The sequence below is a fragment of the Triticum aestivum genome, chromosome 7A, assembly GCF_018294505.1.
Source record: "Triticum aestivum cultivar Chinese Spring chromosome 7A, IWGSC CS RefSeq v2.1, whole genome shotgun sequence".
Taxonomy (NCBI): domain Eukaryota; kingdom Viridiplantae; phylum Streptophyta; class Magnoliopsida; order Poales; family Poaceae; genus Triticum; species Triticum aestivum.
The window spans coordinates 696,134,005-696,206,093 of record NC_057812.1 but is presented as its reverse complement, the minus strand read 5'-3'; the positions used below and the strand labels follow the sequence as shown (position 1 = coordinate 696,206,093).

The following is a 72,089-nucleotide window of genomic DNA, read 5'->3' as shown; positions in this document are numbered from 1 at the left end:
AAATGTCATTCAAATCCCGATTCTAAGCCATAAAGTATGGTGCACTAAACTATCAAGTAGTCATCAGGATGTGTCTGTCAGGTGTTCACAACATCCACAGACGACGTTGTAGGGGTTTGCACATCGAGCGGTGCATCAAAGATGTAAGCCTTCTATGTAGCAGCGAGGACACTCCTCGGACTACGGACCTAGTCCGCATCAGTGCTTACAATATCTTTCAACTTGGTCTTTCTCTAGGAACGTATTGAAACAGGGAGCTACAACATGAGCTATTTATCTACAACATATTTGCAAAGACAATTTAGACTATGTTCATGATAATTGAGTTCATTTAATGAACTCCCACTCAGATAGACATCCCTCTAGTCATCTAAGTGAAACATGATCCGAGTCAACTAGGCCGTGTCCGATCATCACGTGAGACGGACTAGTCAACATCGGTGAACATCTTCATGTTGATCGTATCTTCTATACGACTCATGCTCGACCTTTCGGTCTTCCGTGTTCCGAGGCCATGTATGTACATGCTAGGCTCGTCAAGTCAACCTAAGTGTTTTTGCTGTGTAAATCTGGCTTACACCCGTTGTATTCGAACGTTAGAATCTATCACACCCGATCATCACGTGGCGCTTCGAAACAACGAACCTTCGCAATGGTGCACAGTTAGGGGGAACACCTTTCTTGAAATTTTAGTGAGGGATCATCTTATTTAAGCTACCGCCGTTCTAAGCAAATAAGATGTAAAACATGATAAACATCACATGCAATCAAATAGTGACATGATATGGCCAATATCATTTTGCTCCTCTCGATCTCCATCTTCGGGGCTCCATGATCATCGTTGTCACCGGCATGACACCATGATCTCCATCATCATGATCTCCATCATCGTGTCTTCTTGAAGTTGTCTCGTCATCTATTACTTCTACTACTATGGCTAACGCTTTAGCAATAAAGTAAAGTAATTACATGACGTTTATGTTGACACACAGGTCATAAATAAATTAAGACAACTCCTATGGCTCCTGCCGGTTGTCATACTCATCGACATGCAAGTCGTGATTCCTATTACAAGAACATGATCAATCTCATACATCACATATATCATTCATCACATCCTTTTGGCCATATCACATCACAAGGCATATGCTGCAAAAACAAGTTAGACGTCCTCTAATTGTTGTTGCAAGTTTTTACGTGGCTGCTATAGGTTTCTAGCAAGAACGTTTGTTACCTACGCCAAAACCACAACGTGATATGCCAATTTCTATTTACCCTTCATAATGACCCTTTTCATCGAATCCGATCCGACTAAAGTGGGAAAGACAGACACCCGCTAGCCACCTTATGCAACTAGTGCATGTCAGTCGGTGGAACCAGTCTCACGCAAGCGTACGTGTAAGGTCGGTCCGGGCCGCTTCATCCCACGATGTCGCCGAATCAAGATAAGACTAGTAACGGCAAGTAAATTGACAAAATCAATGCCCACAACTGCTTTGTGTTCTACTCGTGCATAGAAACTACGCATAGACCTAGCTCATGATGCCACTGTTGGGGAACGTAGCAGAAATTAAAAAAAATTCTACGCATCACCAAGATCAATCTATGGAGTAATCTAGCAACGAGGGGAAGGAGAGTGCACCTACATACCCTTGTAGATTGCTAAGCGGAAGCGTTCAAGTGAACGGGGTTGATGGAGTCGTACTCGTCGTGATTCAAATCACCGGAGATCCTAGTGCCGAATGGACGGCACCTCCGCGTTCAATACACGTGCAGCCCGGTGACGTCTCCTACGCCTTGATCCAGCAAGGGGAGAAGGAGAGGTTGGGGAAGACTCCATCCAGCAGCAGCACGACGGCGTGGTGGTGGTGGAGGAGCGTGGCAATCCTGCAGGGCTTCGCCAAGCACCGCGGGAGAGGAGTAGGGAGAGAGGCAGGGCTGCGCCATGGAGAGGTCAAAACTCATGTGTTGGCAGCCCCAAAGTCCTCAGGTATATATAGGGGAGAGGGAGGGGGGTGCGCCCCCTTTAGGGTTTCCACCCCAAGGGGTGCGGCAGTCCCAAACCCATCTAGGGTGGCGGCCAAGGGGGGGAGAGGGGAAACTTGCCCCCCAAGCTAGGTGGAGGCGCCCCCTCCCCAAACCCTAGGTGCCTTGGGCCCTTGTGGGGGGGCGCACCAGCCCACTTGGGGCTGGTCCCCTCCCACACTTGGCCCATGCAGCCCTCCGGGGCTGGTGGCCCCACTTGATGGACCACCGGGACCCTCCCGGTGGTCCCGGTACATTACCGATAAAACCCGAAACTTTTCCGGCGACCAAAACAGGACTTCCCATATATAAATCTTTACCTCCGGACCATTTCGGAACTCCTCGTGACGTCCGGGATCTTATCCGGGACTCCGAACAACATTCGGTAACCACGTATATCTATTCCCTATAACCCTAGCATCATCGAACCTTAAGTGTGTAGACCCTACGGGTTCGGGAACCATGCAGACATGACAGAGACAACTCTCTGGCCAATAACCAATAGCGGGATCTAGATACCCATGTTGGCTCCAACATGTTCCACGATGATCTCATCGGATGAACCACGATGTCAAGGATTTAATCAATCCCATATACAATTCCCTTTGTCCATCGGTACGATACTTGCCCGAGATTCGATCGTCGATATCCTGATACCTTGTTCCATCTCGTTACCGGCAAGTCTCTTTACTCGTTTCGTAACACATCATCCCGTGATCAACTCCTTGATCACATTGTGCACATTATGATGATGTCCTACCGAGTGGGCCCAGAGATACCTCTCAGTTTACACGGAGTGACAAATCCCAGTCTCGATTCGTGCCAACCCAATAGACACTTTCGGAGATACCTGTAGTGTACCTTTATAGCCACCCAGTTATGTTGTGACGTTTCGCACACCCAAAGCACTCCTACGGTATCTGGGAGTTGCACAATCTCATGGTCTAAGGAAATGATACTTGACATTAGAAAAGCTTTAGCATACGAACTACACGATCTTTGTGCTAGGCTTAGGATTGGGTCTCGTCCATCACATCATTCTCCTAATGATGTGATCCCGTTATCAACGACATCCAATGTCCATGGCCAGGAAACCGTAACCATCTATTGATCAACGAGCTAGTCAACTAGAGGCTTATTAGGGACATGGTGTTGTCTATGTATCCACACATGTATCTGAGTTTCCTATCAATACAATTCTAGCATGGATAATAAACGATTATCATGAACAAGGAAATATAATAATAACCAATTTATTATTGCCTCTAGGGCATATTTCCAACAGCGCCGCCCCTCCCTCCTTGTCCAATTCGGACTAGAGGGGGAGGGGGCGTGCAGCCTGCCCTAGCCGCCCCTCCTCTGCTCCACTTTGGGCCCATGAGGCCCATTAACCCCCCGGGGAGGGGGGGGGGTTCCGGTAACCCCCGGTACTCCGTTTTATATCCGATAACTGCCGGAACCATTCCTGTGTCCGAATATAGTCGTCCAATATATCAATCTTTATGTCTCGACTATTTCGAGACTCCTCGTTATGTCTGTGATCCCATCCGGAACTCCGAACAACCTTCGGTACATCAAAATATATAAACTCATAATGAAACTGTCATCGTAACGTTAAGTGTGCGGACCCTACGGGTTCGAGAACAATGTAGACATGACCGAGACACGTCTCCGGTCAATAACCAATAGCGGAACTTGGATGCTCATATTGATTCCTACATATTATATGAAGATCTTTTACCGGTCAGACCGCATAACAACATACGTTGTTCCCTTTGTCATCGCTATGTTACTTGTCCGAGATTTGATCATCGGTATCTCAATACCTAGTTCAATCTTGTTACCGGCAAGTCTCTTTACTCGTTCCATAATACATCATCCCGCAACTAACTTATTAGTTGCAATGCTTGCAAGGCTTATGTGATGTGCATTACCGAGAGGGCCCAGAGATACCTCTCCGACAATCGGAGTGACAAATCCTAATCTCGAAATACACCAACCCAACAAGTACCTTCGGAGACACCTGTAGAGCACCTTTATAATCACCCAGTTACGTTGTGACGTTTGGTAGCACACAAAGTGTTCCTCCGGTAAACGGGAGTGGCATAATCTCATAGTCATAGGAACATGTATAAGTCATGAAGAAAGCAATAGCAACAAACTAAACGATCAAGTGCTAAGCTAACAAAATGGGTCAAGTCAATCACATCATTCTCCTAATGATGTGATCCCGTTAATCAAATGACAACTCATGTCTATCGTTAGGAAACATAACCATCTTTGATCAATGAGCTAGTCAAGTAGAGGCATACTAGTGCCACTATGTTTGTCTATGTATTCACACATGTATTATGTTTCCGGTTAATACAATTCTAGCATGAATAATAAACATTTATCATGATATAAGGAAATAAATAATAACTTTATTATTGCCTCTAGGGCATATTTCCTTCAACTACAACCAAGAAAAAGGGAAAACATAACCAAACATTGGAGACTACAAACAAGAAAAATGCAAAAGGGGGGAAAAGGTGACCTTTTCTGTTTCTGAATTTTAATATCACATATTATGAATAGTTAATATTGTTGTTTGCTGCCATACATGTATCAAATATATCCATATGTATTGCATGCACTATAATAATTTGACAACCATGTCTTTCTTTTTAGGGCCACAAGGAAGATGAAGCTTGCTAAAAAAGGATCAAAATAATCCGATGGTGCCATTTCACAGCCCTGCAATGGGCACTAGAAGCAAAAAAGCTTACCCAACTAGCCCTGCAATGGGCACAAGAAGCAAAAGAAGACTAAGCTTGTGAACTCCATCTAATTTCTTGCACTTAAAGTCACTTTTGTTGCTGCTCATGTCATGTTGTGTGGAGTTGGACTCATGTATGTGAATCTGGGTATGATGTGAGCCACTTTTGGGTTGCTAATGTGATGTATGTGGAGTTGGACTCATGCATGTGAACCTGGGTATGATGTGAGTCACTTTTGGGTTGCTAATTTCATGTGTGTGTGGACTTGAACTAACCTGGATATGTTGTAAATCATATATGTGTACTTGGATGTGAGTCTGCATGTTTATGCCTCATGCCATTGGCAAATTTGAAAGTTGTGTGTTGAAAAATGTATATGTGGATTGTGTCTACAGGAATGGCAAATTACAGGGGAGGTTCTGCCCAAAATTTGAATTGAATTTCGAAATAAAAAACTTTCCAAAATGGCATGTTTATAGGGGAGGTTCTGCCCAGTTTTGCACTTAACAGCAGGACCAAGTTATTGATATTGTTCTGAATTATTTTGGTCACAAGTTGCAATAGGGGTAAGATCGTCTTTTCATGTGCCACTTAACACCATTAGTGCTCAAAATAGACAGAAGTGTCACAAAGGGAACAAAATTTAGCATTGTTGTTAGATAAGGAAGAAAAAGTTTTCCGGTGTTAAGTAGGGCAAAAAAATTAAGACAGTGTTAAATAAGGAATTCTCTCATCAAAGTGGGTGTAACCTGGTGGAGCATATGATCTGGTCGTATAAGATTTTTTTTTTCCAAAATCTTTTGGGGCCTTCGTGCCCCTACCTGTGTTTATGACATAAATTAGTTTGCGGTACATGGAAGTGTGTAATGGATATGCAAATCTCAACAAGAGATTTTTGATTCATAATAGATGCTACTATATCTTCCTCTACATGGTGGTGTTTAAAGGATCTGCAAATGTCAACAAGGGATATTGGATTCATATTAAACGCAGCCAATCCCTCGTATACATGGAGGGTTGCAAGGTATACGCAAATCCCAACTAGGGATTTTGGATTCACAATAAATGCAGTCAAGCCCTTCTCTACATGGATGTGGGCCTTTTAAGAACAAAAATATTTTCGTAGAATTGAACGAAATTACAACCAAGGGTTACATGGGTTGATCTACACCGTAATAACTTGGTCCCATCAGATGCACATCTTGTATTTTTTGATTAATATGGATATTAAATGGACAGATCTAAACCATAATAACTCGGGCCCACCAAATTAATGTCTCGTATTTTCTGATTAACATGAGAACTTCTAGAGTCTCTAATGTATAGATAGATAGATAGACCGATAGATGCATAGATATAAATAGATATATAGATAGATATAGATAGATTTATAGATGTATTGTTATAGATAGATAGATACATAGAAATGCAGCCAAATCCTTGTGTACATAGAAGTGGACAAGGGATATGCAAATCTCAACAAAGGATTCTTGGTTCATTATAAATGCAGCCAAGCCATACACAAAAGAGTGCTCACTATTGTGTGCACGAGCCAACAAGTTAACTCTCCAACAGCCACATCCATGGACCTCTCCAATCACGCTCTTCTCCTCCATCTGGTGCTTGCGGCGCTCCTCCATCCTGCCGTCGTCGTCGCTGTTGACGATGCGACATCAGGCCGCAGCAAGGGCTTTAGCCTGCGCCTGGTCCCTAGCCCCGGCTGGAACAGTACCATCCATGTCGACGACGACGGGTTCGTGCACCTGAACGAGCCAGTTGAGCACGCCCCCAACGTGCTTCGGTCGCACATGCCGCCGAACGTACACCCTCGCGATGGAGATGACCCAGAGCCTGACGTGGATGCAGTGCGTGCCGATCCAAAACCCGTTTGAGCAGGTGCCGCCGCCCTTCGACCCGACGGCCTCGCCGTCATTCCACCCACTCGCGCCCACCAACCACCTTTGCTCGCCGCCGGGGGGCAGCGTGTGCAGGTTCAGGAGCAACCCCATGTTCCTCGGTGTCGCGAGTGCAAGCGGTGTGCTCGGCCATGAGACCATGTCCTTCGCGGCCTCGGGCCATGGCGCCGCGGCGGCGGTCGAACCCGCCGTCGTCATCGGCTGCGCGCACACCAGCGAGCGTTTCAGAAGCCACGGAGTGCTTGCCGGCATCCTCGCCCTGGGAAAGACGTACCCATCGCTCATCTGGTTACTGGGCCGTGGCGGCTTGCATCGCTTCTCGTACTGCCTCTTCTTCCCGTTCACGCAGGGGAACCGGCACGGGTTCCTCCGGTTCGGCAGCGACATCCGGGTCGACACGAGGCACATGAAGAGCACCAGGCTGCTCTACCCCGAGGTGAGCGCCTACTACGTCAACCTCGCTTGACGCCGGGATGTTCTGGGGGGGGGGGGGGGGGGGGGGGGGGGGGGGGGGGGGGGGGGGGGTACGTTCATGATCAGGCCTGCGTACGACATCCTGGAGCGCGCCCTGGCGGAGCACGGCAGGAGGCTCGGGGTGCCGCGCGTACCCCGCCACAACTTCGGTCTCTGCTTCCGCGCGACGCGCGCCATCTTGTCGCACTGGCCGACGGTGACGCTGCACTTCGAGTCCGAGCAGGACCTTGTGCTCACGCCGAATAAGCTGTTTGTCCTGCAGGATCAAGACATGTGCCTCGCCGTGAAACCGCACCCGCAGATTACCGTCATCGGCCCAGCGACGCAAGTGGGCACGCGCTTCGTCTACGACCTCGCCGCCGGCAGGGTGTACTTCGCCCCTGAAAACTGCAATGCCGACACTGGCGTCTAGGATTGATCTTCTGTTCCTGTAGCGGTCAACCCAATTCGATGTGGTTAACTGTCTGTCTCTGAAATAAAAGGGAAATTAAACTATATTGAGAGTGCAATAATTAACAAGCAAAAATATCAAATATCTTTCTTATAGAAAAATGCCGGCGGTGCTCGAGCTGCAGGGAGCTCGTTTTCAAAATACAAATTTCCGCAGCGTGAAATTTTTCGGTTTCTTGAACACACATACACATGTACACTAAGTATGTGCACAATTTCATAACGTTGTACTTTCATGCATGGAGTACAAAAAAGGGAGAATACGTATTTCCCAAAGGGCTGACCATTTTTGTTGGCCGGACGGAATTTTGTTTTCTTAATTACAGCCTACAAATCATAATATTTTCTGAAAAAGGGTTTTCTCGCTTTATAAATAAAGCAACTTTCACCAATCACACGATAACTGCTGGGGCGCACAGCACATCAAGCCCAAAAGAGAAAAAAGAAGAACAAAATGCCAACAACAGCAACTCGGCAAAACACAGATGATCCGCCACCGCTACGCCCTCCTGATTCGTCCCACCACACACCAAGGCTCCGAATCGCCGCGTAACCAAGCAGTACCTCCAAGAAGGGATGCGACGTCGATCGACGACGCTGCTGCCCGGACATGTCCTAGGGTTTCCCCCGGCACACGGAGAAGAGTGGAGGATGGGTAACACCTACGCCCATCAGGAAGGAAAGGTGACGCCCGCAGGCGACACCGCGTCGATGCCGGAAGAACCGGCAGGGATTTCTCCCGCATCCCAACCACCACTATACGTCCGATCCAGAGCCAACCAGCCAGCTAGCCACCAACCAGCATACGCCACCACGGTCTTGAGGTCATCCATGCTGTCTCATTGAGACCGCCATCACGAGGCCTAGAGGATGGAAAGAGGAGCGCCAGAAATCGGGAGGGGCAGCATCGGAGCCGCGCCGGAGGGAACCACCTCCACTGCCATCGTGCGGAAGGCCTGTGCCTCCAGCACCGTCGCAGGTGCCGACCAGACGCGGCCGCATCGGCACACCAGGCCACCCGGGCCCGGCCAGGCCCATCTCGGGCCCGCAAAGCCGCTGCCGCCCCGCTGCAGCAAGCCGGCGATGGCGCCGCCCCACCCAGCCTTCCTACGCCCGAACTTCACCTCCAGGGGGCTCCGCCGTCGATGAGAAGCCGCCGGCCCGCCGCGCATCCAACCTCCCACGCCTGCGCCGGGTTGCCCCGCCGCTACCTGAGCACACCACCAGGAAGCGCGCCGCCCCGCGCAGGTCGCCTCCGGGAGGGGAAAAGAAGGGACCTCCGCCACCGGCGCCGCTCGGGGCAAGCCCGGCCCAGCACGCCGGTGACGGCAGGGGAGAGGTGGCGAGGGAGGGCCTCTGGAGAAGGGGACGGAGGCGCGGTCGGCCGCCCGCGGGGAGGCGGCGCGGTCGCGAGGGAGGGGGGGCATATAACTTCACGGCAGTGACTCTTCGTGTGTCTCTCTGCCTTCACAAATCATAATATTTTGAAATGAGTTTTCACACATTCATGCAGAATACATATAAATTTCCATGGATTGTTTTTTATTTTTATTTTTTGATACTTTAAAATGGGTTTTGTGATTTTTTTTTTTCAAAATAGCGGCCTCCCTGATGCTTGAGCACCGAAAGACCGCACTGAAGACTTGTCATGCTTTGCACTTGCGTGTTAATCCCTTCTTACTTAGCATCACCGAAAGACCGCACTGAAGACTTGTCATGCTTTGCACTTGCGTGTTAATCCCTTCTTACTTAATGTCTCTCACAAAATTCCCAAAATGGGCATAAATTCCATCACTTCTCAAATAAGACTTTTTTTGTAACTTGGGAGATGTTCGTAAATACCACTTGGTCAATTGGGGTTTGTCTTAGCAATCTTTTGGAGGAATGGGTCTTACCAATGTTGGGGATTTCAATATGCACTCCTGGCCTCTTAGGGTAAAACATAGCGCGCGCCTATAGTTCAGGCGGCTGAGAAATACAGTCACCTTATATTTGTTGTTCCACCATCCCACCTGTGCCCCTCACCCTTGTCCCCTGTGTTGTTTATTTTTCTTCTCCTCTTGGACTAGCCTTTCATTTGTTTGCCATTGACTCCTACCTTTCTCCTCTGTTTTTTTTCTATTGGGCATCCTATTCGTCTACGACCTCACTGCCAGCAGGGTCTACTTCACCCCCGAGAACTGCAATGCCGACACCGGCGGCCAGACTTGATTCCTTCGTTTTTGTAATGGCTAACCCAATTTGCTGTCATCAGTTTTGGAGAGTGCAATAAATAAACAAAAAAGATCAATGCCAAATATCTTGGATTGTGATGTCGTCCCAAGGCATCTGAGCTGCCATTTCCGGCCCGAAGCTCAATCGGTCCATTTTGGTTTTGGACCGGTCTAGCTCGGTTGGACTGACTTTTGGCCCAAGACCAATACGAAGTCGCTAGGGGAGAGGAGAGGACTTAGACGCAGAGTCTCTCTCTTCCCATCACCCTGAGCCGCCACCCGCTCAAGCTGCATGAGGGCACGACTAGCGCCGCCTCCGTCGGCCACCGTAGACCACCTCCGTCAACCATCGCCCGTCTCCAAGCGTCACCATGGAGCACCTCCTCGGCTCGTTACCGTCGACCATGAAGCTGCAGGAAGCATGGGACGAAGCCGGCCCCGATGCATGTGCACGTCGTCGTCGTCTCCCATGGTTCCTCGTTGAGCGACATGAGGAGGTAGCTAGATCGTCTCCTTCGTCATCGTTCCTCCATCCCTTCCCACGCACGGGCATGGGCACAACCAGCACCACGCAGCGCACGGCACGGTCAAGGCGAAAGTCAGCAGTCCAGTGTAGGCGAACGTGCTAACTTTTAGACAAAATTTCTTTTTAAAAAATGGGCTTATTGGCCCTGGGCTCCAAATCGCCTCACTCATTCAACCAACCATCTATTAGTTCATAATATCATAGCATGATGCAATTAGTGAGAGAATGAACATACGCTTTTGGTGCATCAGAATAATTTCATGAGAATTGAGGCGAAGGCATTAATTTAAGATATGACCTGTGGTGAAGGCATTAATCTGAGATATGACCTGAACAATGCTAAGAGCCCTTTTTGAATACAGATGATATATATCATGTAGCTCCAACATTAGGTGAGAAAGCAACAAAAACAAAACCAGGAACATAGACTGGGTTATGGGCTATGCCAGGAACAGATATGTTCACATTTGAGAATGCTATGGAAACAAAAAGGGAAATCTGATGGAGGGGAACGAAACCAAAAACGGCAGAAACTATAGACATCCATTGCCTGGACCCCAGAAAATCCACACCTTCGATCTCTGTAGTTCTTTCTCTCTTCTTTTTAAACGCGCGATAATATTTCGTACGGACCACATTTTCACCGTTTGAGACGATGAAGGCACTCTCAATCCGTCCGGGTCAAAGGAAGTAAAAGGACACTCTCTCCATGGCCATGCAACCGAACAAAGCAAGAGACTACTCTCCTTTGTAACTCAGATGATATCTTTGTGCTCGAACATTTGCTGAGAAAACAACAAAGCAAAAAAAACAACAAGACGGCCCCTGGTTTTGCTCTCCTCTCATGGAAGAGGAACCATGGGCCGATGGCACAAGCAGACACAAACATTGACATCGCCAAAACAAATGCAGTAGCTGCAGAAATTATGGAGTAAGAAAGTCTTTGACCTCTGGAGCGCAAGACTTCAACTCCTTCCACCCACCCCTCCTCCCCTCCTACAAATAGACCCCCGCATCTTCCAGCCCATCTCACCACTGCAGTCCTGCTCTCCTCTGAAATCTGCAGTTCTGTTCTGCCTACAGCGAGGAAGCCTCACCGTTGTTTCTTAATAGAGGTGGGAAAGGAGGGACCTATCCAATAGAGGTTTTCGGGTTATGTTCTTACATTGCCGCCTCCCCGTTGTTTCTTAATCACTCTTTTCTTGATGGTGTTTTCTTTGACAGGTGGGAAGAAGTTGGGAAAACATGGCCGCGATGGGTGGGAACCAGAGGCAGATGATGGAGGATGCGGCGGAGGACAAGTTCCCGGAGGGGTTGCGCGTGCTCGCGGTGGACGACGACCGTGTCTGCCTCAAGGTACTAGAGGTCCTCTTGCGCCACTGCAAGTACCAGCGTGAGTCTCTTGATCTCTCCACTTCGTCATGGTCCATTAGATCAGAATCGGAGCCTTTTTGTTTCTCTGAATAATGCTCGCTGCTATGCAGCAACGATGGTGATGGATGCCAAGACGGCACTGAAGATGCTCAGGGCGAGGAAGGAGCAATTCGACCTGGTCCTCGCCGATGTGCGCATGCCGGACATGGACGGCTTCAAGCTCCTCGAGCTCATCGGCCTCGAGATGGATCTGCCCGTCATCAGTACACTCACTACTCAACCCGAAGTCCTAATTCTATTTTTGCATGTACAATTGTTTTTAAGGAGTACTTTTACTGCTGAATCTTCAAGATACACTGAAAGGATATTTATTCCTTTAATTCGGCAGCATGTGAGATCCTATATTTTTAGGATGATTTTATGAAATCACATACAGATGCACATCATGCGCACACTATTTTGAACTTGGGCTTTGAGAAAATCTAAAGAGTAGGGTCCCCAGCCTATGCCAGCGGAATCCCATCTAACCGTTCATCCGCTCAATCGGATGGCCAGTGGGGTAGCAGAGGGGAGGTGGACCGACACATGAGTTATGAGGGGGGCGTGGGATCCAGATCTCATCTAACCGTTCATCCTTTTGATTGGATGGCCAGCGGGGCGGGTGGCAGAACTGAGGTGGATCGACACATGAGTTAGGAGGGGGAGCGCAGGATCCATATATACATAGTGGTGTCGGTTCCTCGCCCGAACTAATGGGATCCTATCTAACCATACATCCATCAGATCGAATGGCTAGTGGGGGAGGGGAATGGACGTGGATAGGTTAGCACATGAGTTATGAGATTCCATTAATTATTGATTTCAATAATTGTGTTGATTGTGTTTAGTATGCTAGAGACATGGTCATGTATTCCAAATAATCAAGCAACAAGATGTGTTTTTTCTATAGGAACTGCTTCTATTTTCGATCAATTTATCAGCCAATTGCATTCAAAGATGTCATCTGCATTCTATATACAATTGTTTTTACAAATTTAATAATTAATGCGGAAGTCTAGAGTTCAGTATCATGCGTACGATATATATGGGTAATCGAGCTTAGTAAGAGTAATTATCACTTCAATGTAATGTAGACCCCACTATGTACTTGTTTGATGGGTGCATTTATGGACATAATTTAATTTTGTATCCTGAAAATTGTAAAATCCTAGTCATAAGAATTAAATCTATAATATATTCTTTTTTCGTGATATGACCAAATTATATTTAATTGTTTTCTAAACTATCTTAAATTTCTAGTCCTTCCAATTACAGAAATTATACAATTGCACCATACCTGTTTTCTATGGTGGCATGAGTAATGCAATTCTGTACTGACATTATTCAAGGATTATTCATCTTTAATCTCCTTGAGTTTGTTAGTAGTTAAAACTATCTACTCTTAAGAATAGCATATAAATTAGGAGGGCCACTTCTAAGAAGATACATTGAGTAGGTCACTCATGTATCATATAGAAATCATGCAGATTAGTTGAGCTAAACTAGAAAACTATTACGTGTCATGTTATTTTTGACAGAAAGTGCTTACCACAAATATTTATTTTCCTAAATTGTAATAAAATCCCCATAGATAATACTGCTTACCATATAAAAACTAATATGTGTGACCGCTTACCATGCTCAAAACATTGCTTGGGTCGACAACTGTTATCTAGTACGCTAGAGAAACATGGTCAACAATAGTAATTGATCTTGTGGTTCACCAATAGTTTTATGTGATGATCTGATTTACCTAGTTGGAACATGTTGTGATGATGGTTTAGGCATTGTGTTACGCTTATTTTTTTAAGCCATTATATTGAGTGTATGAATGTTTTCCCATTTAGTTTGCATTGAAACATCAGATTTATGGTAGTCGTGATATCATTTGAAAATCATGTGTAACATATTTGCTTCCCCACTTGCACGACACATTGGAAAACATCGAACTTAATTTTCTGTCTATAAGCACTTAGACAAAATTTATGTTCAGTTAATAGATTTTTGTGAACGTTTGAATTCCAAAGCTAAGCCGTTGGTCGTATGGCATGCAGTGCTATCAGTGGATTGCGACAAGAAGGCCGTGATGAAGGGGATAAATCATGGGGCGTGTGACTATTTGATGAAGCCAGTGCATACCAACGAGCTCAAAAATATATGGCAGCATGTTGAAAGTAGGAGAAGATCCCAAGCAATAAGCCACATGGGTAGAGATAATGATGACGACCAGAGAGTACATCCTGGGACGCTTGCCAAGAATAAGGACTCCAAGAGTAAGAGCAATGAAAAAGATAGTTCTAACGAGAACAAAGAGAGCACTCGTGCATCCACTACCCACAAGAATACAAGGGTGAAATGGACAACTGACCTTCATAACAAGTTTCTAGAAGCTATCAACCAGATCGGCCTTGATAGTAAGACACCATATTTTGTGCCTCATTCATTAACACAACACTTGTGGTTATTTGGTATTTATCATTAACAAATATTTTGATGACATTTTTGTAGAGGTTGCTCCAAACAAGATATTGGAGCTGATGAATGTGGATTGCCTCACTAGACATAATATTGCGAGTCATCTACAGGTTTATTTTTTATCCTCATGCCTAATTTCGATGTTTGCGTTACTATTATTCATAGTCTAACATTTTTTCATATATCAGTGCAAGCTTTTATTTTGTAAGAACATAACAATCAAAGCTTTACTAATGCACGGATCACGAACATGTGTGTGATTGTAATTCCTCTTGTCCCTGGATATGTAAGGCATGTCTTGTACAGTGCATTACACGCACATTCTATTAGAAGCTGTGCAGCACTTTTAGTTCTTTTTGTTCCCACATGTCCACCATTACTTTTTTCCCATGAGCATGCATCTCATACATGGTTATTTTGTCTATATTTTTATTTCAGAAGTATAGGTTGTACTTGAATAGAGTCAAACCAAATTCACTCGGTGATGCAAGTGAAAGACAGAACTCATCCATGGACAATCAGAGGAATTTTATGCATAACCATGAGCATGAAAGATGGCATGTGTCCTCATGTGGCATCCCCTCCTGGAGTCCAAACTATTTCGGTGCAACTAGTCAATTAGGCCAGCTGACGGATAGCCAGAGCAGCTTGTGCATGGGGTCATTAATCCATGGTGGTAGAATGTCGAGGTATTTGGTTCCACACACACCGGATGTGAGAAGATTTGCTGGTTCCGAAGACCCTCCCATCAGCCTAGACAATGGCATACTCGATGACATAATGTTAGATGAATTTTCCACATATAGCTCTGGTACTTCCTATGTTGACTCCATGCGTGGCAAGCTGATGGAGACAAGTAAAGGCAAAAGCCCATCAAATCTTCGAAGTTACTTCACAAACACACCAAGTGGTCGCGGGAGCTCGGCACCCACAAATGAGTACCAGGTGCAACCTCTCGAGTCTATTAACCATTATCATACCCACATGAATGCACTTTATACACATATGCTCGGTGTAGTTGGTAGTTGTTCCAATTTTCCAGGTTTTGCTAGGAACTATAACAACCCCCGACGGTCTTCAATGCAGGTAAACTTGACCGGTATTCTTCATAGGGGTGGAACATCTCATGTCCCACCACACGTGAACATACCAAGGATCAACCAACTGACGAACTATGAGACGTCATCTAGCGGATTGTTGCTGCAAAATCAATTGCCACCGTTCATTGGCAACACCACGTCAGTGACGGGTTTCAATGAACAAATAGTTCCATTCAACATACCTACCAACCCAAGCTCCGTAGGGATGTTGAATGCGCACAATAGTACTCCAATGGCACCATCTCAGATGTTTAGTGGAGGTAGAATTACTACATTACGGGAAGGCTTCAATGAGAAAATATCACCATTCAACATAGCAAGCAACGCAAGCTCAGTAGGGACGATGTTGAATGGCAATTCTGCACTTGGTATTGGTAGCACTTCAAAAACCGAGACTAATATGGTGAACTCTGGAAGAACTATTTCTACAGGTTCCAACCTTTAGACAGATAGTTTCGTCACATTAACTCCAATGCCTAGTGGTGGGGATGCAGCTGGCATTCTCCCTGTGCAAGAAAGTATGGTTAATCAACAAGAGCCTAGTGATCTACTGAATGGCATTAATGCCTTCCCATCGGATGATATTACCAACCTTCTAAATAACGTAAGAACATTTCTTATTAACATGTATCAAATCTTTGCATATGAATTGTTGAGCTAGACAGGTGTATTCAAATCAATTTTCTTCTCATTGTAGGATTTCATTGGAGAGGATGCTGTCATGGATGGATAGTTTTGCCGGTTAGCACGACCTACTGGCAAGATGTTTTTGCATGTGTGTTGGAAAGTTGTTGATTGATTATTCCTTCAATCTTGCACACTGTACCATGAAATTATCTTAATTATTGTTGTCTAGTTAGAAGCACGATTGTGCCGATGCTTCTGTCACCTTTAGCTTTTAAGTATGTGTTGTATTTTGGGATAAAATAATGTTTTGTTATGCGAGATGCTTCATAGTTTTCTTCTATATGATATCAATGCGATGTTGCATCTTTCTCCGAGAAAACAGTTAGCATCCCGAGAGAGGCACTATACAGATCTAGCTCCTCCTATAGTGCATGCATAGTATCGTTCCCAACACACCCGCCACAGACATCGTGCACATGACATGCACTTTATGAAGGTAGAACGGTAGTATGACAACACAATTTCATAAAAGATCTGCAACACGGCCATGGTAAGTGTCTGCGGTAGGTCCGAGGAGATTCCCACCGCCGAGTTCCACATCTACCAGTCGCCATCCTCTCTCCAGGGCTAGCCCAACGACCATAATACAGAGGCCACCCTCTGCCACCTTAGCCTCCTCGACTTCACGTGGCTCCAACTCTCGGATGGTATCCCCCAACACGACCACGTCTTCCACCTCGTCGTCTCCTACCACCTGCAGAGGCGATGGAGCTACTAGTCCTGCGCCTACATCTGGGGGACCCACGTCAATATCGACCGCAAGTCCTTCCTCAACGCAACAGACATTGAACTCCAACCCATGACAGAGCACAAGGAGCTCCCTCCCAACTTGAACCCGGCCACGGGTACCTACACCGTCTTGCAATTCATAATAATGTGTATCCACCCTGAGTTTCATGTCAAAGACATGTTGCCGTCAAATGTGTCGGACGCGATTGAGAAAGCAAAGGTGGGGTTAGCGCATAAGTTTAGCTGGGCGCAGCTGATCTGGGACCTAGTCCGGAATGAGATTCTCGAATTGTCGACCAGGGATCACTACACCATGCACCAGAATTCTCTACTGGTGTGTGTTGGAAAAAGTCAATTATACTGACACACAGTCGGTTGGGAAAACTTGCATCGGTCAGTTGGTCGGAAATACATACTAGTGGCGTCCAATAGTCGCTTGGCTTTTCCCGTCTGGACTTTCCCCAACGGACACTTTCGGTCGGCAATAGTCTTTCTCGACCAATAATTTGTTGGTGGAGGCCGTTTTCCCGACCAACCTAGCTATCAGGGACGTAGTGTTGTGGTGCAGTGGTAGTGGATGATAAAAATTCATACTTCATGGTGCATCTTCTCAGACTCATTTGGGTAAAGGATCCGGATGTGTTCGGGATGATGGACAGGATGGTGGACATGATTAAAAACTCATTCAGGAGGAATTTCAGACGCGGCCACAGGTGTCCAAACTAGTGGGGCCTGGGGATGAAACGTCTACAATTGTTCAGGTTCAACAGCAAAACCCTCTAAAAATAGCAAGCCATGGTGGTACAACTGCTGACGATGTTCAACCACAGGCTTGCGGCGGCAGAACTTTCGATCTAGGTTAACCCTGAAGGGTTTCAGAATATTTGGGGATTTATAGTGCAAAGAGGGAGTGCAAGGAGGCCACCGAGGTGGGCACAACCCACCTAGGCGCGCCAGGGGGCCCTGGCGCCCCTGGTGGGTTGTGCCCCCCTCGAGGCACCCCCTAGGTGCTGCTCTGGCCGAATGGATGTCTTCTGGCCCATAAAAAATCTCCGTGGAGTTTCACGGTGTTTGGACTCTGTTTGATATTGATTTCCTGCGATGTAAAAAACAAGCAAAAAATAGCAACTGGCACTGGGCACTGGGTCAATAGGTTAGTCCCAAAAATGATAAAATAACAGCATGAATACTTCATAAATTATAGATACGTTGGAGACATATCAGCATCCCCAAGCTTAATTCCTACTCGTCCTCGAGTAGGTAAATAATAAAAGAAATAATTTATGAAGTGTGAATGCTAGCAAAGTGCATAACTTTGATCAATGATAATTTCATTCACTTTTCCTAGCATCATAACAGCAATACTTTCTTATAAAACTTCTCATGTTATAGTAGCAACCAATTCACATGTTAAGGTTCAAACAATGAATTCTCTTCAAACTCAACAACCTATGTTCTAAGTCACCAAGCAATTACAATTCAACTTATTCAACGGAGTTTAAGTAAGAGCTCCACATACTCAACCATCTTGTAGTCTTCTATGATTGCTAACACTCACCACGTACACATGAGCAAAACGTTTCAACCGGACACATAGAAAGATAGGGGCTTATTGTTTTGCCTCCCAACGTATTCACCTCAAGGGTGATGTCAACAATAATAGCTCATGCTACAAATATTCAACTGGACATATGTGCCTAGATCTTTCCTCACCACATGATGCTTGACAAAAGAGAAAAAATAAAAAGGAATAGAGAGAAATACTTTGACTCTTTGCATGAAAGTAAATACATAAAAGTGAAAGATAGGCCCTTCGCAGAGGGAAGCAGAGGTTGCCATGCGCTTATTTGTTTGTATGCTCAATCCCTTAGTGCAAAAGAACATCACATTATATTGCCCCTTATGATAGCAACCTTTATTATGCAGTCTGTCACTTTTATTGCTTTGCCATCATAAGTTCATATAACGCTTAATTTTCTCTTACACTAAATGATCTAACACTTTTAGAAGCAATTTTTATTGCCTTATTGCACCGATGACAACTTACTTGAAGGATCTTGCTCAATCCTTAGTTAGGTATGGTGGCCTCTTGGAAATAAGATTTGGGTTTAAGGGTTTTTGGATGCACAAGTAGTATCTCTACTTAGTGCGAAATTTTTGGCTAGCAAAGATGGAGGGCAAGCACCACATGTTGAAGGATCTATGACAATATAACTTCTATGTGAATATGAACAAACATAAATTATTATGTTGTCTTCCTTGTCCAACGTCAATAGTTCTGGCATATAATATTTTGATGGGGGCTCACAATCACAAAAGATTTCCAAGATAGTGTATTTGCATGTGAAAGTTCTCTTCCTTATACTTTTTATTTGTGAATTTCTTATATGAACAATATTGTGATTGTCAAGCCTCAAAAGATTTCACTTTCTAAACCCAATGTGAAGCTACCACTAGGCATGATATGATTTCAACTTCATGACATTCAATTTATTCAACAATTTACTCATAGGATATAAGTTAAGCACAAGAGTGAATGACATAGAAAAGAGCTTCGTTGACGGGATGTGAATGCCGCTTACTTAGCCTCCCTGGCAATTATTTGAGGACTCTATTTTAATAAAAAGTTTCAGATCTAAGTATTTTATTAATACAGCAAGCAAAATGAAAATAAAATGACATTCTAAGAATAGCACAACTCATGTGAAGAAGCAAAAACTTAGGCTCAACCGATACCAACCGATAATTGTTGAAGAAGAAAGGTGGGATGCCTACGGGGGCATACCCAATCTTAGATGCTTGAGACTTCTTGAATATTATCCTGGGATGCCTTGGGCACCCCCAAGCTTGAGCTTTTGTGTCTCCTTAATTCTTATCATATCACGGTTTTCCTAAATCTCAAAAGCTTCATCCACACAAAACTCAACAAGAACTCGTGAGATAAGTTAGTACAAACCAATGCAAAAACCTTATCATTATCTACTGTAGCAAATCACTAAAATTATTGTTCAACATTGCATACTAAATGCCTATGCATATTTAATACTCCTATCCTCAAATAGAATCATTAAACAAGCAAACATATGCAAACGATGCAAACATAACAGCAATCTGCCAAAACAGTACAGTCTGTAAAGAATGCAAGCGTATCAATACTTCCCTAACTCCAAACAATATTAAATTCTACCACACTGTAGAAAATTTATCAGAGCTTATTATGCAAAAAGTTTCAACATTTTATCACATTCTGACTTTTTTAGGGAATTTTTGCAACAGCGATAAACTTTCTGTTTTCAAACAGCAACATGTATACTTGCAAAATAAGCATGGCAAAGGCTATCAATGCCACTTTTATCGAAATAAAAGATGCAGAACATTATTCTAAATAACAGCAAGCAAGTCCTACAAAATAAATTGACGCTCCAAGCAAAAACATATCATGTGACGAATGAAAACATAGCTCCAAGTGAGGTTACCGATAATGTTGGAGACGAAAGAGAGGATGCCTTCCGGGGCATCCCCAAGCTTAGTTGCTTGGATCTTCCTTGGATATTACCTTGGGGTGCCTTGGACATCCCCAATCTTAGGGTATCATCACTCCTTATTCTCCTCATATCGATATCTCACCCAAAACTTGAAAACTTCAATCACACAAAACTTAACGGAACTTCGTGAGATAGGTTAGTATGACAAAGAGCAAACCCTTCCACTTTTGGTACTGTCAAAGACAAGATTCATAATTGTTATCACAAAATTATTACTGTGGCATATCATTTCTACAATTTACATTGAGCAATATAAGCCATAGAAACTAGAAAACAAGGAAGCTATGCATTGAAAATAGAATCTATCAAAAACAGAACAGTCTGTAGTAATCTGTACTCAAACCATACTTCTGCTACTCCAAAAATTATGAAAAAAAATTAGGACCACGTGAGCAATTTGTATATTAAAATTCTGCAAAAAGAATCAACTCAATAGCACTCTTCTGTTAAAAATTAGACTTATTTTCGTGAGCACAAAAGTTTCTATTTTTCAGCAAGATCAAAGCAACTATCACCCAACATGATCCCAAAGGCTTTACTTGGCACTTTATTGAAACAAAAGTAATAAAACATGATTACTACAGTAGCTTAATAATGTGAACACACAAAAACAGTAGGTAAAAGTGTTGGGTTGTCTCCCAACAAGTGTTTTTCTTTAATGCCTTTTAAGCTAGGCACGATGATTTCCAATGACGCTAACATAAAAGATAAGAATTGAAACATAAAGAGAGTATCATGAAGCACAAGTTCCTCTCTCATAATAATTTTCAGTAGCATCATGAATGGATTCAACAATATAACCATCACATACAACACTCTTTTCATGATGCACAAGCATAGAAGATTTATCACTCTTTATGGCATAGATGTCATCATAATAATCATCATAGATAGCAATTTCATTGTCATACTCAATTGAAACCTCTTCCAAAATAGTGGATGTATCACTAAATAAAGTCATGACCTCTCCAAATCCACTTTCATCAATATTGTAATAAGATTCAACACCCTCCAAAATAGTGGGATCACTACCTAGAGTTGACACTCTTCCAAACCCACTACTTGTATCAATGTAATCATGATAAATAGGAGGCATGCTATCATCATAATAAATTTTCTTATCGAAAGTAGAAGGAATCAAAGGATCATATTCATTAAGCAAAGCATCCCCAAGCTTAGGACAAGCATTATTTCCAGCAAATAAATCTTCAAACATATCATACTCATTAAACATAGCATCCCCAAGCTTGTGGTTTTGCATATCATCACAATAATTCTTATCAATAGCATGAATGGCACCAATAGTATAGCAAACATTATTATCATATTCTTCCCAATCATAATCATCACAACAAGCAATAGGCATAACAAAATCATCATCAATATCGTCATCCTCCATCAACATATTTGATTCACTTTCATGAGGCACGATGTGTGATGGGAGCAACATTATTTGGGAGAGATACCTTTTTACCTCTATTATTTCTTCTTTTCTTCTTCTTCTTCACCACACCATGTGTGGGTTTAATTAATTTTTTCAAGCTTCTTATTGAAGAGATTGATTGGATAGGAAGCTCCTCCTCGTTACCCGATTCATCATAATAAACACTAGGAGGGTACTGGGGAATATTTTCCCTTTCATTAGTACTCTCTTCATATTCTATTTGTTTTCTTGACTTTAGATAGTTGGCAATATAAGGATTCTCAATGCAATTTACCGCACAAAACATATAAATTTCTTCTAGATCAAAATCAAGAAATCTCTCGAGATTAAATTTTAGAATACCCTTAGTTATACGTTTCATTTCTTCATACCCCAAAAGAAGACTAAGCTCTCTATGATGCTCAAGGGTCATCAAGTTATCACAATTTTTGTACACTATTTGATCATGAAAGAATTTGCATTGGAGATTTAAATGACCACATTCCTTGCAAAGTTCACAAGGATGGATAAAAAGTTAAATCTTTCAGCACAATCATCTAGCCTCTCTTGAAATTTTTTTTGTTTCTAAATATTTATGCTTCTTACAAAATCTATACTCCCTTTTTGTTGTGCAATTGCACTCCCAATTCACTCCACAAAAAGTGACATGCTTATAAGAAACATTTTTGTCATGACTTGTGCAATCATCATTAGCATTTTGGATATTCAAAGAATTCATACTAACAACATTGCAATCATGCTCATCATTCAAATATTTTGTGCCAAGAATTTTATTGACTTCTTCTTCTAGCAATTGGGCGCAATTTTCCGAACCATCATTTTCAAGAAAGATATTATAAAGATGATCAATAATATGATGCAACCTAAATTCCATTTTTTATGTAGTTTTCTTTTATAAACCAAACTTGTGACAAAACAAGAAACTAAAAGATTCAATTGCAAGATCTAAAGATATACCTTCAAGCACTCACCTCCCCGGCAATGGCGCCAGAAAAGTGCTCGATGTCTACTACGCAACTTTATTCTTGTAGACACGTGTTGGGCCTCCAAGCGCAGAGTTTTGTAGGACAGTAGCAATTTTCCCTCAAGAGGATGACCTAAGGTTTATCAATTCGTGAGAGGTGTAGGATGAAGATGGTCTCTCTCAAACGACCCTGCAACCAAATACAAGAAATCTCTTGTGTCCCCAACACACCCAATACAATGGAAAATTGTATAGGTGCACTAGTTCGGCGAAGAGATGGTGATAAAAGTGTAATATTGATGGTACAAATATATCTTTATAATCTGAATAAATAAAAACAGTAAGGTAGCAAATAATAAACGGGTACAAAACGGTATTTCAATGCTTAAAAAGGAGGCCTAGGGCCTGTAGTTTCACTAGTGCAACCTCTCAACAGTGCTAACATAGTTGGATCATATGATTATGTTGGGTTTCGTAGTAATTTCAAAAAAATTCCTACGCACACGCAAGATCATGTGATGCATAGCAACGAGAGGGGAGAGTGTAGTCTACGTACCCACGCAGACCGACTGCGGAAGCGTTGACACGATGATTTTTCAACTTCACTCTGAAATTCCTTGAACTTTTCAAATGTTTCAGACTTATGTTTCATTAAGTAGATATACCCATATCTGCTTAAACCATCTATGAAGGTGAGAAAATAACGATATCCACCATGAGCCTCAATATTCATCGGACCACATACATCTGTATGTATGATCTCCAACAAATCTGTTGCTCTCTCCATAGTTCCGGAGAACGGTGTTTTAGTCATCTTGCCCATGAGGCACGGTTCGCAAGTACCAAGTGATTCATAATCAAGTGGTTCCAAAAGTCCATCAGAATGGAGTTTCTTCATGCGCTTTACACCGATATGACCTAAACGGCAGTGCCACAAATAAGTTGCACTCTCATTATCAACTCTGCATCTTTTGGCTTCAACATTATGAATATGTGTGTTACTACTATCGAGATTCAACAAGAATAGACCACTCTTCAAGGGTGCATGACCATAAAAGATATTACTCATATAAATAGAACAACCATTATTCTCTGATTTAAATGAATAATCGTCTCACATCAAACAAGATCCAGATATAATGTTCATGCTTAACGTTGGCACCAAATAACAATTATTTAGGTCTAATACTAATCCCGAAGGTAGATGTAGAGGTAGCGTGCCGACTGCGATCACATCGACTTTGGAACCGTTTCCCACGCGCATCGTCACCTCGCCCTTAACCAATCTTCGCTTAATCCGTAGTCCCTGTTTCGAGTTGCAAATATTAGCAACAGAACCAGTATCAAATACCCAGGTGCTACTGCGAGCATTAGTAAGGTACACATCGATAACATGTATATCACATATACCTTTGTTCACCTTGCCATCCTTCTTATCCGCCAAATACTTGGGGCAGTTCCGCTTCCAGTGACCAGTCTGCTTGCAATAGAAGCACTCAGTTTCAGGCTTAGGTCCAGGTTTGGGTTTCTTCTCTTGAGTAGCAACTTGCTTGTCGTTCTTTTTGAAGTTCCCCTTCTTCTTCCCTTTGCCCTTTTTCTTGAAACTAGTGGTCTTGTTGACCATCAACACTTGATGCTCCTTCTTGATTTCTACCTCCGCAGCTTTCAGCATCGCGAAGAGCTCGAGAATAGTCTTGTTCATCCCTTGCATATTATAGTTCATCACGAAGCTCTTGTAGCTTGGTGGCAGTGATTGAAGAATTTTGTCAATGACGCAATCATCTGGAAGATTAACTCCCAATTGAATCAAGTGATTATTATACCCAGACATTTTGAGTATATGCTCACTGACAGAAGTGTTCTCCTCCATCTTGCAGCTATAGAACTTATTGGAGACTTCATACCTCTCAATCCGGGCATTTGCTTGAAATATTAACTTCAACTCTTGGAACATCTCATATGCTCCATGACGTTCAAAACGTCGTTGAAGTCCCGATTCTAAGCCGTAAAGCATGGCACACTGAACTATCGAGTAGTCATCATCTTTGCTCTGCCAGACGTTCATAACATCCGGCTTTGCTCCTGCAGCAGGCCTAGCACCCAGCGGCGCTTCCAGGACGTAATTCTTCTGTGCAGCAATGAGGATAATCCTCAAGTTACGGACCCAGTCCGTGTAATTGCTACCATCATCTTTCAACTTTGCTTTCTCAAGGAACGCATTAAAATTCAACGGAACAACAGCACGAGCCATCTATCTACAATCAAACATAAACAAGCAAGATACTAATCAGGTACTAAGTTTCATGATAAATTTAAGTTCAGTTAATCAAATTAATTAAAGAACTCCCACTTAGATAGACATCCCTCTAATCCTCTAAGTGATTACGTGATCCAAATCAACTAAACCATAACCGATCATCACGTGAGATGGAGTAGTTTTCAATGGTGAACATCGTTATGTTGATCATATCTACCATATGATTCACGCTCGACCTTTCGGTCTCTGTGTTCCGAGGCCATATCTATATATGCTTGGCTCGTCAAGTATAACCTGAGTATTCCGCGTGTGCAATTGTTTTGCACCCGTTGTATTTGAACGTAGAACCTATCACACCCGATCATCACGTGGTGTCTCAGCACGAAGAACTTTCGTAACGGTGCATACTCAGGGAGAACACTTCTTGATAATTTAGTGAGAGATCATCTTATAATGCTACCGTCAATCAAAGCAAGATAAGATGCATAAAAGGATAAACATCTCATGCAATCAATATAAGTGATATGATATGGCCATCATCAACTTGTGCTTGTGATCTCCATCTCCGAAGCACCGTCGTGATCACCATCGTCACCGGCGCGACACCTTGATCTCCATCGTAGCATCGTTGTCGTCTCGCCAATCTTATGCTTCCACGACTATCACTACCACTTAGTAATAAAGTAAAGCATTACATCGCGATTGCATTGCATACAATAAAACGACAACCATAAGGCTCCTGCCAGTTGCCGATAACTTGGTTACAAAACATGATCATCTCATACAATAAAATTCAGCATCATGTCTTGACCATATCACATCACAACATGCCCTACAAAAACAAGTTAGACGTCCTCTACTTTGTTGTTGCAAGTTTTACGTGGCTGCTACGGGCTTAAGCAAGAACCAATCTCACCTACGCATCAAAACCACAACGATAGTTTGTCAAATAGACTCCGTTTTAACCTTCGCAAGGACCGGGCGTAGCCACACTTGGTTCAACTAAAGTTGGAGAGACAGTCGCCCGCAAGCCACCTGTGTGCAAAGCACGTCGGGGGAACCGGTCTCGCGTAAGCGTACGCGTAATGTTGGTCCGGGTCGTCTCGTCCAACAATGCCGCCGAACCAAAGTATGACATGCTGGTAGGCAGTATGACTTATATCGCCCACAACTCACTTGTGTTCTACTCGTGCATATAACATCAACATAAATAACCTAGGCTCGGATGCCACTGTTGGGTTTTGTAGTAATTTCAAAAAAATTCCTACGCACACGCAAGATCATGTGATGCATAGCAACGAGAGGGGAGAGTGTAGTCTAGGTACCCACGCAGACCGACTGCGGAAGCGTTGACACGACGTAGAGGAAGTAGTCGTACGTCTTCACGATCCAACCGATCAAGCACCGAAACTACGGCACCTCCGAGTTCGAGCGCACGTTCAGCTCGATGACGATCCCCGGACTCCGATCCATCAAAGTGTCGGGGAAGAGTTCCGTCAGCACGACGGCGTGGTGACGATCTTGATGCACTACAGCAGCAGGGCTTCGCCGAAACTCCGCTACAGTATTATCAAGGACTATGGTGGCAGGGGGCACCGCACACGGCTAAGGAATAGATCACGTGGATCAACTTGTGTGTTCTAGGGTGCCTCTGCCTCAGTATATAAAGGACTAGAGGGGGGAGGCTGGCCGGCCAAGGTGTGGCGCGCCAGGAGAGTCCTACTCCCTCTGGGAGTAGGATTCCCCTCCCAATCCTAGTTGGAATAGGATTCGCGGAGGGGGAAAAGAGAGAGAGGGGGCCGGCCACCTCTCCTAGTCCTAATAGGACTATGGGAAGGGGGAGGCGTGCAGCCCATGTAGGGCTGCCTCTTCTCTTTTCCACTAAGGCCCATCATGGCCCATTTAGCTCCCGGGGGGTTCCGGTAACCTTCCCGGTACTCCGGTAAAATCTCGATTTCACCCGGAACACTTCCGATATCCAAACATAGGCTTCCAATATATCAATCTTTACGTCTCAACCATTTCGAGACTCCTCGTCATGTCCGTGATCACATCCGGGACTCCGAACAACCTTAGTTACATCAAAATGCATAAACTCATAATATAACTGTCATCGTAACCTTAAGCGTGCGGACCCTACGGGTTCGAGAACAATGTAGACATGACCGAGACACGTCTACGGTCAATAACCAATAGCGGGACCTGGATGCCCATATTGGCTCCTACATATTCTACGAAGATCTTTATCGGTCAGACCGCATTACAACATACGTTGTTCCCTTTGTCATCGGTATGTTACTTGCCCGAGATTCGATCGTCGGTATCCAATACCTAGTTCAATCTCGTTACCGACAAGTATCTTTACTCGTTCTGTAATACATCATCCCGCAACTAACTCATTAGTTGCAATGCTTGCAAGGCTTATCTGATGTGCATTACCGAGAGGGCCCAGAGATACCTCTCCGACAATCGGAGTGACAAAACCTAATCTCGAAATACACCAACCCAACATGTACCTTTGGAGACACCTGTAGTACTCCTTTATAATCACCCAGTTACGTTGTGACGTTTGGTAGTACCCAAAGTGTTCCTCCGGCAAACGGGAGTTGCATAATCTCATAGTCATAGGAACATGTATAAGTCATGAAGAAAGCAATAGCAACATACTAAACGATAGGGTGCTAAGCTAATGGAATGGGTCATGTCAATCAGATCATTCTCTTAATGATGTGATCCCGTTAATCAAATAACAACTCATTGTTCATGGTTAGGAAACATAACCATCTTTGATTAACGAGCTAGTCAAGTAGAGGCATACTAGTGACACTTTATTTGTCTATGTATTCACACATGTATTATGTTTCCGGTTAATACAATTCTAGCATGAATAATAAACATTTATCATGATTATAAGGAAATAAATAATAACTTTATTATTGCCTCTAGGGCATATTTCCTTCAGATTATCTCTCAAAGTACAATAAAGAATCACTCCCGAGTTCCTATTAGCGGAGAACAAAAGATAGGAATTGTTTGTAGGGTATGAAACCACCTCAAAGCTATTCTTTCCGCTCGATCTATTCAAGAGTTCGTACTAAAATAATGCAAAGCTATTTTTTCCGTTCGATCTATCCTAGAGTTCATACTAGAATAACACCAAAGCATACTCATATTCATAATACTCAATCCACACAAAGAACTACAAAGAGAACCCAAAGTTTCTATCAAAGAAAAGATAATAAAAACGTGCATCAACCCCTATGCATAGATTACCCCAATACTACCGTGGGAATCCACAAGTTGAGTGCCATAACGTATATCAAGTGAATCAATAAGATACCCCATTGTCACCTCAAGTATTCATACCGCAAGACATACATCATGTGTTCTCAAATCTGAACATTCAATCTGACATGACAAAACTTCAAAGGGTAAAGATTCAATTCATCACAACAAGAGTATAGAGGGGGGAAACATCATATGATCCATCTATGCTAACAAAGCCCATGATATAAATCACGAGAGAGAGAGAGAGGGAGATTAAACACATAACTACTAGTACAAACCCTCAGCCCCAAGGGTGGACTACTCCCTCCTCATCGTGGTAGCCGCCGGGATGATGAAGATGGCCATCGGTGATGATTCCCCCTCCGGCAGGGTGCCGGAACGGGCTCCTGATTGGTCTTCGGTGGCTACAGAGGATTGCGGCGGCGAAACTTCCGACCTAGGTTAACCCTGAAGGGTCCCGGAGTATTTGGGGATTTATAGTGCAAAGAGGGGGTGCAGGAGGCCACCGAGGTGGGCACAACCCACCTGGGCGTGCCAGGGGGCCCTGGCGCGCCCTGGTGGGTTGTGCCCCCCTCGGGGCACCCTCCAGATGCTGCTCTAGCCCAATGGATGTCTTCTGGCCCATAAAAATTCTTTGTGGAGTTTCGCGGTGTTTGGACTCCGTTTGATATTGATTTTCTTCGATGTAAAAAACAAGCAAAAAACAGAGAACTGCATCGAACGTCACACGCCTCCGTTATATAATCCATATCCACCATGAATCCTAAGCACCAACCGTTGTCGTACGCCAATTTGATGGGGCTCCCTCCAAACCGGCGGCTCTCTCCACTCTAGTGGCTCCATCCATGTGTTGTTCACCATACAACAACAAATCAAGATTAACAACAACGTCGAGACCAGCAGCGGAGGTGGGTCCGGTGAGTGTTTCTCTGCAGCAATCGAGACCGGCGTGTAGATGTGGATGGCGACATGGCTGCCTATGGGACTTGAGAAAATTTATCATTGTTCTCATAGGCAAAACTGGCGAGGTCATTTTCCTTTCTCCATTCAGTATCAGGTAGTTTGTCTAGAAATGAAGTTCTTTGGCCGGGGCTTTATATTGTTTTTAAGAATATGTCAGATGTGGTGCAACTTAAAGGCTTAGTTCTTAAAGACTAATTTCATCGAAGATTAGACATGCAAGCTCCTCCTCTTTACTAGTTGATAAAGGAAAGAAGATTCACCCTGAACATGAATCTCAATAATCTCTTTCGTAGTGTTAACTATTAAGGCTTCAGCATGCTTCTCTCGGTGATGGACAGTTATCTAAATTTTTAGTTTGCTTCCTCCTAGTTTCTTTGGTAAAAGCAAATGCTTGTAAAAGCTAAGCCTTGGCAAGCTATTAGTTGCTTGATGAGCTAATTGCTACTTTGTGATGGTGACCTTTATGGAACCTTTTGATATTTATATGGCTGAGAGACACTCATGGTTGATGATTCCAGACTTTGCAAAGTTGTAGGGTTCAGCTTCTACCTATCAATTGGGAGGCATATTGCTCGAATTTTCTCCCTAATTGGTATTCGATCATGCGTCGCCATGGGAAATTCTAATGTGTTATGGATCAAAGAGAGCTACAACAAGCAAATATAGCCTTTGCTCGGTTCAAGGATGTTGCCACCCATGTCTGAATTCAAGCAAAGCTGTGATTCAGCTCTAACGTTTGTGTTATTTTGTGTTGTGTACATGAAAGACATACCACATAAATAGATATGTTTCAGTATTGCAACTGTAACAATTCCGTCGTAGTCTAGGTGGTTAGGATACTCGGCTCTCACCCGAGAGACCCGGGTTCTAGTCCTCGTGACGGAAAGCCTTTCATTTTGAAATTATTATTCTCCTCTGTGCTTTGTGCTACTTGAACTCATAACGCTCCTACGCTTCACGTCGAGACTGGAGCAATTCCAGCTAATTTTGACAGGTGATCAATACATCTGATCAACGTTGACGCCTCACTCCCAGCTAGTCCTTCTCTCTCATCTCTATCATGACTGCTAACCAGCAAACTCCTTATGCAGGTAACCTTACCAATCTTTGTTGCTACTGACGGGCCAACAATAGTTCCAGGTATAGAAAGCTCAATGGTAGATAGAAAAATATGAGGAAGGGGAATGCAACACGAATCAAGAAGCAAATCAAATTGAATGGTTAAAAATGTTAGTGAATTATAGTGAATGAAATAAGCTAGTACTGCCAGCAAACTCCTTGTTTGAATATCTCGTGAGCAGGGCCCGACCCCGTCCCCTTTCTTCTCCGGCAGTGACACCGGCCCGGAGCAGAGGAGGGAGAGGTGCAGGGGGTCCATGTACATAGTAATAGGTCTAGGTCACCTACCAAAGTGACATTTGGCTTCATGCCAGACTGGTGAGCGCCACCGCCGTATTAGAGCAGCGTGTGGCGGCTAGCGACTGTTGTTCTTCCGATTGCAGTGCTCCTTGGGTTGGGGCTTGAACTTGTCGGTGGATGTAACACCCTTCCAATTGCGGTGCTCCATGGGCTTGGGCTTGAACTTGTCGGTGGATGTAACACCGGCGTCACCACTAATAATTTTTCATGCCTCCTTGATCTGGAGGATTGCCTACTCTTTTGGCTCATTCTTGAGTCACCATCATGCTGATTGGGACCAACAATGGGATAAGATAAGGTCGGGATCCCGTCGATTGGGTGCTGGTGATCCTTCTTCAATGTTTGCGATGGAGCCTTGGCACCCGTAGAACGTTCGATGGCATTCTTTCATAGCCTTTCCGGCAAATCCTCTGGCCGAAGGGTGGAGCTTTCGCATCTTACCTGCTCCCTCCCGGCAGATTTGCCGAAAGGGAGGTAGTGTAGAGACGGTGTGGTGGCCACTTCTATTTTCCCTGGCATGCGTAGCTGCTCGAGATATAGTGGTGGCGGTCATATTGTCGGAAGTTGTGTCGTGTACAGCGACGACAAGGCTTGGACCTCCACCGGAGCTGCAATTTAGACCCAATTGTGTTTTATATTCTGAGATTAGGGCCCTCATGAAAATGTCTGGACTGGTTGTAGTTTCCTTTCTTTTTGCGTCCTTGTTTCAGCTTTTGCAATGTGGTTGCTTTGAACTATGAAACCTTTTCGGACCTTCGTGCGCAAAGAAATGACATAAATTAATTCATAGTACACGAACGTGTGCAAAGGATACTCAACAAGCGATTATCGACTCATAATAAATGCAGGAAAATCCTCCTCTCTACGTGGGTTGTGAAAGAGATATGAAAATATCAACAAGGAATTTTGGATTCCTGATAAATGCAGCCATACCCACATTTATAGGGAGGGTTGCAAGGTACGTGAAATCCAACCCGGGATTTTGTTTTTATTCACATTAAATGCAGTCAAACCCTGCTCTATATGAAGTGTGCAAGGGATACGCAAATCTGAACAAAGAATTTTTGGTTCATAGTAAATGCAGCCAAACCCACCTCCAACACTCCGGCTCTCGAGATAAAAGCATACTCACTATTGTGTGCACAAGCCAACAGATTAGCCAGCAACAGTTTGTCTGCATTGCTGCGACGGATACCATCCATGGAGCTCACCGTGCACGCTCTCCTGCTCCCTCTAGTGCTTGCGGCACTCGTCCACCCCGTCCTCATCGCCGTCGATGTTGCCAATGCCACAACAGGCCGCAGCGGTGGCTTCAGCCTGCGCTGGTCCCCAGCCCCAGCTGGAACAGTACCATCCACGTCGACGACGGCGGCTTCCTACACCTAAACGGGCCAATTGGGCTTGACACCAACGTGCTTCGGCCGCACGTGCACCCTTTCCAAGGGAGGTACACCGTCGTCACTAGTGTCGGGACGGGCCATGGCTGCCATACGTACACCCTTACAATGGAGATGACCAGCAGCCTGATGTGGATGCAGTGTGTGCCGATCCAACACCCCGTTTCAGCAGGTGCCACCGCCCTTCAACCCGGCGACCTCGCCGTCATTCCACCCACTCGCACCCACGAACCACATTTGCTCGCCGCCGGGGCACAACGTGTGTAGGTTTCATGCCACCCCCACCCGCCCTGGTGGCTCGCAGGCGAGTGGGGTGCTAGGCGCAGAGACCCTATCCTTCCAGCCTCGGGCCACGGTGCCATGTTGGCAGTCATTCCTACCGTCATCATTGGTTGCATGCACACCACCGCGAGTTTCAAGAGCCATGGGGTGGTCGCTGGTGTCTTTGGCCTGGGTAAGACATACCCGTCGCTCATCTGGTTCCTTCATCGTGACGGCTTGCATCGCTTCTCCTATTGCCTCTTCGTGCCCGGGTCGGCAAACCAGCACGGCTTCCTCTGGTTCGGTAACAACATCCCGGTGGACACAAGGCACATGAGGAGCACCAGGATGCTCTACCCCAAGGATAGCTCCTACTTCGTCAACCTTGTCAGCATCAGCGCCGTCGGGTCGCGGCTGCGCGGCAACCTGGTGGAGGTGTTCAGGCGCCGACAGCTCGACGACGGCAGGTGGCATAGCGGGTGCGTGATCGATGCCGGGACACCCTGGGGTGTGATGGTCAAGGCTGCGTATGACATTCTGGAGCACACCCTGGCAGAGCACGGTAGGAGGATCGGGGTGAAGCGGGTGCCCCGCACCAACTTCGGCCTCTGCTTCCGCGCGACCCGTGCCATCCTCTCACAGTTGCTGACGGTGACACTGCACTTCGAGCATGAGCAGGACCTCGTGCTCACGCCGAATAAGTTGTTCATCGCGCAAGAGCAAGACATCTGCCTCACCGTGTCACCGAGCACACGCATCACCATCATCGGCGCGATGCAGCAACTGGGCACGCGCTTCATCTACGACCTTGCCGCCGGCAGGGTCTACTTCGCCCCCAAGAACTGCAATGCCGACACCGGCGGCCAGGGTTGATCTTTCGTTTTTGTAGCGGCCAACCCAATTTGGTTTTGAAAAAAATAAACAATATTGTGAGTGTAATAAGCTGACAAAAAGAGCAAATATCTACAAACTAAAGAATGACTTTGCAGAAGGCTTAAATTCATTTTAATCGACTCCGCTGGCGTGTGGAGGGGAAACTATCCAATGCTCCCGACAGTGGGATGTTACGCAGCTCCTGGATCACCTTTGGGGGGGGGGGGGGGGGGGGGGTCTGCTTCTGCATCACCTCGTGCGTTATATCTGAGGCAGTGACGAATCTACCGGTGAGGGTTCTATAGGCTCGAGCCTAACGTCCAAAATCACAAAATTATTTTTACTACTAAGCATCGATAGGCCCAGCCCAGCAAAAGTAGACCATCCGGCCCATGTAAGTAAAATAGGCAGCTCGCACGGCCGCATGAGCAGACATCAGGCGGGCGGTTCCGAGCGCCCCTATGTCTCGCATTAAGCGAGATAGGAGCGCACCCCTCGCTGAAGCGAACCGCCAGTTGAGCCGATCCACGCGCGGAAACACCACCCCGTTTTTTTTTTTTGGCTTTCTTTTTTTTTACTTTTATTTATACTTTAAAATATTTGAAAAATGTTGATCAAGCATTTGAAAACATGGTGATCATGTATACAAAATGTTGAACAACTATTTAAAAATTGTTGAACAACTATTTAAAAAATGTTGAACAAGTAAATGAAAAAAATGTTGAACCAATATTTAAAAAATTGTAGATCATGTATATAAAAATGTTGAACAAGTATATAAGAATGTAGAATGAAAGGCAAAAAGAAACAAAGAAAAAGCAAAATAAACCAAAGGAAAAAATGTTGACCATGTATTCAAAAAATGTTAATCTTGTATTTAAAAAATGTTAATCTAGCATTTGAAAAATGTTGAAAAACGTGTATAGAGAAAATGTTGACCAGAAATAAGAAAAATGTTAAATTTGGATTGAAAAGAATGTTAAACTTGTATTAGAAAAATGTTGTTGACATATACAAAAAAAAACTGAAGAAGCAAATGGAAAAAATGGGAAAAAAGAAACAAAAGAAAATGAAAAATAACATGGTGAAAACTAAATAAGACAGAAAAAGCGATGAAGGATATCGGCTCTTTTACATTAAGTAGGCCGCACCCTATAGTACATCATGAACTCAACACAGAGGGGAGTGACTAGCGTCGCTATCTCGTATCTAGGAAACCCGGGTTTGATCCCTGGCTGCGATTCATTTTCTTCCATGTCCTGTGTTATTTTTACTAGCTATTGTTTTTAGAATCTGCTATTATTACTTCCTACGCACGCGAATGGTCCAGCCCAACGCGACGCGATAGAGGGAAAACCTTCAGCGAGAGCAAACTACCGTCTAGCTTAAAGCCAGAAATAGTCGCCGTGGGCGGTTCCTATTTGACGCTTTAGATCATTTTGCAAACGGGTGCATAAAGTGCGCACCTTAGCCGCGACCTGGGTCGGCCCATTGTGTTTTTCTTATACTAGTAAGCGTGCACGTGCCATGCACGTACAACGACCATAATAAGATGTTTCTTTGTTTATCTCCGTTAAGAGGCAATTGTTAAATAAAATCAACAAAACTATACTTCTATAATAGAATGATAGATTTCAAGTAGTAGTCGATGTGTAGTAGAAAAAAATCTTTCCGACTACGGTGACAAATAGGAAGAATTTCCATTATGTGGAAGCTTGGATGTTCCTTTCTGGTACACAAATATGAGATATGACATAGGACAACATCAAACCATAAACCTCCCAACCATTGACCCGCCTTATCACTTTTTATGTGCACCGTCAAGACGCTCTCGACATGTTAATGTTTAGTTTATTCTTCACAAAAATATCCCAACACTAAAATTCACAAGCTAAACTTGAGAAGCAACATGCACAATCGTTCTCCAAAGTATCCCCTCTTTCATCTCTTTTATAGTCCAGTCCCGAAAATGTCATGCCTAAATGCCAGAAGAAATAGTGCCGGATAAAAACCAAGGGTAAACATTGGAAAACTAATTGATTTGATTGTGTTCACAACAAAACAAAATCCCCGGATTCTGGTTAGTAATGCATAGAACCCTGATTTCCAAGTATACAAGTTTGCATGTAAGAGAAATTTCATGCACACCATGTAAATCCACAAGAAATTATAAATGGTAGTTGGGCAGCTGCCTTACAAGCAACAAATACATGCAGCAAAGTTTGTAGGAGGGCCTCTTCCATCTTGGTCACATTTTGTAGTGAAGATATGCGAATATTCCATGGCTGCAAGTAGATGAGACATATTATGGGAAAATAAATAAACGGGGCATGTTAATAGTTCGATGGAGGAGCAGAGGCTGGAGAGCAATTTTTACGGCGATTATCTGTGTACTCAGGAGACCCATCTTCATTGATCTCAACAATAGCAGGAGAAATTTATCTTGTGTCCCACATGGGCCTCCGTTTCTTAGAAATACGAGTCATACCTTTGTTTATTAGTCTGATGATATAGAGGACGTTAAACAGTTTCAGATAGGGAACTAACTCCCTTCCATCGTATCCCTAAATATTCTTCTGATCTTCTCTGAAATAGTGAAAGAATGGTACATAGTTGTAATCAACCAAAAAACTGTACTTCAAAATATGCACGAGACAAACAGAGATAGCAGCTGTAACTGGAAGGAAGACAGGTTGGGTTACAGTGCAGATAAAGCATAACTGCATAGTACGTAAAAGGATTTTGATATGAAGAGTTAGCACAAGAGAAACAAGGTTGTATAACAAATTAGTAGGATCCAAGATCAGGCAAAAGCAAAAACATGTTCAGGTGGAACGATGCAGAGGACGGAAAAACAATCTTCCATTATCTAAAAAAAAGTTAAGCATATGAAGTGACCAAGATGAAATTTTGTAACCATGACCGTTGCTGAAATCTAGTCATTACAAACTTCACAAATTTCATGTCTACAACAACTCTTTGCCTTACCTCCAGCAATCACAGAAATATATACAAAAAATGAAAACATGATTAATGTTTCCTACCTTAGCCAGGTCAGAAGTGACCCCTGGATTAGAAAAGCACGGGGCTTCATCATTATTCTGCCCTAAGTGTGATCATTTTTGTAGATCCTGGTCCATCTCTCTAAAGTCAATTTTGCTATGTCCCTTTTTTTTCTTCTTCGATCCTTGGATTGATAATAACATGGGAAACAATCTTCGATCCTTGGATTGATAATAATATGGGAAACAAATACATGAGTATTCTGAGTGCATCCTAGTTATTGTTAATTTTAACACCTGCAAGTTGCAGGTACTCATGTTAGCTGAAATCCATTTCTCAGAAACATCCAGAGTAAAGGGTGGCATGCATGCAAAAGAGTATATAATATCTCAAGTGCATCGGTGGAAAGGATTACTGGTAGAGGGGTCAGACTTGGGAGCTCCATACATTCTCCACTCTGAATCAAACGGCAACACTACACCCTGCACATCCATGCACGCTCTGGCAAAGCAATTTCTTTTTCAGTGATTGCAAGCAGTAGGCTGCAACTCCTATAGTAAGTTGCAGGTCAGTCAAATCCATTAGTATAATCATTGGTACAATCAAATTTCTCAACTTACGAGAGGCCAAGCTGAGTGGGAGAGCGACGGGCGGCTCCGGCGGCGAGCGGATCCAGGGGCGGGGCAGCTCCGTCGGCAACCAGCGGCGAGCGGATCCAGGGGCAGGGCGGCTCCGGCTCGCGCGGCAAGCGGCTCCCGCGGGCGGCGGCTGCAGCGGCGAGCGGCTCCCGCGGGGCGGCGGCTCCAGATGCGAGCGGCTCCTATGACGGCTCCTACGGCGAAGGGCGGCTAACGTCTGCCGGAGTTTGCGGGGCGGCGAACGGCGCGGGAGGAGGAGGGGAGGTTGTGCGCGCAGGGGCGAGAGTCGTGCGAAGAGGGTGGTCGTGCGGGTCGTGCGATCAGCTTTCCTTTTTTTTAACGGCGGGCCTTGGTTATCGATCGATGGCTTGTTAGTAGCTTAACGCGTGGTTGGCAGCGTTAAACACCGAAGGGTTAAGGGCCATTAGATCTTGATGATGGATGGGCCTGATTGTTTGGATCTGCCCCTCTCTTCCTTTTATAGTGGTAGTAGATCCGTTGAAAGTGCAAAAATGGTGCGTCGGTGTCATATCTAACTCGAGACATGTACCCTCACAGCGCGCCACGCTAACTTCTTTTGTTCTTTTATTCTCTCCCCTGTTCGCTTTTCTTTTTCTTTTTCTTTTTCTTTTTCCTGTTCCTTTTCTTTTTTATTTATTTCTTTTTCTTAAATGCGCAATTTTAAATTGATAAACTTTTTCTTCAACGACAAACTTTTTTCAAAAACCCGTGAACTTTCTCCCAAGTTGATAATTTTTTTTTTCAAAATGTGTTGAACTATTTTTCAAAATTGATGAACTTTTTAAAATTTGATGATTTTTTTCAAATTCGACGATTTTTCCCAAAATTGATGAACTTTTCCCAAATTCGATAAAAAAAAAAATTGGGAAGTCCACGGTCAACAGGGTTAAACGATAAAATATAGCGGAGCCAAACGTTTGTTCTTCTCTCTTCATTTTCTTCTTTCTTGTTTTTTTTGTTGTTGCCTGTGCTGCAGTGTGCTTTTGTGTCGTCAAATGTCAATCATTTATATGGTGTACGCTTTAGCTAGTTTAGTTCTAGTCAATAGCTTTTTTTTTGCGGGTGAAGTTCCAGTCAGTAGCTACTAGTTGGTTCTCGTCATCACAAACTAATTTACGTCTTGTTTGATTATTTGTAGGAATGAAGATAGTTGGCTCCCGGGAACATTTGCTCTCGGATGAACAGTAACTAAAAAAGTGATAAAATGTTTTCAAAACATTCTGAATTTTTTGTGGATGTTCGTGTTAGTGTCGCAAGCATGCTTGACAATTTTCATGTGAAACGAAGCTATAGTGTTTCGTTGGTGAAAAAAAAAATTTAGGGTGACATTTTGGGGTAACATTTGGTGTTTCGATTTGTTTTTTTTTTTGCACATGCCAAAATGTTTAGCCTTTTTGCCTACAACTTTGTAGGTAGCATTTGGATGTGACTATGAATACATAAAAAAATTGTTGTTTTTTTCTTGACATTTCAAAAATCATCATCATTTTCAAATTATACAAGCAGCATCACTAGGTTCCCAGACCAACTATGTAGTTCTCAGGCCAAATACTACTTAACATAGCTAACTATTGGATTCATACATTTCAAAAAAAAACTATTGGATCGATAAAGTTAATTCACCTCAGATGGCCTTGATCTTGAGAAACTTGTCCTTACTCCCATATCCCAACTTTTAGCAGGTTAGCAATGGTGAATTCTCTCTTCTTCATCTCCTCCTTAAAGCAAATCTATATCCGGTTTGATATAATCTCTCTCCTTCTTTAGATTCCCATAATGCGTCACGTGTCTGAGAGATATGAATGCTTCTTAGCTCCTTGTAGTTAATATTCTGTTGCCGCATGCCCTTGTCAATCTTCATGTTTGCCCTCTAGAGCTCTTCCTTCGTCCACATCTCACTATTCTCGTTTCATCTCTTCTATTGGTGCATCTCATGTACGTGCCTCTCTTGCCAATCAAATAATTTACTCACATCATCAATATGCTTCTTTTCTGCAGGTTCACTTCCTCATTCTCATTCTTAAGCTCACTCATCTCTCTCTCATGAGTTTGCTTTTTTCGACAAAGGATGAATTTTATTAGCTTAAAATGGAGCATCAAGAGGATACAAACACAATGAGCCCACACCCGGCCTCTGCATAACGAAGATGTACACAAGCAATACCAATACACACACACTGGTACCTAGTAGTCATATAAATTCAAAGCTATGTAGGTGGGTGGGGGGGGGGGGGATCTAAGCGATCAGATTCGTGGTCAGCAAACTATAGCAATGACCATATCCTCACCAACGATCTCATAACATCACATCGATGACGAAGTTTTCCAACAGCAACACCTTCAGAAAGAAAGTGATGCTCATGCATCGTCGTCACTGGATCCAACCATCAAAGCCAGAATCTTGGTTTTCACCCTGAAAAATCAGCCTGGGCATATCCAAGCAATGCCTCAAGAAGGTAACAACATAAAAAAATGTCGTCATTGCCAGGTACAACCAACTCGGGTCAGACCTAGATTTTCACCCCGGAGCTCGAGACCAGGTGCACGCATCACCACCATCGAGGGCGCACATGTGTTGTCGCCACGACTTTTCGCGATCCTTGCATCTACATGTGAAGTATCCTCATTGTTGCACAACCCTCCCTCTGCGTCAAGTCTCCATCCATAGTTTGCATCTCACCACCAAAGTCAACCACCGGTCTGAAGATGAACTCTCTCCGAAGACCTTTCAGTGACCTTCGGAACCACGGGAGGTCATTGTAGTACAATGTGCAGCCGCCATCACCGGCCCGACCAGGTCTGTATCACCACCGCCAAGTTGTCCAGATCTGAATCAGGGCAACTATACCGGGTCGGCCATGGACGACGCCGAAGCTCCATCCGCCCGCCATCAGATAATTATAAAAATGTGTGTTTAAATAATTAAAATTTGTTTGAAATGTTTCTGTAATTGATTGGAAGATTAATAAAATAATTAAAATGCATATGGATATTTAATTATATTATTATATTATTTTTATAAAAATGTAGTACACGTATGAAAAGTTTCTCAAACTGAATACAAATAAACAATTAAATTTTGCATGAAACGTTGCTGAAAGTGTTTGAAATATGACTGGGGTAATTGCTGTTTGGACATTTATGAATATGTACGCAAAAATTTAAAATATCGAAACACGATTATAAAGAATTAAATAAATTGAATAATTCATAGTAAATTTTTAATGGGCAAATAAAAAATGGAAGATTGGTGAAATAAGGGAGACGTGAGAGACCTCCTTGCCCAATGCCCACGGCCCCTTCGTCTCTCCCTCATCCATCTCCGCAGCCGCCGTCTTGCCCGGCGCCCCCGCCGTCCCCATCCTCAGCAGCACAGCGCGGGCGGTTGCCGAAGCCCACGCCTTGCCCCTCTCTCTCCCCCGCCTCCGACCCGCCCCCTATCCGAGCAGGCAGCACAGGCAAGAACTCCCCCAAATCCCCAGCCAATCTCGCCCCAACCCCCAAGACCACCGCCGAAAGAATCCTAGAGGCAGTGCCGCCCATGGTCAGCGCCGGCGGCAGGTTCGAGAAGAGCCCCACCGCAGCGCCGTCCGTGGTCAGCGCGGGCGGCCGGTCCGGGGAGGTCCACACCGGCCAGTACAACATCTACCAACCGCCAGCCTCTCTCCGCGGCTGGCCCGACGACCGCGACACGGAGGCCGCCCTCCGCCACCTCGGCCTCCTCGATTTCGCGCGGCTCCAGCTCCCGGACGGTATCCCCCGACACGACCTCGTCTCCGATCTGGTCGCCTCCTACCACCGGGAGAACTGCCGCGGCTACGCCTACCTCTGGGGCGTCCGCGTCAGTGTCGACCGCAAGTCCTTCCTCAGCGCGGCAGCCCTCCAAGCCACGGCGGAGCACAAGGTGCTCCCTCCACGGCGCAGGACGAGGAGCACAAGGAGCTCGTCCACGGTTACCTCCGCCGCCTTGCAGTTCATGGAAATCTGGATCCTCCCGCAGTTCCAGGGCAGGGACATGTTGCCGTCGAATGTGTCGGCTGCGATGCGGGAGGTGAAGGCGGAGTTGGCGCATAACGTCGACTGGGGTGAGCTGATCTGGGACCTAGTACAGAATGAGATTCTTGAATTGCCAAAGAGGGATGATAAAAATTCTTACTTTGGGTTGCATCTCCTGAGACTCATTTGGGTAAAGCATCCAGAGGTGTTCGGGTTGAAGGACAGGATGGAAAGACTCGCTCGGGTGCATCTTGACAGAATCTTACCGCAGGTAGTCGACAAAGTGACGGAAAGAATCCGGTTGGAGTTTACGAGACCCAAGAAGATTACGAGATTCTTCCGGGTGCAGCAGCCGCAGGTGGTCAACAACCTGTCCAAACCGGTGGAGTCTGGGGATGAAGCTGCAGCAGTTGTTCAAGTTCAACAGCAATCCATGGTGGGGGATGAAGCTGCAGCAGCTGTTCAAGTTCAACAGCAATCCATGGTGGGGGATGAAGCTGCGGCAGTTGTTCAAGTTCAACAGCAATCCATGGTGGTACAGAGCTCACCGCTGACCATAGTGCTGAATAATGATGCAAGCGTGGGCAAGAGGAACAGCTTGGAGGCTGCCCTGGCAGAGCCTAGGCACGCTGATACACACAAGCATGGAGTGAAGCATGTGAAGCAGCAGTTTCAGCAGGGCAATCAACAGAAGCAGACCTGTAACAGTAACAAGTGTAGTGTACCCAGTGGATCCATAGTGCTGAATGATGATGCGAGGGACAGCATGGAAGCTGCCCTGGTGGAGCCTGGGCAGGCTGATGCACACAGGCATGTGAAGCAGCAGTTTCAGCAGGGCAATCGACAGAAGTGGACCCGTAAGAGGAGCAAGCGTAGTGTACCCAGTGGATCAAGAATCTGCTCCGCAAATAGTTCTTGTGACGTTATAGGAATAAAGAGTGAGTTTAAACATGCGCGACTGGAGAACCAACCTCCAAAGGAGTTGCTTGAAGCAGAGGTGTTTATCCAGGCAATAAAGGTGCTGAACGAGACACTGTCTGCAGAAACCATCGTACATATCTTGCAGGACTCTCCACCGTCTGGCTCCCCGCTGAAGCGGAGTGGTGCAGTAGTGGAGGTCACTAAATAGGAGAATGGTTCTCACGCTCGAATGTGATCCTGGTGGGATCAGTAACAGGATGTAGATTTGCTCTCATCTCATGAGCGTTTGGCTTTTGGAGCTCGGCATTTGGTGGTCTGTAGCAAGAAGGATTATCTGGCTGTGCTAGCTCTTGGTTGGCTAGTCTTGGAGAACTGGAATCATTGGTTCATCTTCTGGATGTGCTGCCCTAAAACCTGGAGCCAGAGTACTTCATATGAAAAAAATGATATATTTGTTGGATGTTTGTACTTTTTTGGGAGTAGTCAGCATGTGGATGCTCGGGATTTCCAGGTCTGATCCTTATCTTGATTCCTGTTACTTATTAGTACTATTCGTAGAGCATGTCATTTCGGATGATGCTTGTGTCTTGAACACCCTGTGATTATTCTGAACTGTGAAGTATCTATGCTATTTTAGTTTTTCTACTGATTGTCCCTGCTGTCAAAATTTACTTTCGTGTTGCATCATGAAGAAGCAAGAATGACAGTGTTTATGATGCGATATTCAGTCTTGGTTTGTTGAAATATGACATTTCTGTTGTGGAAGAATGACAATGTTTATGATACGATATTCAGTCTTGGTTTGTTAGAAATATGGCATTTCTGTTGTTGAAGAATGACAGTGTTTATGATGCGATGCTTGGTTTGTTAGAAATATGGCATTTCTGTTCTTCAAGTGGTTAGTTTGGATCTTTTCTTCCATAATATGTTTATATGTCGTTGCTGAGAAGTAATACGGTGGTATAATAATATTTTAATTACTGCTAGAAGTTCGTATCATGGTGCGATCAGTATTGTTCGTACTAATGAAATAAAGCATAAAAATATGATAACATTTATCATAAATCTAGCAATAGTATAATTTACCATAAATCTAGCAATAGTATGACCAATGTAAATGCCTATGTGTTTATAATGTAATGATGGTCTAAAGATAACTTTGACTAAATGCCTTCTAGAAAGTTGTGTATTTGTGAATGTAGATAGTAATTACTCGTCATGAATTATCTCCTAATAAAATATTGGCCTAGCTGGAGTAGCTCATCATGAATTAGTTTGCAGTCTGCAGGAAAATTTAGCAGTTAGTTAATGCTCGTAAACTCTGCCGCCATGACTGGCTACAAGCTAGCATTACAAGTGTTCTCCTGCTATATATTTAATGGAAACCAAAAGACATTCATCATCATCCATCTTGCAGGTCCATCTCCATCTCCCCTCCTGGTCCGCGTGCTTCATCGTCGTTCTTGTCGTTGCTTCTGCAGCCAACTATGACTGTAGTATGCCATTGGGGGCGGTGACTTCGCACTGCAAGGATGAACTCACATGGGTTATATCTACCGGAGAAGAGCCTTATTGGTTTTGAATGCGGCCAGCAACTTAAATGTGTCAACGAAGCAACATGTTCTTCCCTGCTTCACATTGCTCTATTTTCATATACATGAAGATGCAATTTGTCACTCAGAATGTGATCCTGGTGGGACCTTGTAATAGGATATCTACTGGAGTAGTAGATTTGTTCTTGTCTGGTTAGCGTTTAGCTTTTGGAGCTCTGCTTTTGTTGGTCTGCAGTTTTTCATTGTCTCGGGTGTCAGAAAATTTGGATGCTTGGTTCGTCTTTTGGATGCTCTGCCATAAAATCTGGAGCCAGAGTACATCATATGAACAAAAAATGTTTTATAATTTCTTGGGAGTAGATAGCATGTGGGTGCTCGTGATTTCCAGGTCTGATCCAAAAGCCAAAGGCCGAGCATGTCATTTAGGATGGTACTTATGATTGTTTTGCACATCCTATGAATATTCTGAACATCCCCGATGTCCAAATTTACTGTAAAGATGAGAGATTCAATCTTGGCATGGTCTTTGAGTGAATTTTGTTAAAGACATGTTATTTGTTGTTTTAAAATCCATATGCAAATCTTGCACATCCTGTGAATATTCTGAACTATGAAGTATGTATGCTATTACGAAAGGGCTCAGATGCTCGCTATATCTACGCTGTCCGTTGGCTCTAAGATTCGTTCACGTCAGAGTATTGCCATATGTATACGCGATGGTATTTCAAATTTGGGGGACACAGCTGGCCCACATCTGTTTGTTTCTCCCTCCGTCTCATAATATGAGAACGTTTAGATACAGGCTCCGGACCATCATCTACATGTAGTTTGGTTGCCCGCATTAAGCCCAACTCGCATATTCTTCATATCGTAAATTGCACTAAGCCCAGCCTGTATCTGAAAAAACGGTCAATTTAAATGTTCCTAGTGAGCCAGGTTGAGGGCGCTTTAAGTTTCATGCTAACCGGTTTCTACGTGCGAGCCAGACAACCAAACAACATATGCTACTTAGCCCGCTAGAACCTGGTTGGCCTTAATGCAGGCTACCAAACGCGCCCTTAATACCTTGGCTGTGTTTCCGATGCCTCCCACCTGCCAAGCTGTCTTCTTCTACAAACATCTCACTGAATTATAGTTGGGCGTCCGGCTCTTCATCACCAAGCCTAGTAGATGCAAAGCTATGTCTGCGCCATTATTCTAAATCCAAAGCTTTTCCCGCTCAACGGTTCTGAAATTCAAGATTCAAACTCAAGTTCAGGTGTACAGATGGTTCACGGCTTCACGCCATGTTTCAACTATTTTCTGAACGCGGTCTGGTTTGCGATCTGAATGCAGTCAGGAAACCTCAGCGATATTTAGTCGACAGTGTTACCATGTTTGGTCAGCCAACCCAAGACGCATATCAATTCATCTGCAAAAGCTAAGATGTGGCAGTACCTCCGTAAACATAAAACATTCGACAAGATCTCAAGATTAATTGGAAAACAGATGGCAGTTCATCGTTCTCAGGAAAAATCGCTATAACATCACGACAGCACGGTTCACGAAGTACGGTGACAATCAGTACAACTTGTAATGGTGAAATAACAGCTTCTGTGTGACAAGAATAATTATCTAAGTGTGAAGTTGCTAGTGCATACAAAATACTAGGATTCGGAGTATGCAAAGTCAGTACAAAAGCACAAAAGTACAGAATGAAGGTGAAAAGAAAGCAAACCCGACAAAAATGAATGCAAAGAAATTGGGTCATTTGCTCCTACTTTGTGTTAACAACTTTCAAAATGCACTGAAAAACAGTACAACCCAGTGGCTTTTGATTTAGATTATTGGAAGTCACAAAGGAAGAAGAAAAGGCAGATTTTCTCCAGACTTGAAATCATATCTGATTCTGATAATAGTGCAATTATCCTTTTGGCTTTTGGCTACACATCGTAAAATAGTTGTCTAATTTACTGTCACTTTAGAAATCCATTTAAATGTACATCATACCACTATACATCAGTTTCAGAAAATAAGGAGGATTACTAAAATATAGATTAGTCAAAGAATCGAAGCTTGTAAAAGTCGTATGCTTCATCCAAAAGAATCGAAGTCCAATGGCAATAGTCGAAGGCTTCACTCAAACAATCAAAGCTTGTTCCTAGTGCAGGGACAATCACATCATCTCCTGGATTTTCCGCAAAACCATGAATTGCCTTCTCCAGTGCACTAGTGCGATTACGACAAGGTGACCTTCCTGGTGCGGCAGCACCGATCCTCACTGTGCACGCAAGACCAGATATGCCATCAGCTACAGATATAAATATATGACAGCAGCAGCAGCCCATTTTTAGTTACGGAGTCACAATCACACAAAACCCGCTTCATGAACTAAGCTTTCAAAAATAAAAATACTGCCGCATTCCAGCTAACATTTTTTCAAGTCTTTTATCAGTGAACATGAACTACATACCTCATTATATTGTATTATATCAGACTAGTAGTTTCAATACAGCACACAACAAAATAGAAATCCCAATTATGGACAGCTTGCCACATTCTCTGTCAAATTTGTACTTCAGCCCACACTAGCTCCACTACTCATATCAGCAACCACTGTCGATATAATTATGGATGTTAATTCATAGACAGCCTTAAGTTGCTAAAGCTTATTAAACTGTGACCATGTATTTAGGATACTGAATATGTAATCCAAATTTTAACCTGTGCGATGTCATATTTTTTAAAGTACAGTGCAAAATTTTGCAACTGCATTATGTATGCCATCCACTGTCTAATGACACTCAACCTGAGTTCACCAAGGTTCATATGTTTGCTACAGTTCATAAATTGTACATATCCACATCTTAATTCTTACGTACATAAGTGCTAAGCTAGTCCCAGGGTAATCAAAATTCCAAGATGTGCAACCACAACTATTCTGCTGGTCCACATGTAATGGCAATTGCATTTCGTGTTTCTTCAGACTGCACAGCTGAATAAATTCATACCTTCGAGTCCATGCTGGGGCTTTTGGGTCGATCTAACAAATCGAGTAATCGACTGCTCGGATGCTTGCAGTAAACCATCGATTTCAGTATCGATCACGCCATCAGCCGCACAGATCTGGCCTTCCGCACTCATTGCCGCCATGGGCGGCAGCGGATCTGCAACGGTTGCGACCACTGGCAGTGTAGTGGCTCCATGAGTACGTTGCCATCGTTAACGTCCTCCAGCACGGTGGTTCTGCTTAGAAAAAAATTTAAAATTGAAGACAGAACTCAGGCAAAAGCTATACCTAATCCGAGGCCAATAGAATACAAGCACCGCAGAATCATACCTTTTAATCGATTGCATCAGAAATTCCATCTTCTGCGCTAGCCTTTGTTTCCTTCGAATAGAAGCTCCGCCGCCCATCTAGCCTCACTCGATAATAGGAAAAACCAGGAGCCGGAGGTAGGAGAGAACTCTGCCCAGCAACCCATCCCTCCATTTACTCAGCTACTGAGGCCCTAAACGAGCCACGGATCAGGACGGGAATGACGGCATGAGCCACGGCCCTGTTTTGAATCGTTAAAGGAGGTGCTCCTTCTGCATTTCCCCCTTTTCCAGTGAACAACAGCCTGACACAGAAAGTAATGCACCGCATCCCAATGCTATGACGAACCGCCCAGATAAAGAGCACATATGTGCTCGAGTTCAGAAACAACGCTTCCATGCTATTATAGCTTTTCTACTGAACATCCCTGCTATCCAAATTTACTGTAAAGATGAGAGATCCCTGCTGTCCAAATTTACTGTAAAGATGAGAGATCCAATCTTGGGCATGGTCTTTGAGTGAATAATTTTGTTAAAGACATGTTATTTCTTGTTTTAAAATCCAGATGCTTTGCGTCTAAAAATCCAGGATGGATGAGGTATGAAACAAACTGGCATATGGTACAATGTAACTTGGGTTGAAAAGTGTAGAATCAGCAGGAACTTGAGTTGAAAGTGTACAATCAGCAGGAATTAATCATCAAATTAGCCGGACTGTTTTGCTAGTTGTCAATCAAATTAAAACTAGGAAATTCCCAGTGAACCAAGCAGATGCAATTGAAGATTCCATGGTCCAGATCCCACTGAAGAAGCACCAACCAGAAGAACATTCACTTTTAAAAAATCAATTCCACAAGAAAGGTAGGCAAACTGTTTGTTCAAGTTCCCAGTTCAGAACCTTCAACTCTGCATTGTTTTAGTCCATAGCAACAATTCCTAACCTCTCTCCGCATATCGAGTCATCAACATTATCCAACTAGAGTCAGGAGGCCAGTACTGTTAAGTGTCAACAGAGAGCCAGCAAATTAGGCGTGATCTTTCTTTATCAACAAATTCCAAAGTTTGCGTATACCAAAAACTAATTTTGGATAATGTTATCTAAAATAGTAATACATCATAAATCACCTATCATATCATTTGTTTTCCACCAAATCTTATTTCCATTGTCTAGCATAACAAATCATCGATCCTCTGATCATGAAACATGCCCAACCAAAATATAAAAAGCAGAAAGGTAATATATTCTGGGTGCATGATGGAAGGGCAACATGAGCTAAATTTTATTGTCTCATTTTAAAGTGTAAAGCATGGATTGCAGAATTGCACATGGAAATTAAGGAGACGTATGTCCAGAGCAGGGTCCGCACGGACCTTCGGATCAGCACCCCCGAGCATCAAATAGAGGCAGAAAGAAATCCATGGTATGTCAAAAAATTCAGTTGCTAGTTTGCTACTACACCATGCTTCATCACACACTTACTACCACACATCAAATGTCTGCGGTACAATTAAGATAGTTAAACTGGCAGATCAGGTGGAAAGCATGGTGCAAATTTGAATTTTTGGAACAATCATTTGGTTGTATAGTTTACTTGTAGTAGTTCATAGATTATAATATGTCGATTTTGAGGTAAGGTGACCACATGGCAAGCAAGATGTCATGGAGCAAATTTCAGTGGACAACCGACGAAGTAGAGTGCTAATTGGGTGTGTACTCAATCGAGCATCCAGAGCTTTGCCTAGTTTCTTTCCCTGTCAGACATCACTTCCCTTCTCCTTGGAGGCTGAAGGGCCCTATTGAAGGAAGTGTCGAATGTTAAGCTTCATGGCATTTTGGCAAGGCCAACAACATTAACTTTTGGTTCATTAGCAGTACCTTAAACTGATCTACAAATGTGGTACATAGAATGAGTAAGGAGTGAGCTCGCCAGGTTATGTGGCATGAGTGTGGTGAGATGAGATGATAATGCTCTCCAGGGAAAAAAGTGATGCCAAAATAATTCAGTTCATTGGAGCTAAATTTGAGAGAAAGATGAAATACTTGAGTAAAAAACTAAGCACAAAATCTTCCCCTCAATCTGCTTGGATTTTGTCAAAGACATAACAGGCATAGATAAAACAAAAATCCACAGAAATAAAGCTGAGAATTTATGGGGATCAAATCAAGAGGAGGGAGGGAGGGAGAGATGTGGGTACCTGCGAGGCTGCAACAGGGCATACGTTCCATGTGAGCAGCTGCAACGGCCGCCTACGCTGCTCGCTGCGCTTACAGAAGTTAAAGTAGCAGCATTTTGTTGCGGCGCAACTTGACATTTGAACTCGAATTACAATAGAACATAGCAGGTCTACGAAAATGAACAAATGTACATGTGGGCAAGAGAAACAGAGCAAGAGACAAGGAGAACATAACACTAACAGAACATATCACAAATGAGCAAATGTACCACTTGGGCTAGAGGATGTGCTTCACAAGGAACTTCACGCGCCGCCATGATGACCTGGCCGCCGCTAATGAGTCCATCACTACTCGTAGCCCCGCCTTGACCACCGCCAAGGCCTTGAGTGCAGCTGCCACCCACGCCGCCGCTAGTCAGAAGGAACTTCGCACGTCGCCATGATGACCTGGCTGCCGCTAACGAGTCCATCACTACTCTTAGCCCCGCCTTGACCACCGCCAAGGCCGTGAGTGCAGCTGCCACCCCCGCCGCTGCTAGTCAGTCCAATCCAGGCCGCCCCCCCCCCTCGACCACCCGAATCGCTGACTCATTCCAGGTTCACCTTTCCCGACAAGGAGCCACCCGCCCTTTCGTCGCTGGAGCCTTCCATGTCGGCTAGGTTCACATACGACCTGGCGAGGGGCAATACCCGCTCACGCAAGACGAGGTGCCTCATCGAGGATATGTTCTTACCTATGGGATTTGGGCTGGTGCTCATGGTGGCGGGTACGAGGTCATCTCTAATCCTGGTAAAAATTGTTGAGGGCATCAGGGACGACTTCCCGGTGCTTTTGAACAAACGGCTTTTAGGTCTCTCATGCAGCTAGGATCTTTCTTCGCCAGCTTCACGCACTGCCGGTGGTTCTACATGGTTCGTGGGGTGGACGCACGCTGCTCCTAGTGTGGCGTTCGAACAAGATAACCTTCGCCACATCAGTTCAATGCTGCTACAACGTTAGGCTGTCCATCCAACGCATCCCTTGCGGGAGTTCTCGCCTCAAACCGCGCAAGAACTGTTGCCCGAATGCCTAATCTACCATATGGCCATCGAATCCCTCGACAAGCTCGACCTCTCATACTTCGTCGTCAGGGCATGGGTGGACGACCCCAACGAGGTGCCAACGAAGATGCTACAGTGCAGCCTTGTGCTTTCTGCCCGACCCGCTCATGCATGTCTCCCTCTTGCCAGGTTTCGGCCTTGACGGTGGCAAGGGGGAGGTGTGCCTCCTATGCTACCCGGTGCTTGTACACGTGGAATCAATCACGTTCTATCCACAGCGGCTGGCTGATGACCCACTGCGGTGTAGGGAGGTGGTGGCGATGATGAGGATGGTGCACCGCCGCTGGAGGAGATGCCACACCATTGGGCCAACTGTGCCAAATGATGTAACAAGTGGAGCAGGACTGGATTCAGCCTCACCCTAGCCGAGCAGTGATGCAGGAGGTCATGGCGGTGATGATCCGGTGTTGTTCATAAACCTTGTACGCAGATGATGTGGTGTTGTTCATAAACCCTTGCGCAAATTGAGGTCATGGCGGTGGTCGGTCCGTTGGCGGCTTTTGGTAATGCCTTTGCTCTTAAGACTATTTTTTAAAGAGCTTGGTTGGTGTTGTTCATAAACCCTTGCGCAAATTGAGGTCATGGTGGTGGTCGGTCCGTTGGCGGCTTTTGGTAATGCCTTTGGTCTTAAGACTATTTTTTAAAGAGCTTGGTCACCCCCGCTAGGTTGTATAATTCCAACTTCTGGAGAATCACCAATAAATTCAAATTAGAGTTAAGGGACTAAAATTGAACAATGCAGAGGAGGAAATTAAATGGAGAGAGTAATGATCTCCCAACATAGATCAGCGAGACGATAAGTACCCCTGTTGAGCCGTATAACCCCTAATTTCTAAAAAACCACCAATAAATGCAAATTAGAATTGTTGGACTAAAGGTGAGCTGTGGAGAGGAAGAAATTAAATAGAGAAAGTAATGATCATCCAAATGCAGGTCGACAAGAAGATAAGTCACCTCGGCCCCTGATCATATAATCCCAATTTTTAGAGAACCAACCAATAATAATAATAATCCAAATCAAAATCTTTGGAGACTAAATTATTGTACTGAGCAAGCGAAGAATCAAAAGGGGTCGAGAATTTGCGATCATCTGATGGATCAAGTTCCAGGTTCATGAGTGACCAAAAAACTTGAGTTCAACACCAGATCATCATCCAATAAGATTTGAGAATATCAAAATAACTAATAAACCTTAATGATTGAAATTAGCAAAACCAAAACCTTCACCCTTGGATTCATCTTTGAATAAGTACTACGCTGCTGCTACTACTGCATCTAAATGAGCACAAACACATAATAAAAGCAAGATCAGTTGCTCCAACAAGGCACACATACCATCAAAATTTCCATTTGTTCAAATTAATCCAAACCATTGTCCCATGATGATCTTGTACTCATACGTTCTTGGGGAGGGCCATCAAAGTCTACCACCTCCAATCCATTTGTATCATCTCCATGCTCATATCCATATGGGGCACATACAAGCTACTAAACTTAGGTCAAGTTATCTCCAACCTAGAATCCAAGTAGTTATATCATCTAATCTTAAAGGAAACATTATTTCTATTACTCCAAGATCTTTGTTTCCTTACTACTTAATCAATTCAAGATGATTTAGCCCATCAATTTCCACAATTATGTTGATCATTACAACCATATAAATTCAATATATCTCCGACTGATCATACTATATCCTAAAGTTCTCTAGTTTCAATCTCCAAATGTGCGAATCTACCACAGATCATAAGCATGATCCAACCAAGCCAAGTACCATGGTATCTAAGTCCAATATAAAGCAAATTTCCATTGGATGACTATAGATCCAAAAATTAGAAGTTTATCCACCAATACTTTTTTTCAAAATCACAAGCACCTAAGTAAATCCAAACTGTTCCAAGGTTAACTAAAGATATATTTATCCACCGATATAATACAACTTCATAAGTACTACGCTTTTGCTAATACTTCATCTAAATAAGAACAAACACATTATAAAAGCGAGATCAACTGCTCCAACAAGGCACATACCACCAGATTGCCATATATTCTAATTAATCTAAACCATCCTCCCATGATGATCTTGTAGTCATAAGTCATAACATTCTTAGGGAGGGCCATCAAAACTATCAAAGTCTGCCAACTCCAATCCATTTGTATCATCTCGATGCTCATAACCATATGGGGCACATACAAGCTACTAAGCTTAGGTAAAACAATCACAAATCCAAGTGCCCAATTTATCTCCAACCTAGAATCCAAGTAGTTATATCATCTAACCAAACACCATTTCTATTACTCCATCCTTACAACTAATTCAATCCAAGATGATCCAATAGTCCACCAATTCCACAATCATCCTAATTGTACTACACCTATATAAATTTAATATATCTCAGGTTGATCATACTACACCCAAAAGTTCTCCAGCTTTAATCTTCAAATGTGGGAATCAAGCACAAATCATGGTTATCCAAGTCCATTTTTATAAAGCAAGCTTCCAGTTGATGACATGACTATAGATACAGAAATTAGAAGAATATCCACAAGATATTTTTTCAATATCACAATCACCTAAGTAAATCTAAATTGTTCCAAGGTTTATTAAAGATCTATTTATCCACCAATATAACATTACTTCATAAGTACTACTCTCCTACTACTATTGCATCTAAACTAGCACAAACACATAATAAAAGCGAGATCAACTGCTCCAAAAAGGCACATACCATTGAAATTGCCATCTATTCTAATTAATCCAAGTCATCCTCCCATGATCTTGTACTCGTAACATTCTTGGGGTGGTGGTGGTGGTGGGGGGGGGGGGTGTTAGCAAAATCATCAAAGTCTACCAAGTCCGATCCATCTGTATCATCTCCATGCTCATAAGCATATGGGGCACATACAAGCTACTAAGCTTAGGTCAAAATATCACATCTCCACGACAACTTTTTTTTCAAGATCACAATGACCTAAGTAAAATCCAAATTGTTCCAAGGTTTATTAAAGATCTATTCATCCACGAATATAATATCACTTCATAAGTCATACTCTCCTACTACTATTGCATCCAACACATAATAAAAGCAAGATCAGTTGTCCCATAAAGGCACATACCATTAAAATTGCCATCTATTCTAATTAATCCAAATCATCCTCCCATGATGATCTTGTAGTCATAACATTCTTGGGGAGGGTTAGCAAAATCATCAAAGTCTACCAACTCCGATCCATTTGTATCATCTCCATGCCCATATGGAGCATATACAAGCTACTAAGCTTAGGTCAAAATATCACAAATCCAAATGCCCAAGTTATCTCCAACCTAGAATTCACGTAGTAATATCCAAGATGATCCAATAGTCCATCAATACCGCACCCATGCCAATCATACTATACATATATAAATCTAATATATCTCAGGTTGATCATACCACACCCTAATGTTCTCCAGTTTAAATCTTCAAAGGAATCTAGCACAAAACCATAACTGTGATCCAACCAAGCCTAGTATCATAGTTATCTAAGTCCAATACACATGACGAGGGCTAGCAAGATCATCAAAGTCTACCAACTCCGATCCATTTGTATCATCTACGTGCTCATATCCATATATGGGGCACAAACAAGCTACTAAGCTTAGGCCAAAATATCACAAATCCAAGTGCCCGAGTTACCTCTAACCTAGAATCCAAGTAGTAATATCCAAGATGATCCAATGGGGCACATACAAGCTACTAAGCTTAGGTCAAAATATCACAAATCCAAGTGCCCAAGTTACCTCCAACCTAGAATCCAAGTAGTAATGTCCAAGATGATCTAATAGTCCACCAATACCACACTCATGCCAATCATACTATACCTATATAAATCCGATATGTCTTAGGTTGATCATACTACACCCGAATGTTCTCCAACTTCAATCTTCAAAGGAAGGAATCTTCCCCGCTTCCCCTATCGTCATACCCTCGCCACTCCGCTCTGGATCTAAAGGCTAAGTAACGACATCAACAATACGCTCCCGGCAACGTTTTCACCTCTACCCACACCTGTTGTGTACTCTCCACTGCCTGCATGTTCGGCCAGGTATCATTTCCCTGGCTGCGAGTTACTCGTGTGCTGCCTTGTTCCTACATCATCTGCTCCCATGCAAGTTGTCGCCATAGTTGCAAGCTTGGGCACCGCCCCCGAACTTACCCAAGGACGCCAAGCGCCCAAGTGCACGTCGCTACCTGTCGCCAAGGCTAGGGACTCCTAGCAAGAGAACATGGGATGCGGAACCAAGTCCGTGACACATAACCCTCAAACAAGGTAAGGACGCCAAGTCGAATCAGCGGGAAACGGAGAGTGCACGAGAGGTATGAAGAAGCCATGCAAACGCTATCAAGAGCGGCACGCCCTGCCATCCTCTGCCTTTTCACTTGAACTTGCAAAGAGGAACCCTGAGCTGAGTCACTTGTTCCAATTTTGCCCTCACAGTCTTAAGAACCTTGTCACTTCATTTCCCCGGCGCCAAGGAAGGGTCCTTCACCAACGCAGGGTTGCCTGCACTCAATAACCTCTTGCAAGGTGGCTTCGTACCAGAATGCCCTAAACTAACATTTTTTTCCGTTGGCACTGCATGTACATGTCATATTTCTTATACATTGGGTTGAGTCATGCCTAGTTTTCCCTCCACGACCATGATGATCTTGTACATAACATTTTTGGGACGGTTAGCAAAATCATCGAAGTCTACCAATTCCAATCCATTTGTATCATATCCATGGCTCATATTCATATGGGGCACATACAAGCTACTAAGCTTAGGTCAAAATATCACAAATCCAAGTGCCAAAGTTATCTTAAACCTAGAATCCAAGTAGCAATATCCAAGATGATCCAAGATTCCACCAATACCACACTCATTTCAATCATACTATACCTATATAAATCTGATATATCTCATGTTGATAACTCTACACCCTAAAGTTCTCCAACTTCAATCTTCAAATGAAGGAATCCATCACAAATCATAACTATGATCCAACCAAGCCTAGTATCATAGTTATCTAAGTCCAATACATATGAGGAGGGCTAACAAAATCATCAAAGTCTACCAACTCCGATCCATTTATCATCTATATGTCCATATCCATATGGTGCACATACAAGCTACTAAGCATAGGTCAAAATATCACAAATCCAAGTGCCCAAGTTACCTCCAACCTAGAATCCAAGTAATATCCAAGATGATCCAATGGGGTACATACAAGCTACTAAGCTTAGGTCAAAATATCACAAATCCAAGTGCCCAAGTTATCTCCAACCTAGAATCCAAGTAGCAATATCCAAGATGATCCCAATAGTCCACCAATACCGTAGTCATCCTAATCCTACTATACCTATATAAATCCGATATATCTTAGGTTGATCATACTACACCCTAAAGTTCTCCAACTTCAATCTTGAAAGGAAGGAATCTAGCACAAATCATAAATACGATCCAACCAAGCCTAGTATCGTAGTTATGAGCACGGAGATGATACAAAATCATCAAAGTCTACCATCTTCGATCCATTTGTATCATCTCCATGCTCATATCCATATGGGGCACATGCAAGCTATCACACTTGCTGATCAGTTCTCTTATCCTCGTGCTCAGGCTCAGAATGGTGTCGCTCTGAGCGCAAGCATCAGCACCTTCATGAGGCGGATAGTGCGTTGATGATCGTAGCCACCTATCTCATAACCATTCATACTTCCTCTGCTCTACACGGTGATATTCCTCTCGAGCGTCTTTGTGGGCATTCTCCTAACTACCAAACTCTTCGTTTGTTTGGTTGCTTCTGCTACGTTCTTCACGCACCAAACTGTCTGATCAATATGTTGAGTGTGTCTTTCTAGGTTACAGTGATGAGCACAAGGGTTGTCGGTGTTCGGATCTGGTGAGTCGTCAGATGCGCATTTCTCAAGATCAGCTGCTCCAACAAGGAACATACCAACAAAATTGCCATCTATTGTAATTAATCCAAACCATCCTTCCATGATGATCTCATAACATTCTTACGAAGGGCCATAAAAGTCAGCCAATTCCAATCCCTTTGTATCATCTCAATGCTCATATCCACATGATGATCAAGGTAAAAAAATCACAAACCCAAGTGACCCAACCAAGCCCAGTATCACGGTTTCGAAGTCCAATATAAAGCAAGCTTGCACTGATGACTATAGATACATAAATTAGAAGTTATCATCCACGAGATTTTTTTTAAGATCACAATCACCTAAGTAAAATCCAAATAGTTCCAAGGTTTATCAAAGATCTATTTATCCACGAATATAATATCACTTCATAAGTCATACTCTCCTACTACTATTGCATCAAACACATAATAAAAGCAAGATCAGTTGCCCCATAAAGGCACATACCATTGAAATTGCCATCTATTCTAATTAATCCAAATCATCATCCCATGATGATCTTGTACTCATAACATTCTTGGGGAGGGTTAGCAAAATCATCGAAGTCTACCAACTCTGATCCATTTGTATCATCTCCATGCCCATATGGAGCATATACAAGCTATTAAGCTTAGGCCAAAATATCACAAATCCAAGTGCCCAAGTTATCTCCAACCTAGAAATCAAGTAGTAATATCCAAGATGATCCAATAGTCCACCAATACCGCACCCATGCCAATCATACTATACATATATAAATCGGATATATCTCGGGTTGATCATACTACACCCTAAAGTTCTCCAGCTTAAATCTTCAAAGGAATCTAGCACAAAATCATAACTATGATCCACCCAAGCCTAGTATCATAGTTATCCAAGTCCAATACACATGAGGAGAGCTAGCAAAATCATCAAAGTCTACCAACTCCGATCCATTTGTATCATCTCCATGCTCATATGGAGCATATACAAGCTACTAAGCTTAGGTCAAAATATCACAAATCCAAGTGCCCAAGTTATCTCCAACCTAGAATTCAAGTAGTAATATCCAAGATGATCCAATAATCCACCAATACCGCACCCATGCCAATCATACTATACATATATAAATCTGATATATCTCGGGTTGACCATACTACACCCTAAAGTTCTCCAGCTTAAATCTTCAAAGGAATCTAGCACAAAATCATAACCATGATCCACCCAAGCCTAGTATCATAGTTATCCAAGTCCAATACACATGACGAGGGCTAGCAAAATCATCAAAGTCTACCAACTCCGATCCATTTTTATCATCTCCATGCTCATATCCATATATGGGGCACACACAAGCTACTAAGCTTACGCCAAAATATGACAAATCCAAGTGCCCAAGTTACCTCCAACCTAGATTCCAAGTAGTAATATCCAAGATGATCCAATAGGGCACATACAAGCTACTAAGCTTAGGTCAAAATATCACAAATCCAAGTGCCCAAGTTACCTCCAACCTAGAATCCAAGTAGTAATGTCCAAGATGATCTAATAGTCCACCAATACCGCACTCATGCCAATCATACTATACCTATATATATCTGATATATCTTAGATTGATCATACTACACCCGAAAGTTCTCCAGCTTCAATCTTCAAAGGAAGGAATCTTCCCCGCTTTCCCTATCGTCATACCCTCGCCACTCCGTTCTAGATCTAAAGGCTAACTAACGGCAGCAGAAGTACGCTCCCGGCAGCGTTTTCACCTCTACCCACACCTCCCGTGTACTCTCCACTGCCTGCATGTTCGGCTAGGTATCATTTCCCTGGCTGCGAGTTACTCGTGTGCTGCCTTGTTCCTACATCATCTGCTCCCATGCAAGTTGTCGCCATAGTTGCAAGCTTGGGCACCGCCCCCGAACTTACCCAAGAACGCCAAGCGCCCAAGTGCACGTCGCTACCTGTCGCCAAGGCTAGGGACTCCTGGCAAGGGAACGTGGGATGCGGAACCAAGTCCATGACACATAACCCTCAAACAAGGTAAGGACGCCAAGTCGAATCGGCGGGAAACGAAGAGTGCACGAGAGGTATGAAGAAGTGATGCAAACGCTATCAGGAGCCGCACGCCCTGCCATCCTCTGCCTTTTCACTTTAACTTGCAAAGAGGAACCCTGAGCCGAGTCACTCGTCCCAATTTTACCCTCACAGTCTTAAGAACCTTGTCACTTCATTTCCACCGGCGCCAAGGAAGGGTCCTTCACCAATGCAGGTTGCCTGCACTCAATAACCTCTTGCAAGGTGGCTTCGTACCAGAATCCCCTAAATTAACATTTTTTCCGTTGGCACTGGATGTACATGTCATATTTCTTATGCATTGGGGTGAGTCATGCCTAGTTTTCCCTCCACGACCATGATGATCTTGTACATAACATTTTTGGGGACGGTTAGCAAAATCATCGGAGTCTACCAACTCCGATCCATTTGTATCATCTCCATGGCTCATATTCATATGGGGCACATACAAGCTACATTAGGTCAAAATATCACAAATCCAAGTGCCAAAGTTATCTTAAACCTAGAATCCAAGTAGCAATATCCAAGACGATCCAATAGTCCACCAATACCACACTCATTTCAATCATACTATACCTATATAAATCCGATATATCTCATGTTGATAACTCTACACCCTAAAGTTCTCTAGCTTCAATCTTCAAATGAAGGAATCCGGCACAAATCATAAATATGATCCAACCAAGCCTAGTATCATAGTTATCTAAGTCCAATACATATGACGGAGGCTAGCAAAATCATCAAAGTCTACCAGCTCCGATCCATTTATCATCTACATGCCCATATCCATATGGTGCACATACAAGCTACTAAGCTTAGGTCAAAATATCACAAATCCAGTGCCCAAGTTAATTCAACCTAGAATCCAAGATGATCCAATGGGGCACATACAAGCTACTAAGCTTAGGTCAAAATATCACAAATCCAAGTGCCCAAGTTATCTCCAACCTAGAATCCAAGTAGCAATATCCAAGATGATCCCAATAGTTCACCAATACCGTAGTCATGCTAATTGTATACTACACCTATATAAATTCAATATATCTCAGGTTGATCATACTACACCCAAAAGTTCTCCGGGTTCAATCTTCAAAGATGGGAATCTAGACCAAATCATAATCATGACCCGACCAAGCCCAGTATCACGGTTTCGAAGTCCAATATAAAGCAAGCTTGCACTTGATGACTATAGATACAAAAATTAGAAGTTATCATCCACAAGATTTTTCTTTCAAGATCACAATCACCTAAGTAAAATCCAAATTGTTCCAGGATCTATTCATCCACGAATATAATATCACTTCATAAGTCATACTCTCCTACTACTATTGCATCCAACACATAATAAAAGCAAGATCAGTTGTCCCATAAAGGCACATACCATTAAAATTGCCATCTATTCTAATTAATCCAAATCATCCTCCCATGATGATCTTGTAGTCATAACATTCTTGGGGAGGGTTAGCAAAATCATCAAAGTCTACCAACTCTGATCCATTTGTATCATCTCCATGCCCATATGGAGCATATACAAGCTACTAAGCTTAGGTCAAAATATCACAAATCCAAATGCCCAAGTTATCTCCAACCTAGAATTCACGTAGTAATATCCAAGATGATCCAATAGTCCATCAATACCGCACCCATGCCAATCATACTATACATATATAAATCTAATATATCTCAGGTTGATCATACCACACCCTAATGTTCTCCAGTTTAAATCTTCAAAGGAATCTAGCACAAAACCATAACTGTGATCCAACCAAGCCTAGTATCATAGTTATCTAAGTCCAATACACATGACGAGGGCTAGCAAGATCATCAAAGTCTACCAACTCCGATCCATTTGTATCATCTACGTGCTCATATCCATATATGGGGCACAAGCAAGCTACTAAGCTTAGGCCAAAATATCACAAATCCAAGTGCCCGAGTTACCTCTAACCTAGAATCCAAGTAGTAATATCCAAGATGATCCAATGGGGCACATACAAGCTACTAAGCTTAGGTCAAAATATCACAAATCCAAGTGCCCAAGTTACCTCCAACCTAGAATCCAAGTAGTAATGTCCAAGATGATCTAATAGTCCACCAATACCACACTCATGCCAATCATACTATACCTATATAAATCCGATATGTCTTAGGTTGATCATACTACACCCGAATGTTCTCCAACTTCAATCTTCAAAGGAAGGAATCTTCCCCGCTTCCCCTATCGTCATACCCTCGCCACTCCGCTCTGGATCTAAAGGCTAAGTAACGGCAGCAACAGTACACTCCCGGCAACGTTTTCACCTCTACCCACACCTCCCGTGTACTCTCCACTGCCTGCATGTTCGGCTAGGTGTCATTTCCCTGGCTGCGAGTTACTCGTGTGCTGCCTTGTTCCTACATCATCTGCTCCCATGCAAGTTGTCGCCATAGTTGCAAGCTTGGGCACCGCCCCCGAACTTACCCAAGAACGCCAAGCGCCCAAGTGCACGTCGCTACCTGTCGCCAAGGCTAGGGACTCCTAGCAAGGGAACATGGGATGCGGAACCAAGTCCGTGACACATAACCCTCAAACAAGGTAAGGACGCCAAGTCGAATCGACGGGAAACGAAGAGTGCACGAGAGGTATGAAGAAGCAATGCAAATGCTATCAAGAGCGGCACGCCCTGCCATCCTCTGCCTTTTCACTTTAACTTGCAAAGAGGAACCCTGAGCTGAGTCACTCGTCCCAATTTTGCCCTCACAGTCTTAAGAACCTTGCCACTTCATTTCCCCCGGCGCCAAGGAAGGGTCCTTCACCAACGCAGGGTTGCCTACACTCAATAACCTCTTGCAAGGTGGCTTCGTACCAGAATCCCCTAAATTAACATTTTTTTCGTTAGCACTGCATGCACATGTATTTCCATTCGCATGGTCAAAATCATATTTCGTCTTATACATTGGGGTGAGTCATGCCTAGTTTTCCCTCCACGACCATGATGATCTTGTACATAACATTTTTGGGGATCATCGAAGTCTACCAATTTCGATCCATTTGTATCATATCCATGGCTCATATTCATATGGGGCACATACAAGCTACTAAGCTTAGGTCAAAATATCACAAATCCAAGTGCCAAAGTTATCTTAAACCTAGAATCCAAGTAGCAATATCCAAGATGATCCAATAGTCCACCAATACCACACTCATTTCAATCATACTATACCTATATAAATCCGATATATCTCATGTTGATAACTCTACACCCTAAAGTTCTCCAACTTCAATCTTCAAATGAAGGAATCCAGCACAAATCATAACTATGATCCAACCAAGCCTAGTATCATAGTTATCTAAGTCCAATATATATGAGGAGTGCTAGCAAAATCATCAATGTCTACCAACTCCGATCCATTTATCATCTACATGCCTATATCCATATGGTGCACATACAAGCTACTAAGCTTAGGTCAAAATATCACAAATCCAAGTGCCCAAGTTACCTCCAACCTAGAATCCAAGTAGTAATATCCAAGATGATCCAATAGTCCACCAATACCACACTCATGCCAATCATACTATACCTATATAAATCCGGTATATCTCATACTACACCCTAAAGGTCTCCAGCGTCAATCTTCAAAGGAAGGAATCTAGCACAAATCATAACTATGATCCAACCAAGCCTAGTAACAAACCCACATGCAGATACCAGATCTGCCCACAACCGTCCACTGTCATGACTGACGCTCATACGTATGTACTGTGGCAAATGATGCCTTTCTCCTCCAAGTGTCATCTTCTCGCCTTCCCCAATCGCCATTCCCTCGATGCTTGCCTCAAAGTACAACAAACGACGGCAACGACACTCCGCTCCCAACAATGTTTTCATACCTTCCGCTACACCTCACGTGTACTCTCTGCTTCCTACCAGTTGCGCACCCTTCGCCTAACTTTGGGCTGCTATGTGTGAAGCCTCAATCCCACATCTCGTGTTACCTGTTGCGCGCCACCATAGTCGCACAGGTAGTCGACAACGCAATGGCCCTCTAAATTCTCATGTACATGTTCTTACTGCTAATGATACTTAACATGTAGCTCATTTCAAGAGGTTAGTTTTTTAATTTGGTTGTAGGGTCATTCTCGACTTCAGACTCTTGTTCCGATTTAGGATCGGCACACGGGTTCTCTACTTGGTGTTGGCCCTCAGCGCTATGAGTCACACGCCCTCTGGAGTGTGCCAGGCTTCACCTTCCCTCCGCTACCACCGCCGCCAGTCTCTTCGACTAACTTACCTCGTCTATCCACTCGTTCTAGCATGATTGTCGCAGTCGCATGTGTGGTTCTTGACTCTCATCCTTAGTTCGACATGGTCTCCTTGGATCTGTCTCTGGTAATGTGTCTTTAGACAGTCAAGATTGTTAGTTGGGTAAACACGTTCAATTACCTTATCCTTAGAGCTGTCTCGGCGTCCTTTCAATCTTGTTCACTCTGATGTTTGGGATCCGACTGCCTTTGCCTTGAAAGGAGGCCATCGCCACTATTATCTTTATAATGATTTCTCTCGACACAAGTAGATATATTTTATGCCTTCTTGTAGTGAGGTCTATCTGTAAGAAGTTTTCCGCCTTGGTTCATACTCAGTTTTCCACTCATATCCATGTCTTTGGTGTAGATTTTGCTTGTGTGTATATCCCTCATTTGCTGCACGAATTCCTTGTTGAGAAAAGCACACTTGCTCAGTTCTCGTCTTGTGCTCATGGTCAGAATGGTGTTGCTAACCGCAAGCATAGCCACCTTCATGAGGCGGCTAGTGCGTTGATGATCGTAGCCACCTATCTCGTCAATAATCATCCCTACTTTGCTCTACATGGTGACATTCCGAGCGTCTTTGTGGGCATTCCCCTGACAACTCCCTTCGTCCGGAATTGCTTGTCGCACAAATGGATAAAAATGGATGTATCTAGAACTGAAATATGTCTACATACATCCATTTCTCCGGCAAGTATTTTCGGACGAATGGATTACTAAACACTTTGTTTGGTTGCGTTTGCTACGTTCTTCACGCACCAAACTGTCCGATCAATCTGTTGAATGCCTTCTTAGGTTACAGTGATGAGCACAAGGGCTATCGGTGTTGGGATCTTGTCAGTCGTCGGATGCGCATTTCTCGAGATGTGACTTCTCACTGAATCTCGTCCTTTTTATGCACGTCCATCCTCTGCTTCGCCCCCCCCCCAATGGATAAAAATGGATGTATCTAGAACTAAAATATGTCTAGATGCATCCATTTCTCTGACAAGTATTTTCGGACGGATGGAGTACTAAACACTTTGCTTGGTTGTGTTTGCTACGTTCTTCACGCACCAAACTGTCTAATCAATCTGTTGAATATCTTCTTAGGTTACAGTGATGAGCACAACGACTATCGGTGTTGGGATCTTGTCAGTCATCGGATGCGCATTTCTCGAGATGTGACTTCTCATTGAGTCTCATCCTTTTTATGCACGTCCATCCTCTGCTTCGCCCCCCCCCCCAATTGAGGATACTTCCCTCAATTTTCCCGATACACTTATCACTCATTTATTGCCCTCGCCCACCTATCCCAGCGTGTCCTCCCGTACTACTATTATAGACCCCACACGTCGTCACATGCGGCTTCCCCACCTCGTTCATTACTTGAGGCTACCTCACCTGGCTCGTCCATGAGGCTTCCCTGATGATTCCCCTTCATCATCTTCTTCACTACACTTGTGGTCCGCGTGTTATGGATCCTTCTGACAAGCCATCTCCCTCTACTACAATGTCCTCTCCTGTTGGCAATGCATCACCTCCAGCTCAGCCTACTTATGGCTTTCGAACTCTCGCTTCCGCCTATTGACCACTATGGTTATTCTGGGCCCGCTTTTCTCGAGACGACTTCTTATCATGACGCATTTGTTCATCCCGAATGGCGGCATGCGATTGTAGAGGAGATTGTTGCTCTTGTGCGCATCGGCACGTGGGATGTTATTTCTCTTCCTCCCCATGCTCGTCCCATCGCTTGTAAGTGTGTCTATAATGTTAATACACTGATGGTTCTCTTGAGTGTTACAAAGCTCATCTAGTGGCGCAAGGCTTTCCTCGGGAACATGGCCAAGACTACAATGAGCATTTTCTCCCATGGCCTTCGCGCACTTCTCATTGTGGCCTATGTTCGCCACTGGTCTGTCTCTCAGCTTGATGTTAGGAATGCCTTCCCTCTCTCATATCATGAAGTGTTTGGGAGTGAGACTAAGAGAAATACAAGAAAGGAGACAATTACTAGCGTATTAGGGGATTGAGGCCCAAATAGAACTGTTGAGATGCCCATTACCAAAATGGTTGGTGCATTCTTATCCAACGCTTTTGATGCAAACAAGACCGTGTGGGATATCATCGATCCATGCAATTATTTTCATGACGGTTATCATCTCTGGATACTCAATACAACAATAGTTGCCCGATTTTGCCATCAAGCATGCTCGCCGAAGATGTGTCTGATGTACGGGGACTAACATATTAACTGTTTTAGCAAGCATGTGGTGGCAGTAATGTGGATGCTCCACATAGTTGCAGCTTGTCGGGTTTGACCACACGCCAAAGATGCGGCTAGCCTTCACCCTACATCGGTTTACAATGGTACGCCCCCTCTTACTACATCATATGGAAAATTGTAGTATTGAGTTGATTTCTCTTGCCCAAGCAATTGCAGTTTGTATTGAAATTACGCTTCTCTAGCCCGACAAAAATAGTTCAGTTTCAGTGTTAATGTGCAAAAGATATAATCACCATAAATATTGAAAAGAATCTGAATATTCTAAAATATTGCTATCATGGCAACTTTAGTTTAATTCAAAATAAAGATATATCTACTAGTGGTCGTTACGTTTCTTCTTCGCAGTTTACCCTTCTATTGTTTATCCAAAAGATATAACCACAAATAGAAAAATCTGAATATTCTTCTTTTTCCTCACAACGTTGAGCAATAATAACCACCATAAGAGTATGCTAATAAGGCATATTCCCTTACTGATAATCCAAGAGTTAATGTTTCTTTTCTTAACTGACAAGAACAGAAAACCAAATTTAGGATGTCTCTGATTTTGTCGGCTTCTATAAAGACAGTATAATGCAACACGATTACACGTCTTCTACTATGCAGTCACCTATACTTATGGTTCTCTTTCCCTCGAAGTTTATTTCTACTGTTATGAGACCATAGTGCATCTGAAACTATTTATCAAGCTTCAGTCAACCCATAGGCTTTGAGGTAAGTTTATAACGTTATTTGTTTGTTCTCAGGTATATAATCCTAGTTTTTGGAGAAACACGCACAATCCAAATCAGAGCCGTCATATGCTAGATTGTGTCGTGCAAATAAAGGGAGCTATATCGAGGGGGGTTATCTCGATGGGATTACAGTTCACTAAGAAATCCGAGAGTATTTGCCTCTAGAAATGAACATTGGGCCCAGAACATCAGAACTGTGCGTGTCTTTCAACAAAGTTAGAACTCAATTTTTTTTTCTAATATTATATAAAAGAATGGTGGAGCTTCTTAAGCCGGGAGCTAAGCAATCAAGGAGTAGTATATCTGGTAGGTAGGAACATAAGTTGTTGCTTTGGTAGTGGAAAAAATAACTAACAGAAACCATGACTATGTTAATCAGGCAACCATGTTAAGTAAACAAAACCCCTCTTTTATCTAGTAGGCAGGAAGATAGGTTGTTGAATAGTACTGCAAGAGAACTGGGAAATAATGCAAAAAACAAACTGATAATATTGTACTAAGTGATTTACAAAAACGGTCAAGCATTTCCATACCTGATGATTTCATGAACCTTTTATATCATATTGTATTCAGGAGCGTAGCTTTCAGACCAAACACCTTATAAGCGCAGTTCCAGATGACAAAAATTGTGTCGTATTTCAGGTGCACTGATTTTTAATATTGGAGCTGAGACCTGTCACGAGCAGAGTTAAGGCATAATCTATTCCACTAAAAAAACAACATATTTCCTGTTTTGCTCAGTACAATTTCATTATCACAGTTGAGACCTATCTTGAACAGAGTTAAGGCATAATCTATTCCATTAATCAAATGTTTTCCTGTTCTGCTTAGTACAATTTCATTATCACAGCTGAGACCTGTATTGAGCAGAGTCAAGGCATAATCTATTCCATTAATCAAATGACCTTTTTCCTATTCTGCTCAATACAATTTCATGATCCATATACTAGCAATTTTTATCAACACAAAATTTCTGGAGATTAGAGCAATTATGCAAGAAGGAAAGCAATGGAAATATTAATGATTTGAAAAATAAACAAAGCAGGGTCAAAAGAGACGTCACACTTACATAGTGATTGCTTCTGCAGCTAACATCTTCTATCACAATCATCATAGCACCAGAATGCACTTGATCATAGTGCGGTCCATGTCAACTTGAGATCCTCGATAGTTGATATACAAATGCTCAAAGATTGCCCCTTTAAACCCAAACCGAGGTACATATCCCCAATCCATGTGGCTGCACATAACAAGTGGAATTTAGAAGGATATCGCTGGAACACATAGCCATAGGCAGGCAGGGAATGGCTGACTGAACATGTGACTTGTCCGGTCATCCCAGCGCATTGCATGCTACTGAGCTGTGCAGTTTACCCAGTAAATTAACCAACCCCACACAATCGAGCAACAGATCGGTAGAAGAACAGCTGCTGCATAAACCGTGAACCACACAACTACTGCATTGCCATTTAGTTACCAAATGGCGGTGCAGAGTAGATCTATAGCAGCAACAGTCTGGATTCTGAAATTCTATAGCCACTTCACTGCATCCAAGGCCGCTAATCTTATTAATCGTTACTACCATATGGATTCGCTTGTCCTAACAACGCAATGTAATGTATTGTTCATGGCAGCATGTATGGTTGTTTTGATTCTTGAAGGGGGGATGTGTGGTTGGTTCAGTACCTTTCTTGGACGCAGTAGTTGTGGTCGGGGGAGCAGGCGTTGTCGAGGTCGTCGCAGGGCTCCTCCCCACCGCTGCCACCATCCATGGATTTGGATACTCAGATCAGAAACAAATGACAATACAATCGATGGATACCAGACAGGAGTTGAAGGGCACGCACAGTCGTCGTTGAGGGTCGCGCACGCGGAGGCAGCAGCGGAGACGTGGCCGCGGAAGCGCCGGCAAGGAGGAGGATCTACGACCTCGGGGCACTCCGCCTGAGCGCCGTACGGGAGGGGGCTCGCTGTCGTTCCGCGCCCAGCCGTCCACGGCGCCGTCGTCCTGCCTGGTGCGAAGGGACGGGCGGCGCCGTCCTGCTCCATCCCCGCGAGCTGAGGCGAGCAAGAACTGGGCGAGGCGGCGGAGATGGACCATCTCCGTGGCGTCTAGGGTTTCGCGTGGTCAATATGGACTCTCCCCTCGGTGGACTGGCCGGCGGCCGGTTTGGATGGAAGCCGAACCTGACCCCCTACTCCGCTGTGAATCGTACACGAACCACGGAACCAGGCGAGCGAGGAAGATAGGTGTACGCGTGCCTGAGTGCGGGGAGGGACGGCGGACGAAGAATTCGGGACGGCCGACGGCGGAAGCGACGGGATGTGAGAGACGGGGATGAGGGGAGACGGCGGCGGCGGATTGTGTTGGAGACGGAGGAGACGGACGAGTGCTTGGTGTGGGAGACGGACGATTGCGTGGGCTACTGGGCTGGGTTTTCCTTTCCTGTGTTGAAGAACAACTTTGGTAAGTGGAGGCCACGCACCAACGGTCAGAAAAAATAAATACTGCAGCGCCTTACTGTAGCTTCTGCCTTCTCAAAAAAATACGGTAGCTTGTGATTCCAAAATTTGTGAACGAAATTTTAAAAAAGAGCGAACCTTATTATTTGAAACTTTTGAACCATTTTTTGAATTTCAAACATTTTTTAGAAAACGTGAACAAAAAACAAACATTTTTTGAATTTCAAACATTTATTAAAAAGTGTGATGAATTTTAGAAATTCCAAACAAATTTTGAAAAGCATGCAGAATTTCTAAAACTGTGAACAAAAATTTGAAATGCTGATCTTTTAAAAAATGAATATTTATTGAAATATTTGAACATGTTTTGAATTTTCGAACCCTTTTGAAAAACATGAAAAAATATTTGAAATTTTGAACATTGTGTTTGCTGTCGCGAAACTCCTATGTGATGCCCCGACTATTTGACGCAAAATGCATCAAATAGTGAATTCCTAGGAGGCGGACAACGTAAAAAAAAGTGATACAGACAAACAAATTGGAGAAACAAACCTTCTTTCACATCTCTACTACAACCTATATCTATACCATTGTTATATAATTCCCTCTCCCTTTTATTAGCAAGTGATGATGGTTACATCTTCAACGAGGAAGAAACTTCGATGGGGCATCATCCATCCACACGCAAGAAGGAGCTCTCATGGGCATCCTAACTAGCTCATGAGCTACGTCATTATAAAAAAAAGTATGAGGAAACTTGCAAGCAAGATTGTAGTAGTCATCGAAAATCACCCTCGCTATCCGCATTGATCAACCTTCATTCTTCATAGTTTCCACGGCTTTTAAGTTGTCCGAGTAAATCATCAACTTGTTGCATCCCACTTTGGCCATAAATAAACCATAACGCAATGCCATAGCTTCAGCAGATAGTACATCTATACACATGTCAATCTTTCAGTTAGCATCAGTTAGTAAATTACCAAATGAATCATGAAGGACACAGGCCCAGATCAATGCACCTTTTATGTGGTCTTGATCAAAAGCTACATCCGCATTAACTTTTGACAAAACCAACTGGTGGCTTAAGCCATCCATTTGTCTTTATCATTGCCTTTCGAGCTAATGAAGCAACAAAATTCATTGTTAAAGCTTTGATGTATGATACTATCTCTACTCTTAAGAGAGCAGTTGGTAGTCTCGCTTCCAGGTTTTTTTTAGTCCCACCTCCCACGGTTTTTTTTGTCCTAAAAAAATCTACGAAATTTCGTAGGTTAACTAAGGACAACTCCCACCTTCCAAGTTTTTTTTCGTCCCACCTCCCATGGTTTTTTTGGTACCTCGTCCCACCTCACTAAGCCGCCACGAACCGCAAAAACCGCCTACCTTAGCCAAATCAGCAAATCTCTCTCATTAATGCAATTTTCTTTAGGAAACAAATAATAGATTCTTTCCTACCTTAGCCAAATCAACGGATCTCTTCTATTAATGCAATTTGCTTTAGCAAACAAATAATAGATTCTTTCCTACCTTAGCCAAATCAACGGATCTCTTCCATTAATGCAATTTGCTTTAGCAAACAAATAATAGATTCTTTCCTACCTTAGCCAAATCTATGAAATCTCTCTCATTAATGCAATTTGCTTTAGGAAACAAATAATAGATTTTCAGGAAACAAATAATCTCTAATCTCTAATAATTTCTACTCCTAATGAAGCAGTTGGTAGTTTCCTCCCACCTTCCATGGTTTTTTTGGTACCTCCTCCCACCTTTGCTGGGTTTTTTTCGTAGATTTTTTTTGTCCCCTCCCCTCACTTCATCGGTTTATTTTCGCGTCACCCTCTCACACAACGAAAGAAATCTAAACAGATCAGAACTTTCCATACTGGCGCAAGTTATTTAGTAATGTAGAATCAATCACGAACAATCTCTAAAGATCAAATCTAAATTAATTAACCTTACCTTAAATCATTCAATTACATTAATTAGAAAACAAATAATTGATTTTCAAAAAATCGCTCAATCGCGTAAACCTTACCTTAACTCGCGGATGGTAATCAATTTCCAAACAAAGGAAACAATACATCGAGGGAGCAGTAAATAAACTCCCTTTCTTATGACATGTATATGACATTTCCTTCCCTCTACGTTGTCGAGCGTTCTTGATTCTCGAGGCCGATGCTTGGGCTGCGTCACTGGGTCGCGACGGTGCTGGAGGACGAGGACGGCGAGGCCGGGTGCCGCGGCACCGCGTTGGCCGCGGCAGGTGAAGGGGGCAAAGAAGGGCGGCTTTCCTGGCCCTGGCCATGGCCGTGACCCTGGGAGTTGGTGCGGTGGAAGTGGCACTTGAAGGACACGGTGTGGGTGGCCGACGCGCAGACGCGCTTGGAAGCGGGCCCGTGGCCCGTGCCGGACGGCGCCGACGCCGACCCGGGCCACCTCCTCCGCGTATTCTTGGAGCTGTGGCTGGCCGATTTACATGAAATTAATTCCCTCAGTTGTGGTGGCAAATATAATACACATAATCCATATTGTTATGTACTAGCGTGTGTGTGTGAAATAGATGGATTATGGTCCCGTACCCAATAAGATAGATATGTGTGTGTGTTAGAGAGAGAGAGAGAGGGAGAGGGGGAGAGAGTGAGGAAGAGGGAGGCAGAGAGTGTGTGTGAGGAATTGATGGTAAAAAAGGTCGCCAATGTCACTTGATATATATGAGAATATTAATATTGAACTTTTAAAGTTAATGTGGCCCCGTTGCAATGCACGGTTGTTCTTCTAGTTTTATTATAATTCTGTGTTTGCTCACCATGGACAATTTCCCTTATTTCCCATAAAAAATACCAATAGGCGATGGCTATTATTTCAAGTATATTATTTTGACCGAGAAGACCAAGCTCTTTGTATCGGAGTCTGAATCAAAAAATCCATTACAGCTTCACCCGCCTTATCGATGTTGCACGCCCTCTTGATATATAATCTCATCCAACCATAAATGACGCCATACCTCGACTGCTTTGTTGCATTTAAATAGTAGGTGAGTTACATCCTCTGCACCTGCATTGCACATGGGCATTGTCTAGAAACCATAATGTGTCGATTGGGAAGATTGACTCGGTAGGGAAGCGTCCTCCTTAAGGTCTACATAAAAAGATTTTCACCTTAGTTGAGAATTGTAGTTTCCATATTTTCTCCCAAACTCCATTCAGACACATAGACTCAATTCCCTTTGCACTCCTGAATTTGTAGCCACGTTTGGTGGTCCCATTTTCGCGTGATATGCTAAACGGACTTAGAACAATCCAACCCACAAAATCATCCATGTAGCAGGCAATGAAATAGACAAAACACGCTAAACATCTATTTGTCAAAAAGTTAGAGTTACCAACTCCCCATCCCACTACCTCGTAACCGGATCAATAAGGTCATTAACCTAGGCATAATTCATAGTGGCATCATAGCCATAAGCATAGCAAGCATCAACTTCATCAAAAAAGGGATATTTCAAATTAATTCAGGGGATCATAGCATTCATCAACGTAGCATTCATCCGCCGGTAAGTACAAAGGAAAATTAAAAAAATGTATGAGTTAAAGAGTTACTCTCGTTAGAAGGTGGGCACGGGTGATCAATCTGTTCTTCCTCCTTTTTTTCTTCACTCCCCTCTTCATCTTTTTCATCTAATGAGCTCACAGTTTCACTAACTTATTTTTCTATATATTCCTGCAAAATATTAATCTCTTCCAGGGCAGCAGATATTCTCTCAATAAATTCATTAGTATGAGCATTGTACCCATAGTTTTCTTATTAATATTTAACTATGGCAAGATTTTCAAGCAAAGAGACAATTTTATAAGCACCCTTAGAAGCAACGAGTTCTTCTATTTGTTTCACATCATACTTATCATATACACCCTTAGCGTAATAATCCAAGGTTTTATTACCATTAAACTCACATTGAAAGGGAAGATGGTTAATTCTCATTTTAGAGCAACAGGTAAAATCATACATAGAGCACAAATTCCAAACATTACAATGTAACATTTTTATTTGATTCCAAGCATACTAGTTGTCTATTCTAGAGCAATAAGTAAAATCACACATAGAGCGCAAATTCACGGCGGAAGCGACGAGATGTGAGAGAGGGAAAAACGATGGGGGGGGGGAGCGACGGTGGATTGGTTCCTCAGTTCCCACCTAGTGTTCGTGTTGGAGACGGACGACTTCTTGGTGTGGAAGACGGACGATTACGTGGGCTACCGGGCTGTGTTTTTTTTGTCTTATCCTTCGTGTTGAAGAACAACTTTGGTAGTGGAGGACGGGAGCTTCCTGTATGCCCTTCTGGGCCGGCCCATGTGGGGCGCAAGGTTCCCTCCTATTTTTTTCTTCGAGATTTTGAAAACAATTCTGACTTTCAAAAACGTTCACGGATTCAAAAAAAACTTCTACCGAATTCGGAAAAAGTTCTAGAG

General features: G+C 43.5%; 2 protein-coding genes, 2 long non-coding RNA genes and 2 pseudogenes across 10 annotated transcripts; 4 read left to right on the top strand and 2 right to left on the bottom strand.

The window, feature by feature from the left end:
• The first annotated feature begins 6,343 nt into the window (after positions 1-6,343).
• LOC123154896 (aspartyl protease family protein 2-like) lies at positions 6,344-7,610 on the top strand (annotated as a pseudogene).
• Positions 7,611-11,617: 4,007 nt separating this feature from the next.
• Positions 11,618-15,837, top strand: LOC123147959 (two-component response regulator ORR25). The gene is made up of 6 exons (XM_044567297.1): positions 11,618-11,756; positions 11,848-12,000; positions 13,831-14,190; positions 14,285-14,361; positions 14,690-15,196; positions 15,338-15,837. Exons 1-6 carry the CDS (start codon positions 11,618-11,620, stop codon positions 15,794-15,796), a joined length of 1,695 nt encoding a protein of 564 aa, XP_044423232.1. The 3' UTR covers positions 15,797-15,837.
• Positions 15,838-31,847: 16,010 nt separating this feature from the next.
• Positions 31,848-33,178, top strand: LOC123153761 (aspartic proteinase nepenthesin-1-like; annotated as a pseudogene).
• A 2,018-nt stretch (positions 33,179-35,196) lies between these two features.
• On the bottom strand, positions 35,197-37,160 carry LOC123154894 (uncharacterized). Of its 2 annotated transcripts, none has more exons than XR_006477110.1 (4): positions 36,802-37,160; positions 36,597-36,732; positions 36,223-36,477; positions 35,197-35,764 (listed from the first exon to the last, which is right to left on the bottom strand). It is a non-coding gene; the product is annotated as an uncharacterized lncRNA (long non-coding RNA). The 2 variants fall into 2 exon arrangements; XR_006477111.1 differs by having other exon boundaries at positions 36,597-36,682.
• A 2,974-nt stretch (positions 37,161-40,134) lies between these two features.
• Positions 40,135-43,676, top strand: LOC123149429 (uncharacterized). The gene is made up of 2 exons (XM_044569084.1): positions 40,135-42,268; positions 43,175-43,676. The coding sequence occupies exon 1, from the start codon at positions 40,382-40,384 to the stop codon at positions 41,963-41,965; it is 1,584 nt and encodes a 527-aa protein (XP_044425019.1). The 5' UTR covers positions 40,135-40,381; the 3' UTR covers positions 41,966-42,268; positions 43,175-43,676.
• A 1,418-nt stretch (positions 43,677-45,094) lies between these two features.
• LOC123149426 (uncharacterized) lies at positions 45,095-67,591 on the bottom strand. Of its 6 annotated transcripts, none has more exons than XR_006474633.1 (7): positions 67,005-67,591; positions 66,844-66,915; positions 66,227-66,397; positions 48,484-65,830; positions 46,630-48,401; positions 46,301-46,535; positions 45,095-45,570 (listed from the first exon to the last, which is right to left on the bottom strand). It is a non-coding gene; the product is annotated as an uncharacterized lncRNA (long non-coding RNA). The 6 variants fall into 6 exon arrangements; XR_006474636.1 differs by having other exon boundaries at positions 48,804-65,830; XR_006474634.1 differs by having other exon boundaries at positions 46,630-48,952; positions 49,052-65,830.
• Positions 67,592-72,089: the final 4,498 nt, after the last annotated feature.

Bases quoted from the DNA above. Each gene is read 5' to 3' on its own strand.
- LOC123149429 (XM_044569084.1), top strand. From the start codon at position 40,382: ATGGTCAGCGCCGGCGGCAGGTTCGAGAAGAGCCCCACCGCAGCGCCG.
- LOC123147959 (XM_044567297.1), top strand. From the start codon at position 11,618: ATGGGTGGGAACCAGAGGCAGATGATGGAGGATGCGGCGGAGGACAAG. The intron at 12,001-13,830 runs GTACACTCACTA...TATGGCATGCAG, and splicing joins GATGGATCTGCCCGTCATCA to TGCTATCAGTGGATTGCGAC. The intron at 14,362-14,689 runs GTTTATTTTTTA...TTTTTATTTCAG, and splicing joins ATATTGCGAGTCATCTACAG to AAGTATAGGTTGTACTTGAA.